General features: G+C 34.8%; 3 protein-coding genes across 6 annotated transcripts in view; 2 read left to right on the forward strand and 1 right to left on the reverse strand.

Moving 5' to 3' along the window:
- The first annotated feature begins 1650 nt into the window (after positions 1–1650).
- LOC113240041 (proton-coupled amino acid transporter-like protein pathetic) lies at positions 1651–34473 on the forward strand. Its single transcript, XM_026477249.1, has 9 exons — positions 1651–1777; positions 21477–21534; positions 21892–21974; positions 22630–22704; positions 24162–24312; positions 29812–29933; positions 30931–31015; positions 31266–31732; positions 31856–34473. Exons 2-9 carry the CDS (start codon positions 21526–21528, stop codon positions 32265–32267), a joined length of 1404 nt encoding a protein of 467 aa, XP_026333034.1. The 5' UTR covers positions 1651–1777; positions 21477–21525; the 3' UTR covers positions 32268–34473.
- A 10866-nt stretch (positions 34474–45339) lies between these two features.
- LOC113226939 (USP6 N-terminal-like protein) lies at positions 45340–57060 on the reverse strand. 2 transcript variants are annotated; one of them, XM_026459762.1, is made up of 6 exons: positions 56549–57060; positions 52619–53447; positions 52301–52536; positions 52129–52190; positions 48428–48611; positions 45340–48040 (listed from the first exon to the last, which is right to left on the reverse strand). In XM_026459762.1, the coding sequence occupies exons 1-6, from the start codon at positions 56689–56691 to the stop codon at positions 47677–47679; spliced, it is 1818 nt and encodes a 605-aa protein (XP_026315547.1). In that variant the 5' UTR covers positions 56692–57060; the 3' UTR covers positions 45340–47676. The 2 variants fall into 2 exon arrangements, with proteins under 2 accessions (XP_026315547.1, XP_026315539.1); XM_026459754.1 differs by having other exon boundaries at positions 45341–48040; positions 48419–48611; positions 56549–57059.
- A 699-nt stretch (positions 57061–57759) lies between these two features.
- LOC113229029 (probable medium-chain specific acyl-CoA dehydrogenase, mitochondrial) overlaps positions 57760–72089 on the forward strand; it is a 32191-nt gene continuing 17861 nt past the window's right edge. For 2 of the 3 annotated variants that reach the window (XM_026462501.1, XM_026462509.1), the window contains exons 1-3: positions 57762–57863; positions 58337–58415; positions 71957–72089. The exon at positions 71957–72089 is cut by the window's right edge and continues 35 nt beyond it. In XM_026462501.1, the coding sequence (XP_026318286.1) occupies positions 57846–57863; positions 58337–58415; positions 71957–72089 (230 nt within the window). In that variant the 5' untranslated portion in view covers positions 57762–57845. Of the gene's footprint in view, positions 57864–58336; positions 58416–71956 lie in introns of all 3 variants that reach the window. The other variant, XM_026462518.1, reaches the window with a different exon arrangement.

The raw sequence follows: 72089 nt of genomic DNA on the forward strand, positions 1-72089 counted from the left end.
AAGTCCGTGACTTTGAGACATCAAAAAAAAATTTTAACTACAGAGTGCCCTTGACCATAACCGTATTCCAAATTCTTAAACTTATAATTTTTTTTTTGTCAAACTGAAAACAAACCATGATAGCATAATGGTTTGATCTACTGGCTAAAGCAGACGGTTGTGGGTTCGAATCCGGGCTCACACCTCTGAGTTTCTCGGAAATATGTCCGAAATTTACATGAGCTTTTCTGTGAAGGACAACTCTGATGAAACCTGCACGTTGAATAAGATTCACAGCACTCGGAAAACGTATAAAGTCCCCAACCCGCATTGGGCCAGTGTGGCGAACTATGGCCTAGTTCGCCACACTGGCCCAATGCGGGTAGTAGAAAATGGCTTAGTTGGTATAGCGTCTGCGACAGTATGTTAGAAGACTTCGGTTCGAATCCGGACGGGTCGAAGGATGTTTCTGAGTGTTCGATCTTTGTATTAATAATTATAACAAACTAGTGGAATAACTTCACATAGAAATAGTTTAATATAAATTGAATAAAAATTTAAAGTCTATATTTATATACACTTATATACACAAGTAGCTATTTTATACACACGTTACTATTTAATAGCAGAATAGCTCCTCGTGAAAGAGTTCGTCCAAGGAAGTACTGCCGCCTAACTTATTTATGCTGCCACAGTAATGTAAGCATTACTGCGTTCCGGTATTGTAAGGTAAGGGTGCTGATGAAATTACAGGCACATGAGACGTGTCATCTTATGTCTCAGGGTGACAGGCGCAGTATCCCTCAGATCTTTGCGATTTAAAGCTCTGAGTGGCACTGCAATTGCAATAGATAGACGTAGGCGTGTCGCTTAACACCAAGCGCCAGACCTGTACGTCGCTTGGTTTATTAAAAAAATATTATATAGATTAAAGAGTAACAATCCATATTGAGTCGATAATAGAAGGTCATAAGATAACTAACTGGGTACATATATTATTCCCAATTAGGTGTGAATCACGAAAACTAAACCATGTCGTTTCCATAACTACGAAACATGTAAACAATTTGAACCAAACGTTAATAGCCTTAGAACCTAAATACAAAATAATCTAGCACTAAAATTTCACTAAATAATTTTGTCAAAATAAATAAAATAATGACCATTTGGCTATTCATATTATATCGTATCGGAATATGGTTTTAATAATAATTATGTTTTTAAATTTTCACGTTGCATTATAATAACATTACAAACGGGATAAATGCGATAAAGTCGATTTAATAGGTATATGTTACTCGAATATTGTTATTTACGGGTAAGTAAGTATACTTAAATTGCTATACCTCCACCTCGGTTTCTACTTTGTGGGCTAAAAAATGCAAGCTAAGGGTGGCGTTGACAAATTTGTAGATCATATTCTTTTTTCGCATTTATGTTATTACTATTAGTCAAATATTTATACCTACAAATCTTTAAAGATGAATAGTTTTTTTCAATGAAATAGAAATTCAGTAAGGATAATTTTTAAAAACACCGTAAAAGTTATTGCCTCTGAGCACGGTTCAAGTATGACGCAATACTTCAACCGCTTGCCTCTTACAATGCGTGCGTACTCAGTACAAGTCTAGAGCAGCGTACCAAAGAAACGTCATTCGGTTTTTGAATCGCGAGCAGGACGGTCGCGCGCTGCCTGGTATTTTTATTGCACGTGGGTGCTTCGTACCGCATTCGACATAACCTATAATTGTTCCAGTTAACTCTTAACCGCCTCGCTGCAAAAGTCAAAGGAACCAAGGTAAATAAATGTTTATGTCATAATTCCAGTATATTTTCAGGAAAACGTAACATGACACGCACTGACCGTCTGATGTGTTTTACAATTCTAGTGACCATGGATGTGGCATGGCAAAGCTTAACTTTGAAGTCACGTTGTGATTTTTTTTTAATACTGCCGAAATTTATAGACAAAATATTTTATAGCGAATGCGACTGTTATCACTTTTTACAATAAGAGTATTCGTTTACCTGTGTAGGTACTTACAACAAATTAGCTTTAAATTATTCCGCCGTTACTGAATTATTTCATTACTACTCATTACAAAAAAGTAAGTAGTAGAAAATCATCAGATGAGACGTAAATTTCGGCGAATTGTTCTCATTTCACAGGAGCTCACATGATGCGAAGCGTGGTGACAGACAGATAATACATCTATCGTCAAACAGTGTTCCATTCATGTTAACTGTAAACTTCTAACACGAAACCGGTCACTGCGGCAAGGCGAGGGAAGGGCCGTGTTCCCACACAGCTGCTTGTATTTTTTTTAAGGGCGCAAGTAGCAACTCCTGTCTTTACCTGCGATACACATAACGACCATAGTTTTTTAAGTTACAATCTACTCTTCATAAGTCAAACAAAGTGCTGACTAAAATTTCTTAAATATTTGGAGAAAATGTTAAGAGGTTTAGTTTACCGCACACATTCAAAGTGACGCCTCTCTGGACAATAAACTCATTAACTCCACACAGGAGAGCAAACGTAATTAATATCAACACTTGGATATTATTGAAGCCTTTCCTGCATTATCTCCTACTTTTACTTATATTTTTTACTTTTTATCTTTTGAAACATACAACTTCGATATCGTCACCGTAAGTTGCAATTGTTGTTAAAAGGCTTTTCCATAAATTCAACACCCAATTGCACATTCATCCGTGGGTCATTAATTATACTTAATACTGTCTCTACCTTTGCTTTAATACAGTGAAGTGAAGGACGAAAAATGTTCACAAATCATTAACAAAAAATTAAGTTTCTGAAATTTTACGCAACTAATTATAAAGAAATTGTTAAGAAAATAATTGAATATGAGTACTTTATGACAATTGAGTAAAGTACGACCTACATAAATGTGTAGTTTATGTTATCACAGTAACTGTCACGAGGTCGTTGCATTCCAGGGTACACCTGAATCGAATGTACGTCATTGTAACTAGGTACCTACTTCCGTTACGAGACTTTCATTGTAAGATGTTGCAGTACATAAATAAAAAACAAATGCTATATCAGAAAGTAACGTGCGGCTGAAACCATAGAAAGTATTACGTAGAATCCATATGACGCAACTACATTAACCGCACAATCCCATATATTAATTTTGTTTTTTTACAGAAATTTTTTTTTGACAGTTCTATATAACAGAAAAATGCATCGTACCTAAAACCTGGTTCTTCCGATCTGTTGCGATAGTTATCTTCCATAATTACGTGCAAAAGTGCAATTTATTCGCATAGCAATTAATCCATCTAACATTTTTTCTTGCAAAAATTGTTCTGCGTTAATGACTGAAACATATTTCTGCAGTTAAGTATTTCTAACAATTATTTGTACTCAACACTTACTGAGTAACTGTATTTTATTTTATATACTGAACGGATAATTAATTAGTTCAATCAGTGTAGAGATGGGTCATGGTTAAATATCATTGGGATAAATACTCAGTAGAAAGATAAATACGGAGAAATATCCATAATAATAAAATTTTTAATCTTAATATAAATATTTTTAATCGTGATTTATTATATTTAGTAAAACAAAGTATATTTTTAAACTCAATTGTGAACATTGATACAATTTAGTAGCATGTACGTGTAGTATATTGTTTGTTATACCTTTTTGATACCTCTGGGTTCATTTGGCGTAAAAGCCAAAACCAGTCTTTTCAGATGAGTGAAAAAACGAAATTTATTTTGTATTTTCGCCTGTAATTTTTTTGGTTTAAAACGTATAAAAAGTGTCAAATGCAAAAGATTACTTTTACTTTACTTACTTTTCAGTCATGAAAATTATAAATTACTAAAATCTACCGGACTCCTTTAGTTTAAAAAATTGCTTGTAAAAGGTTCGGCACGAGTTGTTTTCCAAGTTTAAAATGAAATAACAAGTTTATTTATTGATAAAATTTTAATCTTTCTTAACAATATTGAGATCACAAGTTTGGCTTTTTTAAAATTATTTTTTGAAAACAATATCTGCAAGATGTCCCCCATTTTCATCTCTGCAAAGTTGGAGCCTTTTGATGAAATTTTCTTTCACTTTTTCTAACATTTCATTTGAAATGTTTTGAATTTCATCACGAATCTTCTGTTTTAATTCGGCCAGAGAGTTAAGTTGGTGACGAAAGATCCTTTCCTTCAGATATCCCCACAAGAAAAAGTCGGGGACAGACAGGTCGGGTGACCTTGCGGGCCAGTGGATGTCCCCGAACCTGGAAATCAGGCGCCCTGGGAATGCTTCCTTGAGAACAGCCATACTTTTTCGGGCTGTGTGCGGGGTTGCCCCGTCTTGTTGAAACCAGATGTTCTGGAGCTGACGTCTGGCCAATTCCGGAAGAAAGAAGTTGGTCACCATAGTGGAATAATTTTCCGAATTGACGGTAACCGTGTTGCCATGCTCGTTTTCGAAAAAATAAGGGCCTATGACACCTTTCACTCCGATTGCGCACCAAACTGTTACCTTTTGGGGATGCAAATGGTGTTGGTGTAATTCGTGCGGGTTGGTGTCGCTCCAGTACTTGAAGTTTTGCTTGTTCACGTGACCGGAAAGGCAAAAATGGGCTTCATCCGACATAAACAAATTATCCAGTAATTCAGGATTCTCAATAATTTGCTGCTGCATTAACTCACAAAATGCTTACCTCTGAATTTTATCCCGCTCAGTAATTGCTTGGACGACTTGAAGCTTATAAGGATGAGCTTATGTGCATCAATTTTTTAAAAAGCCAAACTCGTTGACCGTCAAATGAACGCATGTTATCTCAATTTGAGCCATATGCAAATGTTTTATTTCATTTTAAAGTTGGAAAACAACTCGTGCCGACCCCTTTATATACATCTGAGAAAACAACATTCAATGGTGTTTACATCCACAGCAATTTTGTATCACAATAACCATTTATAGAGTATTGCCATTTTTGTTGAACTTTTACAAGTAAATTTCGGTGTAAACGCAATAAAAAGAATATGTATTATTTTCTTAAAACTACGAGTAGGTATCCGATAAATTTAGTTAAAAGCTAAATCACTTTACTTAAGTTATATTAAATCTCATTCTCAATTAATTTGTGTTCTAACTATTCGAGCAAACTCATTTCGGTTTAGCGTTGTTATGTCATATAAAAAGTATAATAACATTACAAATATAACTAATATTTTATATTTGTGTCCTATAAATGGTAAACCCAAAAGGGTTTATTCACAAGCGCTCATCTAAAACACATTTCTAATGAGATCCCGACCCAACCCAAAGAACCGACGCCAATCGTAGCTGGAACTTTTCGTTCAAACAGCTTGATGAACTTGCATTTAGCCATGAAAGCATTTTAGTTGTAGGTGGAAGCCATTTCAACGATTTCAATTTTTACGCCTTTCAGAGTCGTTTTCAGTCCTTCAGCAAAAGAGTCTATATTCGTGATATCATTTCCAAAAGTAACAGAGTTGGTCTGCAGATCTCTTTAGTACTTCCTTAACTCCATCGGGAGCTCCCTACCGTGCGCACATTCGTAGTAGCGCCATATAACTCTGGTTAAGTTGGAGCAGTAGACGCTCAACTGAGACATTAATGTAAAGTATATAAAGTAAAAAAATAATTATATATGTGCCATACTGAAGGCAATAATAAAAAAGGTGTTAACCAAATTTTAAAACGATGTAAAATTTGTGATATTCATTCAAGTCCACATAATCCGGTCTGAGAATCGATTCAAAGTCATTTATCCGTTTCGATCCAAAAAAATCGATCGTGCATCCCTATCTCGACTCGAGCATAGTTAAAGTGTAGCCGAGACTAGATTTTTCTCTCTCTCGCTTTCTACAAGGAAAAAAGATGGCTATCTGTTTGTAGCTTAGCAAAAACTATTAAATATCTTTAAAATATTCTGATTTTAAACTCAATGCTTTGGTTTATGTAATCACACTATAGATTATTATTACCTTATATTTTTACGCAAAGATAAAGACTTAATATACATTTGCAAATGTGTTTTACATTAAAATTTTAGTAAAATTTTGTAGGTGTAAAACGTATATCGTAAGTGGTGTGGTATGGTGTGCTGGTGCTTACGCCAATCCACTTATTAAAAATTGTAATTACGACGTGCAAAATCTAACGTGCTGGAAATAAAACGCTTCTAAATACAATGACATAAAAACCACTTATTTAGACACTAAATTAACGTCTTGAGATGAAAACAAATGTGGCATTTACGATATATTTAAATTAAAAAAAAAAGGAAGTTGACTGATACATCTGTATTTTATATTTTGCAACAAATTTTGGTTAAAAATATATGGGTCGTATAAACCTTACATTTAAGAATTTGGATATTTCATATACAACAGATCAATAGAGCTCAAATTCTGAGTAAAACTGTGTATATAACTCACTTTGGCCAAAATGGTGTTTACGCCAATTAAACCCAGAGGTATCGTTTTTTCTATACGCAGTGATAAAAATAATCTTTTTAAGTACCGTAAATCCCTGTATTTTTGCGTGAATCTTATTATTTAAATGTGTAGTTTGTTACAAAAATTGTCTCCACACAATATTAATCAGCTATCTAACATTTTGTATGGATTTTTTTTTCGTTACTAAGTTGGTCCATTTTTGTACATTTGTTCAGCTTTGTATATAGAATAAGAGCGCTCCCTCACCGAGAACATTCGCCTGTAATGTAACATTCAAGATACGATTAGCCTGCGATTCCACCAGAGATGTGCGAGGTTGCAAGGCTTGCTTGCAACTGCTCTGAGAGCCAGGAGTGCCCGCGAGTGCCTTTGAGTGCCGGCGAGAGCCAGGAGTGCCCGCGAGTGACTTTGAGTACCCGCGAGTGCCTTTGAGTGCCCGCGAGTGCCTTTGAGTGCCTTTAAGTGCGTTTGAGTGACCGCGAGTGCCTTTGAGAGACCGCAAGTACCTTTGAGAGCCCGCGAGTGCCTTCCACTCAAACGTACCCAAAAGCACTCGAAGACACTCAAAAGCACTCAAAGGCACACGCGGGCACTCGCAGGCATCTAATTTTAGTAAAGACTTGAAAACATTTCCACCATGTCTGGTGGATTCGCAACCTTACAATCTGAACAGATTGTTACATTACAGGCGAATGCTCCCGGTGAACGAGGCTACCTAATGTTACGCAGCGAATGCTGGCTTCACCTCCCTCACCGCCTGTAATGCTCGCTTTTGAACGTTACAGAGCATGTTCGCGCAGTTAGTGAAATGTTATCGACTCGAAAAACGTAGGTACTAAAACAATATTGTTACTTAAAACAATGTCGAAATGAGAAGTAATGGTACATAATTATTTAATAAATAATGAATTATAATAAATTTTATTATAAAAAACACAAAAAAATAATTATCCATGTTTTAGAATAAATACTCAGTAAAAACGGATATTTTTTGGATATTTATCCTTTGACGGATATTTATCGGGTAAAAACCCAACACAATCAAATCAAGGCAATCAGTATATATACATATATATACTAAAAATAGCTGCGTAAATATATATAGTGTGTGCGTGTGCGTGCGTGCGTGCGTGCGCGCGTGTGCGTAAGCTAGTCTGAGTTTAGCGGTGATGAAAAACTCGTTTGTTATAGTTGAACTGTTTCTCTTTCCTCTACCATTTTCCTCGCTATATTGAGGTGAAAAGTCGTGTTTTTCGCTCTGCAGCAAAGTTGTTTTACGTCTCGTACCTTGAAACCCTTGCTACACTCAGGATTCAATTTTTGAACCCTTCGCTCAATCTTGGGATCCTTCGCTTGCTCAAGTTTCAATACAAGCACTCGCGCCGAACAACAACTTTGCAGTCTTGCATAACAAATAACTATTTTTCCTATTGATGAACTTTAAAAATACAGTTCTTTTAATTCTAATTTCAGCAACAAAAAAAACGTTGTAAGAAATGAGTACACGTTCACGAAGTCGTAGTTTACCACAGCCTGAATGGGCAAGACCATGCAAGTAGATAATTATGTAGGCGGTATTCTTTAATCGTGTCGTGATCACTACCTTACCACCTTTGCGAGACTGACACCATTACGTTGACTAAAATCATATAAGCACAGACGAATAAATCAATAACTCAATACTCGTACATAATTGAAATCTGGCATGACAAGGCAAAAAGTTGCTTGCTGTGAAGTACTCATCAATACAAATATAATTTTGAAAAATAAAATTATGTATAATGATGTACATATAGGTATATGCAAAATGCGTAAGCGTTTTGATTCTAAAGAAATAGCTAATCGTTGAAGACATTTGCATGAATTTAAAATTAAAATATGCATTATCCTCCTACTAATCACAATCGTGTCGAAATACTCACTATTGTCTAGTATTCGATTCTGATCCTTTTTTTGTATGAGCAGATTTTGGTTGAGCTATGAAACGTTTGTAGAGTTTGATTTAAGGCCTGTTTACTTCGACATCTAACCTTATCAAACAAGACATGGATATTTTGCAGTACTTGTTACATACGAAGGGCGACAGGACGTGTGGACGTAACTCAACTAGTTAAGTACTTCAAAGTGATTGTAATTACCATGGACATGCATGGACCTTACAAATTTAGGCACTGGAATACTAGTTCAGGATATTTATTAGGAAACGGATGCGAAAGATTACGTTCATTATCATTACTCATTACATGGGATGGAATTTGATGTTACATAGGTATAGGCTGTACACTTATCTACCCGTTGCACAAAATGCTTTGAGGTAGATTATTTTATTAAACACCTTTGAATTGGAACGGAATAAAGCGTGACCCGTTGCATTACATGAACACCTTTTTTGTATAAAACTAGTCCTGCTTGGCATGAACCTTTTTTTCTATTCGTTACCTAGCTAATTCTATAAGTACGCGTTTGTCACATCTACAAGTATAAAAATAAATTATCTCTATTGTATGAATTAACATTATCACCATTGCAAGGAAAGGGAGAGTCGAACGAGACTGTTTTGGCACCACTTCAAGTACTACCAGATAATTTAATAACAAACTTTCTTTGTTCCGCGACCATTGTAAGTACGTATATGTATTGTACCTTCTACGTATTTGCACTCGTAGCGATGTTAAATACCTACATGTCCGGTATCAATTTAAATCAAAGCGGCGTTTTCGGGCGTAACGTTTGTTTAATTAAGAATCAGTGACTGCTTACTTAACAAACATGAGTTCTAATTACGCAGCATTCAGAAAAACATTGTTTTCTTTGCCTCGTGGCTTAGCTAGGGTTACCATTCCAAAATTCAAATATTCCAAACAGCTCACAAAAAGCTAACATTGGTAAAACAGTTTAGGCTTCATAAAGTCCGTAAAATTTCACTTAATTAGAACGGCTGGTCGCACAATGTTCAAGTGTTTCACTTGCACCAAAATTTAAGGCTTCCTAAATTAAAAAAATGATTAGAAAAATGTTTGTAATTAGAAGTATTAACTGCCTCGGTGGCCGAACAATTACCATGTTTGTCTGTCACGCACGGGTCCCAATTTGCAAGTATGTGCGGAGTGCGGACCTTTAATCTTTATTATTCTGAACACTTTCCCCTTAAGTTGTAAAATCCTTAAGGTTTCCCGACACAGGTCCGGTCCACTTTAGTTCTAGACATGTCTATATAAATTCGGACGGATGGTAACCCTACTCCTGCATGTGTATCATTACTGCGTATGTATGTCTCTCTGTATGTCTACTACAATGCACATCTTTAAAAGTAGTAAAGTTATCACTAGCAGGCACCAAATTTTTAACACCGAATCCTTTAATTAAGTTTGGTCGCAGTTTTAATTGTAAGTGTCATAAGTTATCTACACAGCTCAGCCTACACTATCATCGAGCCCCTTCCAATTGGGGTCCTGAGGCATTTTGCCAGTTTTTCCACCTTATTGTCACGCCATCGCCATCTGAAAGGGATGCCTATCCCTTAGAGCACAACGGAACGTTTTGCAAGCAGGTGCTTGTAAAACGTTCCGAATAAGGCTACATATACCCTATGTTTTACAAAGTGGTTCCTTGATTAATAAATAATAATAATAAATAACGCACACACTCATCGCCCCGCACTAGGGAACCCCTGTATCGCGGGTACACCCAGGCCACGAGAGAAATAAATGTAGTCCGCACAAATATTTCTCCCGTTCCGAGAATCGAACCGCGACCTCTGCGTAGCAGACTAGCCTGTTAACCGTTTGGTCACAGGTAAATTGCCTGTAATCATGAATCACCACGATACTAATTCAGAAATAATTACAAAACAAACAGACATATACATAGTACTTTTATGTTCATGACATTATATTGAGTACTTAAATTTATTTATTATATAACGTTTATTTATTTTAATACACGGCTACAAATTCAAAGGCCGCCAACATTGCCACCAAACTGTAGGACAGTGTACTTACGTTGCATATTAGTACTTGGTTTAGTAGGCACATTTAAACAGCTATTATGTAAATTAGGTCAACCAGTCTATTGTTTTCTACGTAAATGTTATTGTTAAAATTTAATTAAGTAGTTTACTTTTTTATTAATACTTAAGCGCTTTGCATTGCCTTCTATTGTCTACGACTCTCACAGGACGATAATGGGTGCACCTATGTAAAATAGAAAACAATAAACACTTACAGCGCCAGCAGACGCCATTTAATTATATTCTTATATTACATAATGTCCTATAATAGCGTACAAGTTACGTAACATTAATTGGCTTCTTTCTCCAGGACAGGTAACTCGAAACCTAACTGGCTTCAGCTTTCGCCGCTTCGTTCAATGTGCCAAGACAGTAGTGTCAGTACGACACATTATGCCGCGTGAAACGTGACACAACTATGATACCTTATGACATGTTATGTTTTCCTACTTATTACACTACGGCACTAGCTAAACGACTCCAGCATGAACGAATTGAAAAATTTAAATTAGTGTATAAAAAAGATAAAAAATCAGGAACGTAAAAGTACTATTAAAACAATCTATTTTGTTTTTCGGTTAACGGTGCAGAAACTTTTTACAGGTACTTTGTAAATGCTATCTTATTTGCTCGCAGTTTGTCTCCATTTTTCATTTTTTAGATTTCTCAGATCAACATAGTATAATTTTATAGGTACATTGCGTACTTGCTTGTTTATAACTTAGCACACAAACACATATACATGACTAACAAAATGGTTGACTTATTTTTTGTACTGTACTCTATGTAAGTATAATAATTAGCGATCGGAATAGGTTGAGCTGTGTCAATAACCTCGAACGTTCTGTTTGTTTACCATGGACGTAACTCCGGGATTCCGGAATTTTAGAATAGTGCGTTATGTTGTCAGATCATTGTGGAAGAGTGGACTATGTTCATCCACACATTTTTCTTAATACAACAAAGTGCCTGATAGAAAAAAATGTATATGTATGTATGTATAGTCCTGTATTTACATAGTATGTGTACATCTTTGAGTACGTTTTTACTTGCTTGGTTCTAAGATAGATGATGCTACACGTTGCCAGACCGTTCCAAGCGCTATTTGGTTTACGCTATTATTTTTTCCCTTTCTATTTTCAAACATTTAATATACTAACTTATAATATATTAGTTATTTGAATTAATATATTAGTTACTTGAAATGAACACATTTCAATTGCGTTGTTAATTGTGTTATATAGGTACACATGTGAATTGACCCTGGCTTATTTATATTTTTGACCCTGGTTAAATATTTTTGGCGAATTTTTATTTGCTTTTGTTGCGATGGACCATTGAGGATGAACATATTATTTGATAATTTTTCGCCCAATAATTGGGGTAGGTACTATGATTTATTTAATTTAAACATTTTATAAAACTTCCTAATGTCTACTGCCAATGGCACTCAAATTCATTTCTGATAAAACTTTACAATGAAGTGCATGTTTATAATCTTGAATATTGTAAATTAGTCTTTGATGATGATTGAAAACACTTTGTCTTTTAATATATTTTTCTCACTTGGTTCGGTAATTGTGTATAAATGTGTTTATATTTGATTATACAAAACTTGCTTTTTTTACGTGGAAGTATATTTTAAAGGTTTTTGTAAAAAGTAAGTCATATTTTAGGTAAGATATTAATTATTTTGGAATTCTTAGTATTTTGGAGAAACAAAAAAGCTCAGACATGGACAATGTTAAGGTATAAAAAGCAGAAAAATGACAATCACCCTAGGTTACTCTACGACCAAGCTAGTACATATTTAACAAGTAAAAATGTAGCATTAAAAGTGCATTACAGTCACCGTGTACCTAGAAAGTTTCAAACGAGCCAGTTACGCCTCTGTTTAGGTTCATTTTAAGAAAATAATAAAAATGTGGATATCGTTCGACGAGTTATCTATTATAGTCTATTTTAAAATGAAACTTTGGCCATGCAAAAAGTATCACAAGTTTGTTATATCACTGCGTATAACGCAATTCATAATATTGTATCAGTCTAGAAAACCTATGGCAAAACTTTTGTATCTAAAGTCTTTAAGACTCTGATATTATATAATGATAGTGTAGCGTATATGCCAGCGAAATATGTTTATCACAATTTAAACATATTACATGTTTGGCGCACGCTTTGCATCAGGCATCATACCGGTAGAAAAAAGCGGCATAGATATTTTAAAAAATTGAAAGGAACCAAGTGGAGTAGGAATTTTCACAGATAAATACGGACTTACTGCCTCTACAGCCTGACTGGAGTACGCAGAACAGTTTGATACCATTAAAACTTTTATCTTATTTACCCAGCTCTGATACCATCGTTACACGACATGCAAAATAGTTATGAAAAAGCAAATGTATGCAACCAATTTTAACATTCGACCAAATCAGAGCTGCCATATATGAGAGTAGGTATAGAGGAATATTTAAAAATATTGTTACGTAGTTATAAATTTGCCCCACTGACATCTGTAGTTGTCGTATGATCATACAGATTTCTATATACAAATAGACTTTTCACATCAAAGGAAACGAAAAATTGGTAATGTGGAAAAACTTGATAATTTATTTAGATTTCTTAGATTTTGACTCTTTCAACGACAAAATTGAAGACAATGAAACTATCACGTATGAATTTATATTTTCATACAGGTAAAATGATTGACACTTTATTGTCAAAATGTATAAAGATGAATTGATTGGACTGCCAATTTTAACTACAGGGACAGCTATAAAAATTCAGGAGTAGACATTAAACCACATTCAAACTCGTAATCTACTAACTACTAATAACTCATAAAGGTATCTAATATTTTTTTGTTTAATAATGAGTTTAAAGAAAAGTATATTATGACCACACGTTCCAGATAGCAAAAATATTCTATTTCGACTGTTAATCATCGGTGTTAAAAATTTTGCAATCATCATGATATTGAGTATTGGTCCATTACACATCTACACTATTCATACTATATACCTATGTATACAGTACTTATTACTACCTTATCTAATACCTATGCTTATTTATGTCACACTAATGAATATGTACTTAGTAATAATAATTTGGGTAACAACAATACCAATTCCCACTACTATGAGTATCATACCAAAGCAACGGAATTTACTCTAGGTTACTAACCAAACGCCCATACCAGAACCAGTTTGGAAAAGCTCCTTGCAAAATTGGTCATACCGGGAATCGAACTCGGGAACTCCACATCTAGCGCCCCTAGTGTAAGCGCTTGGGCCAGTAAGTTCGTCGTCAAATAGAAATAACAAACACAAATATCGCGCAATCCATAACTACAAAATATTGGTTTCAGCGAGTCAGTCAATGAGTCACAGTTGAATACCATGACACAGCTTTCATAGGCGAGGCAATGCGTCGCCTCTAAAAATAGGTCAAACTTTTATACGTATTTTTTTCTTAATAAATTCTTTTTAAAAATAACAGGACATTACACTATGAGTAATTTGAACTAATTATGGAGAGATGCCTCAATGTCGATAGTATAATATAGTACATCCGAAATTTTAGAAATACACTGTAATCATAAGAAATGTGTTAAACTAAATATAATTTACTTTTAACAATTAGCAGATTCGATGAAGTTATAAAAGCGTATCATCGTTTAAGTCTATAGGCGAATTTACGCACTGGTGTAATGTGACTAGGTACTACAGAAAATTAAGTCAGTCCGCCACACATGAAGCCAACAAACTTTATTAACACTTTAAAATTATACATTTCAAATAAAATCAACTTAAAAACTTCTTCGTTATTGTACTGTATTGATTTTACATAACGGTAAAGCCACCAACCAATTTAGATATGTACTTCTCGTAGGGACGTAAGTTATGGATTAAATTCATTAGCAGATATCTGCCTTGAAAATTTCTATTTTGCGATAGTTTTAGTGTACGATTACTTGATTTAAAATAAAGAAAAAAAATATTTATGACATTATACCATAAATTATTTAAATTGTTTAATCGGATATAATAATACGATTACCTACTCTACAAGCCTGCCACTATATGTACAGTACCTACTTTGCATTCAGCTTTCGTTAACAGTGTTTACCGACCTAGGAAACAGGACTCTATTATTAGCTTCCCTTGATACTTCAGCTACTTCCTCTAAATCTATTATTGCCTTGCCATGGATTGTTTCTCAGTTAAGTTGTTTGATATACGTACACTCAAACATTTGTCCAAAAAATCTAATACAGTTTTCTGCACACTTTTTTGTGGGTAGAATTTATGCGGATTTTTAATACTCTTCTCCTACTATATATATTTTAGAATTATACATTATTCGTTGGAATCAGCATATTTGAAACCAATTCTGTTGTTTTTCAATCCTAACATTGGACCATCTGTCATGATGATATGAAATTATAGAAACACTTGACTATAGTGAGATAAGACCGTTAAGGACACATCTGTGTAGAGGTGATATTGACTGCACCAACAAACGCCACTTCTTGTCGATAACAATAAAATTATTGATATTCATGTACGAATATATACGTACACATCTATGAGGCCAATGATAAACGTTACATAAACAGCACCGATAGTGCATAAATAGCTCATCTTTGTTTTTTTAAGAAAACAAAGATGAGCTATATATATTAATTGTTGTATATAGGTATATAAATTGTTAAAATACTATTAGAGCTGTTTATTACACCATTTATTTTATTTACAAAATAGTACGTTAGAAACAATTTACCTGCCGTTTCAAGAAAATAAAATAATGATGAGGATCAACCACATAAAATATAATTGATATTTAAACGTTACAACGCATTGGTTTTACATTTACGAGTATTTTACTTTTAAAATTATATCAATCCAACAAGTAATAGCAGAGTAATTACAATTATTATTAAAGTTTTTACAATCGGATTCATCGCAAGGCACTTGCCCTGTTTCGGACGATGACGTCACTTGTCGCCACCGCGTGAACACACTTATGGAAGATACGTTTCTGGGATCATTTTATTTGAGTTCATTCATCATTGCTAATTTATGTTTTATAATCAGAAGCAATTATAGTGTTAATTAAAATCATAATATGGAGTTCCGTTATGTTATAGCCTAATCGGATAGGTAATTTGCCGAAGATAGAGTATTTTACGGTTGCAGTTCTTTAATTTAATAATGCGAATTATTCTAGCACTGAAGTTCGAGAGGTCCTAGCTTATTTAATCAGACCTACCTGCTTATTAAAAAATAAATAAATAAAAAATTATCAGACAAAAATCATTCCACAGCAAGTAGGCTTTCACGTTCGTCATCACAAATCGCCAAAGTCGTTCATGGTAAGCAAATAATAAACATTGTACAGATGTTTCGAACAAGCATACGCGTCAACGTGGAATTATGAAAACAAGCGAATACATTTACGTACAACCAGACGCAATTAATCTATATTGTACACCACACCTGCATTCTAGATTCAAATGCGAACGACTAAACAAAAATGAATCGACCAGTGAAGGTGAAGCTCAAGCTGTCATATTGTGAGTTTGCAATGCGTTGTTTTTTACGCTGTAAAAGAGTTTTTCCAGGGAAGTACTGTCACCTTACCTATTTCTGCCACCAATTTTGCGATTTAAAACTCTGAGTGACTTCAATTGTTATGGACAGGCATGCAGACGGAACGAACAAGTCGTGCGCTTGGTGGAAAACCAGGTTTAACATGATCTGATAAAAAAAAAAACGCGCCCCTTACTGTTAATTATTTCATGAGGAGAAACTGTTATGTCTACGATCGATTAAAATGAGGCATTAGACCGTAAAAGTTAAACGTTTTGTGTGAATGAAGAGTTAAGTACTACCATTACATTACGAAAGTGTCACTTTGGCCAAAGCCTTTTTATGACACTTTCACCTTACAGTTTTTCCGGACTTACAAAATGACTGTATTGCGAACAATAAAGTTACCTCTATATATAAGTATTTGCAAAGTATGTTGCTTTGAATAAATTTGTGTTTTTTGACACCGTTTCCTTAGTTGAGATCTAAATGTTTGATAGGTACTGAAGCGCCACGTGTTTTAGTGCTTGAGTTGCGCTCTTTTAATGGCCTACTATCGGCGCCATTGATCTCGACTACGAGTTTTGAATAACAAAACATTACGGTTCACCGAGGTGAAATTATAATCTTCTTTATCCGACTTAAAAAAAGGAGGAGGTTTTCAATTCGACTGTAGTTTTCTTTTTTTTGTAAGTGTATTACGCGATTACTCCGACATTTCTTTTTTGTTAAAAAGAGAGTGCCTCAATATTGGTCCCATTTAAATTTGAAGAAAATATTCCACCTCGAAGGGTGGCAAACAAGGGGACAAATTCAGTTTCGCGCACTTTCCGGTAACTGATTTCAATAAAACTTGGCAAATAGATGCATTACCACGAACTTATGAGGTCGGTTTTTTAAATAAAAAGTAACAATTATTCAATTATCGGCTGGATAGTAAACATTTCAAATTATGTCGCGCATGCAAAAACTTTTTTAAAACGGTAAAGCAGCAAGATTTAATAGTCATGCTAAATTAGTAACATTCTTTCCGTAATTCTATTTCACCATTCGTTAAGTTCATTTATCAAACTTCTTCATGTACATAAAATATTAATAGTTATCTCAACCAAATAATTTAAGGCACTTCTAGTGCTATTGACAAAGTACTCAATGAAATGCTAATCTGGAGCCATTAAAAGAGATTGGTTTCATTGTAAATTTACATTATAATACTATTCTAAGCAAACAGTAGTGAAGTGCAAAGGTCTTATGGAAAGATAGTGATTAGTGTCATCCATTATGTATAAATAACAAATACGTACATAAAATGAGTATGGAACATGGATGAGATCTTCAAGATGACTTTGACAGATCAGTCGTGCTTGTTCTATTAGGTCGAGAGGACGTCGAGGTATGTTCTGTTAATATTACTTAACTATTATCCGAGCCTTCATAAAAATCAATGCGCGAACGGTGCGTTAATATTAAAACAGAATTATAAACATACGAAGTGTAAATATTTTAGAGAAGTTACAAGTACAAGCGATGTCAATTCATAAACTCTAGACCAATTGCGACGGTTTTTATATGTTCAAGAAAGAAAATTAAAACACAATTTTTACTGTTTTATAATCTTCTGTCTATCTTCAATCTACCTACTAAAATACTTGAATCAGTGAAAAAAAATTAATCACGGCAAGACGACCCCATTTGGAAAAGCGCTCAATAATAATGGTCACACAAGGTTCAGTTCTATCCAAAACAAAGATGATAAAACTTGAGACAAGTCTTCGACTCTTCCATCGTATTAAGTTATGAGATAACAATGTTGTGTCAGGTTTCACGTTATTTTATCCTGGACTCTCCACCCTACAAATTTGTTGAAGACTAAAATATCTTAATTATAAAGAATATTTTACAACTTGCCATCACGCCATACAATTATTTCAAACATTTTATGAAATATCTTAAAAGTAAAGACAAATTGTCACAATGCCGCAGATTCTGCAATGGCTACCACATGAATGTTTTACTAAAAAACGCTAACGGTTGAAGATGTGGAGAAACTTTTGAAATTAGAATTACAGTCCAAATATTATTTTATTTTAGTGCGTAACTTCGGATTTATTTTTAGGAAGTTAATCCTAAAATCTCCTAATAAGTTCACATAGGTACCTAGACAATATATTACAAAAAATACACACTATCTTAATTACACAGATAAAAATCTCAAATACAAGTAATGAAATTACAATACAAATTTATTTTTACCATTAAAAAAAATAATTTTGCTGGCATGTACTTTCGGTCAATAACGATAATGCCAATCGCACTTAACAATATTTAACACATTGACTTACAAAAAGTCAATGATTTAACATGAATGTTTTATCGAACCAATTCCAATAGTATGTTTTATTAAATTTATTTGCCTATTTTGTAGGCACTGTGAAATAATTTGTGAAAATGAAGTTTATTCGCGTAGGTACATGTTTAATTGTATGTACACATACATCATTATTGACGACAATAGTTCATATTAACCATTGACTTACAAATAAATGGACGACGGGTCTAATACAAAAACCACGAAAAAAATGTCCCAAGTCAACCTATTTAAACGTAGTGACATGTCAAGGAATATGAAAAAGCTAAAACGTTGAATTTAAATTGTAATGTCATCGCAGTACCTACTGTCTAATTTTGCTTACTTAGCTGTCAGTCGAACAAACGAAGGCTAGAGCGTGAATGACGCTATGTATATGATTTTAACGCCCTTTAAGTTCGGACACTTTTTAGCGCGGACTTGACGTCCATAGTAATTCAATGATATTAACTGATCTAATAGAAAGATGTGATAAACAACATTTACTTATATTTGCCTACATGTGTATATTTCAAAGAACAATAAAACTAAATTGCTACACGGGTGTCGAGCGAGAGCGATCGAAATGGACGGAATAATTTTTAATCAATGTAAACATCCAAATCGTCATGACACAGCTTTTTACGCGTTTTTTAACTGTCATAATTAATTCGCAAATATGCAACATTCTTGAATCTCAAGGAACATAAAGTTGTCTGTGTCCGTCATTTAATTGTGTATGCTTTTGATATCCTATCGCGTTTGCTAATTTGTTTTGTATCCATATTGCATTTGGTACAGGGTCAAGAGCATATAACAAGCTTTGGACTTATAATTTAAAATCTACACTAGCGTGTTGATTTTGATTCAAATCGGATTTCTGAGCGAGAAGATGAACCTGATTCCTACTATATCTTTCTAATTTGTGAGTTAAATCAACTATTGTTCCGATTAGAAATGTCAAAAGTTTCCGATCGGCCAGTTGTGAATGGCAATTATTCGGCCTCGACTCGGTAAAGACGCAGTTTCCGATCGGAAGAGGCAATCAAAATCAAACTGCAGGTCTACTACGATAAGAACGGTCCAGTGTCGAATGCGATATGTGCTCTTAACTGTACAGGAAGCATACATTACTATTGATCTTCGAACAAAAAGTAATTAATAGGTATCTAAGAACCAAGTCATACGTACGTAATAATGATTAATGTTGATATACATACAATTGAGTAACTAGGTATTAGAAAAGACAATTCGTAATAAGTATTATTTAATTTGATATTACTAAAAATAAATATAGGTAACTTCGTGTCAACTGTGTTTGCGTGTGTTAAGTCAAAACATCGGTTAATATCTTATAAGTAGTCCCCACAGTGGAATAGGCCGTCGTTTACAATGTGGTTCATTCTTACATCAAAACTGAATGTGACTCAAAACTATGGTACCTAAGCTTACCTACTAGCGCACGTAATAAATTACTACATTATTAAGTAGAAGTATTTTTTCCTGAATCCATCCGTAAATAAGTAATTGCGTGTCAAACAAAGATCGAGTTTTGGTTAAAAGCAATATTGGTAGTCAAAAATTTACTTTGTTCGTAGTGATCTTCTGCGTTCAGCGACGGCCACCGTTTATCACATGACTTTAAATGATAGCCGCGCCACTTCACGAAATTCCTAAAACTTAAATAGTACAGTAGATTACATCTACAGGTCCTCTATGTTCAAGAAAATGTTACAAATGTACAATGTATTGAAATTTGAAATATAAAACTGCATCAAAAAATCTAGGTAAGCTTTTGTGATGGATCGGTTCAGACACATATTTAAATAATTTATCATTTCAAATGAGGCATAAGGCCAGGAGATGTATCCTTGATTTTTAAAACAGTATGAATAATTTATTTCACTCTTTATACTGCTTTGTAGTTGCAAATAAAAGTACATAATATACCTAAAATATTGTCAAAAGAATACAGCTATCCATTCTATTTGACATATAAACTACGCAACATAAAAATATCGCTGTTTGCTTAAATTTAGAAAATTATCACATTTGGATGATGTAAATTTGGAGACCGTACGTGTGACATATTCTTAAATAGTTTTATCATTTGGTTTACAAAACTCTGATAAGTTCCACCGTTTGTCTTTTGATTTCTCACTGCCTTTTGATGTTTATCCTAAATTTATGCAGATAAATTAAATGTAGTATCATCCGATCGCATCATTATCACTATTGGTTCGCATGTAGCGTAATATATACTCATTAAAATTATGTAATTTTCTCACAAATTAATCTAATTTCTCACAGATAGAGCTACGGTCGTTAAAAATAAAAAATAGAGATCTGCAACAAGCATATAGAAAAAATCGTAAGGTCCACTAGTTCGTTGCGTGGCTTAATTGGCATAGCGTCTGGCACGGTTTGCTGGAAGACGCTGTTTCGAATCCAGCCGGATCGAATGAATTGTTTTCTTAGTGTTTGATCTTTGTATTAATATTTATAAAAAAGTAGTGGAGTAATTTCACAAAAATAATTGAATATGGTGGTTAAACATCGTGACCATTCTTTAAAAAAAATTACTAAATTGTATAATTTGTTAATGTTAATTTCCTATTTGTAAGAAAAACATCAACTGGCGTTAACTATATCGGGTGCAAATAGAAAGAAGGTTGTCACTACTCAAAAGACCTGGACCTAGAATTCGCGGCCTTCTATAATCATGATACCTTTTCAAGCAAATTATCGAAAATAAGGTAATGCGTTCTTACTTTCGATCATCAAAGCAATACTTACCTTAAAGTCGTTGAAAAACCAAATACGACAACAAGCACATAGAGAAATTCGTGAGTCTGGTTCATTCCGTGGCATAGTTGGTATAGCGGCTGACACGGTTTGCTAGAAGACGTCGGTTCGAAACCGGCCGTATGTGAAGTGTGGAAACAAGTGGACTAATTTCACATAAAAAATGATTGAATATCAATTCAACAAAAATTTTATTCTTACCTTTTTCTTGATTAGTGATAAAACTTAGATTAGTATTCGTTTCAACAAACGTTAATCGTTGTTTTCTCTTTTATTACAGAAAATCTGCACTGCATTGATATATATTTCTCTACATTCAAATCATCAAAATGGTCAACGTAAGTATTCATTTCCATTTACAATCAATTAACATTATTCCAAAGAAACTGTGAAGGACAAGATCGACAAGTAAATCGACACGTACAATTTGTCTAAAACTACCTATAAATATTGAAGTTCTCACTCCGGAGTGTAGCTTCAATATCTTAGAAACGGGGCCCAGAAAAACCATGGCGAATGATGTGAGTGGAGAAATCGCGCCCAGGGACCATAAAGATTAGAAAGATTATTTCCCACTAGTCAACACAGGTACTTCCCTGGTAGACTTATACAGGAAGCGAAGAAAGTATACTCAAGTTAACTTGTTAGCACTACCTTTACCGGAACTGCTAAATTAACATTACACTCCATCTCAGGATTCGAATGGAGGCGTACCTCCGCCACAGGAGTTGGAGACTTTCCTCCCCCAAGATGAAAAGAAGGAGAAAATTGTTGCCAAGTAAGTGCATTACACCTAAGTACATGATATTAATATTAATTATAAATTGGCATAAAACAAATGATAAGTAGGTATTTAGCTACTTATGTAGTATCACACTTTATTTACTAGCAAGTTAGGTAGTTAAGCGTTCAGGCAAAATTTGTAAACGATTTATGTTTGGTAACTATCAAAGCTACAGCATATCTATATATAACCAGATCAATATAAGTAATTACTTAGATCGGTGCGGCTCGTTCGATCTACCTACATCGGTAGGTGTTCCAGGCCTTTCTCAAAGAATTTATTTATAGATATAGATCATTACGACATAAATTACAATAAATAAATAGAATTGATGACTACGATACCTACAATCTATGGAATTAGTTATTAAATTGATAAAATATGCATTATTTTGACCTTTATTTTTAAGAGGTTTACTACAATTTGCTTAGTCATATTTAAATTAATTAACACTTACAGTGAGCATGCATCCACTCGTTCCTATCATTGAATATTTTCTAAAATTTAAGGCTACCCTCTCTAGTTATTAATTAAGGCGTGGCGGCCCTATTGTATTACCCGAGGCGAGGCTCAAGACGCTCGAAAGATTAAAACAAATTGCTTTAAATTCAAGAAGATACTTTTTAACGTTAAGTGTTTTTTGTGCCAGATTTAACATGACTAAAGACGTCGAAGCAGCAGATTTTGATCCGTTTACAGAGCGGAAACTAGACAACCCAACTTCGTAAGTATTTTATAAGCTTATCAACAAATTATACATACACCACATAGTTGGAATTGATATTGTTTTGTGGTTAATGGCGTACTTATTGTTTTTAATAATAATTGCTTATCATGTGTGCAAATGTAATTAGTAAAACCAGCTAGCTGTATTTGAACTAAAGAACTTGGTATTAATGGAGCTATTGTTTATTCCAGATATTGGAAAGTACCTATATATAAATGCTTGCGTGGTAGGCGCTACCATTTTAAATTATAGATTATTTTCGTATACACAAATGATCCAGTGCTCATAAGTGTATAATAATATTTCAGTGTTTCCCGTTGGGCAGATTGATGGTCAGACTGGTCTGGCCAATGGGATTTTTTCCTATTTTCGAGATCACAGACATATTAATATATCTGTGGTCCAGATTGATTTGACAAATGGCGCTTCCTTCCGCTAACTAAAACGCGGTTTAGTCACAAAATATTTTTTTTGAGTTATCATTCATAACTCTGTTTTAGAATATTGAAATTATTTAATGATACTTTTAGGTTCCGATATGTCGGACACTTTAACTGTTTTTAAATTGAGAATATTGAGCTCTATCTTATTCCGTTTAAAATGAATATTTGACAACATGTCCTTACGCGTGTTTTAGTTAGTGGATGGCAGATATATCTGTACTGAGTTTTAGAACTCGCTCAATGTGTTTTACCAACAGAAAGAAACGGAACAACGGCTTCATTGTATAGCAAAGCGAATAATTTATTCGATCTTTGAGCGAAACGTAAGCACTGCGACCTAATTAAATATAAATAAAATCTAATTTTGCCACGTGCTGTTATGATACAACGCGTGCTGACATACGAGTGGCATACCTTGTACCTTTAGATACACAATTACGTTTGCTAAAATTTGTTATGGATGCTTATTGCGTGTGGTTCTTACTGTATGTTTGTATTCAAAGCTTGCGTTTAAAGATAAATATTTACAGATAATATTAATGAAAATACCTTTACCACATATATATCTATTTGATTAGGTAGTTCCTGCTCATTGTTATACGATACGTTCATTTTGTTCAACAGTATGAAGTAAGTTTTTTACTTTCGTCACACATGCACGTTACGATAATATAGTTAGTTGGTCGTAACATTTTAAGAATCAAGGCCGGTACAGTGAAGCTGCAAAACTCCATATTGTAGGTACATAAGTACCTATCTAATAAAATTCACTAGATGCTCAGAAAACTTTAATAATTATCATCTGATGATGGGCAGTGTGGGTATTTTTGCAACCTACTTACTGTACAGTGACCACAAGTAAAAATATGCGTCAAAATTATTTATTAAAACGTATACCTTGCGTCATTTTCATAACGTCCAAATTTACAATTTAACAAAGTGACAGCAAATAATTGAAATATAAAATAAAATGAAAATAAAATAAAACAATAGGTATCATTTGTATTACAGAAACAACGACACCTTAACGCACTTACTGAAGGCTTCATTGGGGACTGGTATACTAGCCATGCCGAAAGCCTTCAAGTCAGCAGGTCTCATCTCAGGCATATTCTTTACGGTTCTCGTGGCCGTGGTATGCACCCACTGCGCTTACATCCTGGTAAGTACATTTCACAGGATTTTCTTATTTATGGCACTACAATTTGTTAATTGGATGCCTATACCGCAAGATTAGGCTCAGTGTTGAGTCTGGGAGAGGTCTATATTTAACAGCGCACTAGTGTTTCATAATTCGTCTCATAAAGAGTGATTATTCAGGAGATGGCAAAAGTTTATATTTCTTTTAAATGTCTTATCAAGAGTGTTAATTTGGATGCACTACTTTAAAAAAAGGTTAAAGCCAGGTTATAAATAGAAGGAAATGCGATGTGAAATCAGCCTGCAAAATTTGTATATACAATCCATTTTTTACGTTTCAGTAACTTTGTGCTTTAAGATATGAGTTTGAGAAAGGAAGGCGACGATTTTCTTTAATTATACGTGCACAGGTGCTTACCTCATACTGCAAAATGAGTATAACCACTATCTATTTGCTGTAATGTTATGTACATAAAAAGAGTATCCATATAGAAGTACCTAACTATGTTTTTCTAGAAAACATTATGTGATATGCATGAGCAAACATATTATCCCCGTGAAAGAACTGGTTATGGTAATTTATTTCATGACATGTCATTGTCTTAAATCATATCGTGAATGAAATGACCTTGTTTACTGTGTTGTGTTTTCGCCGATAGTGACGAACACTTCATAAAGATAATGAGGATTTGAAAAATAAAAAACAACATAAAATACAATTGCAATCAATGTTTTTCTATTCTATTCTATACAGAAAAGTGATTTCATGCCAAGTTTTTATAAAGTAATGGTACAAACGTGAAATATTTTTTTAAGCCAATGATTCGGTAAATACCGGTACCTATTTACCGAATATGTTATCTAATAAGATAATCAGTATAATTTAGTTACACTTCTACACAATATTAGGATTTGATACTTCGGAGAAGAAAGGGCGTAATAACCGGTTTTATAAAAATTATTCAAAATGTTCATAGATGAAAGACAAACAGTAAATTTATACAGTTACGAGTACAATATTATGAATTTATGCTTAAAAATGTATTTGCACTGAAATGAGACCAACTCAGCAAATACTGCGGCGGACCCCTAGGTGTTGGTTTTCAGTGGACGTTTATCGAAGTGGCAGATTTGAAAAAATAATAAATTAAAATAAAAAATGTGGACGCGAATTAAATAAGTGCAACTTACATAACAAAATTAATTTAGAAAAATAACATGCCAAATCGATTGTGAACTGTGTGGTATTTACTATCTCAATTTTGACAACTTTACAGGTAAAGAAAAAAATGTTTGCGTCATTTTTAAAGCATTTGGTTTATTAAATAAAAATACGTGGTTTTTAAATATTTTCATAAATGATTTTTTCTTAATCCTGTATAAAGTTGTCAAAATTGAGATAGAGATAGAAGCGTGGCTAAATGAGAATCATATGGGAATACCTTCGCAACGACATGTTTAGCATTTTAGCCTCATAAGAAACGGGGATACATGATTTCGCGTAAAATCGAGCGTAAGCGTTTTGCACTCTCTATACTATTCTTTTCGTTCTTACCAAAAGTCGCGGCGCGTACACTACATCAGCACAGTTTAATCTAGAAAGCACCAAGGAATCAGAAAGGCGTATGCGGAGCTGCTCGCTTGCAGAAATTCACGCATCTTATGTAATATTATAAGCCTGAAAAAGAACAGTTTCAAATCACATCCTGTACGTGCGATTCAAAGCTCAGAGTATCATCTATCAATCCTCCAAGATGTTTTGCAGCTCGAGTCATTTCTATGCTCTCACTTCCTAACAATGTTGGGATGCTTGTTCGCTATCTTGGTAATATGATTCCCATGAGAGAGAGAGAGCCCATGATAAAGTATTTAGATTTGCTGGGGTTCAGTATGTACAAGACAATTTCTGTAAGACCACTGGAGTATACTATTGAGATATATATAGTATTATTGGCATCGAAGGACATGTACAGCTACAGCTACAATGTTTAATATAGCTTGTTATATCACCACTGCAAAGAATGTAGAGCAGAGGGGATAAAATGTACCCTTGAGGAAGGCCTCTAACCACCAAGCATAAACTGGATGACTTTATCGAACCATCCAAATTACTTAGATCAACTCGCTGAGAACGGTTATTAATGTAGCTATGAAACTACTTTATTGCTGATGCACAAAAACACCATAAAATGCTAGTTTGGTCATTAGTAGCTGAATATTTATACAATCGGATACTCGAGAATAATTGAACATCACCAAGATCGTTCTTTGTCCGGTGTCTAGTTCTTCGTTTTAGTAGCTGTAGAGCTCCTTGTGAAAGAGTTCGTCCAGGGAAGTACTGCCACCACACTTATTTCCGCCGCCACATCGTAATGTGAGCATTACTACGTTTTGGTTTTGGTTTTGGTTTTAGCCCAGCACATAAAAGTAAAATAAATTCAAGGATACTTGACGTGACGTCTAATAAAGCTGTACAGGTACTGCGTCCTTTTTGAAAACCAGACTGTTTATCTGGTAAAATATATTGGCATTCCATATAATCTGCAAGCTGTCTACTAATAGTCTTTTCCAGTGTTTTGGATAAACATGGCAGTATGCTTATGGGGCGAAGATCTTTAACATTAGTTACCTACTAGGAGTGTCCGTTTTTTGGAAGAGGATGGATTAATAAATACATGTTTCGTACTCGTCTTGTAAACTTTGTAGTTTGGTTTTACCCCATAGTATCCATAGTAGTTACCTAAGTATAAACATCGTAATTTAAAGTTGCCGCTCATATAATTTCAATAGTAAATGAACGGAAAAACTATCAAACAGGAAATATTTTGTTCACAAAAACAACAACTCTTAGCCAACAAAATGTCCTGTACTAATTATTTAACTTGAGCATAATTTTAATAAGAAAGTAATGTATATAGCAATGTAACATTCGCTTCTTATCTAAATCGGAAATCAAGCGAATGTTACATTACACTAACATTATGTGTTATTTTTCTGCCTATAAATCATACAATAGCCCAAATATCTCATGTAATTAGACTCATTTAAGTAGTTTAATTATATGTCTTGCCGAATTTTGCTTTGGTTACTTTAGATTGCCTGTTTGTTAGTATATTTTGATGATTGTTGATGACGATTATTTTGAGATAGTGTTGTTCTAGAAAGCAGATGTATTATCGATGTTCTGTTATTAAAACAATTCACTACGAGCATTGACTTACAAATAAATGGACGACGGGTCTAATACAAAAACCACGAAAAAAATGTCCCAAGTCAACCTATTCGAAATTTAAATTGTTATGTCATCGCAGTATCGCTCTGTCCGTAGAACAAATGAAGACTAAAGCGGAGTGTCGCGCTCTGTATACGATTTTAGCGCCTTACAAGTGCGGACACTTTTTAGCGCGGACCCGACGTCCATATAATTGTAAGTCAATGACTACGAGGTTTTAATTATTTCATTATTATTATTTTTAAAGTTTACCTACAAATGAAAAAAGAAAGAAAGAGTGGTTGGAAATTATAGGACTGCCGAACATAAACATTGGATCAAATACCATCTTCGTGTATTCGCTCCATTTTGAAGGCAAATTTTAAAAGAAGTTTGAATGTAACTAGACTACATGCTAATGCAATTCCATCGTTACATTTATTGGTAAATAACTGTATATTTAATTTTGATTAAAAGGGCTCATTACTTGCCTAGTAATATTAGCCTAGTATTAATGATACTCTGATTACAGTAAACTATACAAATTTGCAAACATAAAAAGCAGTTACTATATTAACTTAGTTATGATTATGGTACAACACTAAATCCGCCATTTGTGGTGGACATTTTTGGTTGAGGTAGGGACGTTTATTCCGTAGATAGGGCCACTCCTTTCCTTTATTTTTTTTCCATCCTCTAAGTATGGAATGATAATATTCGCCTATATATATATACAATACAAAAATTCTTTATTGTACACCAAAAAAGGAAACAAATACAATACAATTAAATTAAAAATAAGCGGTGGTACAATGGGCGGTCTTATCGCTTTAAGCGATTTCTGCCAGACAACCTTTGGCTGGAAGTAATTATATAATTCATAGGAAAAAGACGGTGGTGTATGAAGAATTACTTAATCAACAGATAAAAATTGATAAATAAATACAAATATACATTTTTTTTAATTTTTTTTTATTTATTCTTTTTTTTATTTATTCAAACGGTACATGCTCATAACATATATTTATAAATAAATAATAAAACCAATACATATATATGAATATCGTAAACTACTATATATTCTCATACTTATAAATATAAAAATTTCTAAAACCTAATTTCAAAACATAAAAATACCTAAGCAGTCCAGGTCACACTAAATTAAGGTAGTGTGCTTTTACCATATTTTTGAATATATTCAATGATTTCGCTTGTTGAATAGACAAAGGTAAAGCGTTCCACAAACGAATAGCCTGAACAGTAAAGGACTTGTCGTAATACTGGGAGGTATGCAATGGCATCTTAAGTTGGAGAGTTGAAGAAGAGCGCAGAAGTCGGGGGTTGTATTGATGGGCGAATTCAAATCGCTCCTTAAGATAAGGTGGTGTGTGAGGAATGAATAAGATGCCATAGAGAAGATTAAGAATATGAGCATTCCGGCGAAGTCTAATGGGTAACCACTTCAGCTTATTGCGATAAATGGAAACATGATCAAATTTCCTCAGACCGTAAATGAAACGGATGCAAAAGTTTTGTAGACGTTCGAGTTTGTTGAGCTGTTCTTCGGTTAAATCCAGATATCAGGCATCAGCATAATCAAGAATTGGAAGAAGAAGAGTTTGGGCAAGCGCAGTTTTCGTGGCAATAGGTAAAAAATTACGTAACCGTCTGAGAGATGCGGCAGACGCAAACAATTTGCGGCTGGTCTCAACTAAGGTGCCCAAGATAGCTGCCTATCAATAAGTATACCTAGATTTTTAACATTGTCACTAATTTTAATGTAGGTGTCGTCTATAATAACCTGCGGCAAGCGAAACCAATCTATCTTGGATACCATTCTAGAGCTGCCAATAATAATCATTTGCGTTTTCGTTGCGTTCAGCTTAAGACCAAATTGTTTACTCCACGTCGAAATATGACGGAGATCATTATTGATTACCTCAATGGCTTCGATATATAGGCGAATATATATATATTGCTTTGTAACTTTTTATTTTATACATTACGACACGGCCGCCCGGGTCGTTGACGTACCAATATCTACACGATTCCGTTCTACTGTACGCATATACTCACTACATATATATTATACACATATATATATATATATATTTGTACGTGAATTTGCTTAGAATGGTCAATAAAGTCGTCGTGCGTATTACCTACTACTACTACCTACCTACTAATTGAAATACCCTGGGTTATACATCAAGGTGTAACGTCACTCATAGACATGACGTCAGGCGTGGTTTCTTGATATGGTGAAATTCATGAGAGCTTTGTTAATATAATTTATTTTCTTGTGTTCAGATCAAATGCGCCCACGTGCTGTATAGAAAGACTAGAAAAACGAACATGAGTTTCTCGGAAGTTGGTGAGGCAGCTTTAGATCATGGACCGACCTGGGCAAGAAAATGGGCTGGACCTTTTAGGTAATTTTGAATTTTGATATCAAATTTGTTAACTGGGTGTCGTGACAGGTGAGAGATAAATTCTGGGTACAAACAGCAGCAATCTTTTATGTATCAGCGTTACTGTAACACGCTTACCTTGAACACCTATAACACATCTATATCTCAAATCCTGCTTTTGGTGGAGGTTTCTGATCAGCAGTACCTAATTTGAATAAAGTCTTGTAAAGTTATGAAAATCTTGTTATATTATAATAAGTTAATATTAATTTATCAATATCGACAACCTCACCGAATAAACATACGTACGTAATAAAATATACGTAAAAAAAAGCCGTCGATATGTAGATACCGAATATAAGGTAACCTATCACAAACTCGAATTTCTTTTTTCCTAATTTCATTACTCCGAAAACGGTTCGACTTTTTTTATTAGTGCGATGACAGTGTTGGTATAAATTTGCAACATAGAAATGCGACCGGCGAGTGCCAGAGCCGAATTTGTTTGCATTACTTAGACGGTACGACCCCCTCCTGTGGGTTTAGGTTAGGTTAGTATATAAAAAAGCCGCACGGTTCGAACGAGCAAAGCGAGCGACTACAACTCGATCAAATTAACTTGCACCTCGTTTACCATATTTTCTAAAGATGCGAGGTGCCTTAATTTGACGAGTTGTATTGTGCGACATTTTCTAATACTTTTAATTTCTGTAATAAGAAATAATATAACAAAAATGTATCGTTTTTTACAAAATAAAAATATTCAATTAGCTAGATTGGTCAAACGGTTTGTTGGGGTAATAAAAATCGGAAAAATAATAACTTGTTAATAAATCAAAATAGTGAAACAATAAATGGTGTAATAAAAAAAACCGCAACGTGTTTTCGGACAAATGAAACAAAATATATTCAATAAAAAAATATAAAGGTTTTCGGAGATACAAAATTCTGTAAACTATGTTTCTAGATTGTGATAAGTAACCCGAATATAAATATCCATTTTATCTCTTTTTCACAGAATTTTTATCTTAGTGAGCCTGTTTATGACCTACTTCGGTACCTGCTCTGTATACACCGTCATCGTGGCTAGCAATATATTACAGGTACGTACAATAAGTAGGCACACTCATATCATACATATATCTACAATAATACATACTCTACGTTCTTTAATTTACTGTTTAAATTCTAAAAACTATCGAAATAATTTAAATTTCAACCCATTTTGAGCGCTGCAACTTAATAGACTAGTGCGACCAGTGCTTTACAGTAGGACGTATTAAAGTATTCTTAAAGCTATTCTACTCGTAACTATAGGCATATTCAATTTGATTTTTACTTTGTTTTTTACAGGTGGCAGCTTACTATATGGGCGTGAAAGAAGAAGAAATGGAAATAAGAATATTCATCATAGCACTGCTTATACCACTTATTTTTATGGTTTGGATCCGAAACCTGAAATATCTGGCACCAGTGTCTATGCTTGCTAATTTCTTAATGGCCGTTGGTCTAGGAATTACTTTCTACTATTTAGTCGGCACGGGTGAATTGAATTTCGGCAAAGTTAACCTATTCACTCCTCCGAGTCAGTGGCCAGAATTCTTCTCGCTTACTATCTTTGCTATGGAAGCCATTGGAGTGGTGATGCCGCTAGAAAACGCGATGCGAACCCCCAAAGCATTACTCGGTGTTTGTGGTGTACTCAACAAGGGCATGTCCGGTGTCACCGTGGTCTACATCCTCCTAGGTTTCCTGGGATATCTGCGCTACGGCGACGCTGTCGGAGATGCCATCACTCTTAATCTAGACCAAACACAAATGTAAGTATCAAGTCCGAATAAAGATAATAAACAAAACCCTTTTTGTCTGGCACTGCTGCGTGCGAGTCTGTGTCTAATACTGTGTCCTAAACTGTTTATATAAATATTACTATATTGTTTCAGTCCGGCCCAAATCGTCAAAATCTCCATCGCTGTCGCAGTATACTGCACTTTTGGTCTTCAATTCTTTGTATGCATCGAAATCATGTGGCATAGCATCAAGGACAAATATACGAAGCGTCCCGACCTTGCGGACTACATCATGAGGACCATTATGGTAACGGTGTGCGTGCTGCTGGCCGTGGCTGTTCCCACCATAGCACCTTTCATGGGAGTCATCGGTGCCTTTTGCTTCTCCCTTCTCGGCCTCATCGCTCCCGCTATCATCGAGATCGCCACGTTTTGGGACATTGGTTTTGGACCCGGACGATTTCTTTTGTGGAAAAACCTCCTCGTTTTCATTTTCGGAATGTTTGCTCTTATTTTTGGCACCAAAGACGCTGTAAGAGATATCATAAAAGTCTACAGTAAATAATAAACTTGGGTTAGTTTATGCTTCTCGGGTCTGTATTAACTAGCGTTTAATAAGAGTCCCAAAGCGTAACAATAAACACGTAAGTAATGTAAAAATATTTTTTTAGGTATGCAATAGTCCTATGGACCTATTAAAATTACGCAGAAATGCTATTGCGCTAAATGGATATTGAGAGGAAAGTTGCCCGAGTAAGAGGGACCAAATTTAAATATGCTAAAAGTCGGCAACAACTATGGTACTAGAAGTAATTGGCATCTCTTTGTAAAGTAAAAATAGTACCTAAAGTCGGCCAAATTAATGTTAAAATAAAATAAAGTTGAATACAATTAATTACATCGAATTAATAACTTAACAAACACAGTTAGGCTCGTTTCAAAGAAACGCGCGTGCGGTAGGTATGTCGTTGTAAAAATAGCCTCGAATCAAATAAATCGAATTTACTGCATAAAACATGTTTCTCTTTGTATAATTTACGATACTTATTGCGATTGCATTCCGAATTCAGTTATGTGTTGTTACATACACGTGTAGTTGTATTTACGTGGTGGATACGTAAATAAGGTTGTATTTGAGGTCGAAAGTATGAGGATGTGTGACACGATTTTTGGATTTATCGTTTTTGTGTCGTGGGATTTCTTGCACAGCACAGAATACAGAAAGCTTGTGGAAATTGAATGCAACCAGTTGTCGGTGTGAAAATTAGCTCCTTGTAATGAACAAATGCTTAAACAATGAGTAGTTACTATGTACAAATATCTGTTTTGAATGTAACTGTAGGTACGATTAACATTGTTATCTGCTTTTTGTCGCAGCAGATACGTATGTAATGCATTTAATGTTTCGCCTAGAATATGTAATATGTATTTGTGTGTCCGTTCATTATATTAAAAGTACATACCGAATGTCATCAAATTGTGATAACAGATTTCCGCGTAACAGGAAATATGTCCCTTTTGAAGTGTAAACGTTACTTACTGGTACATAAATAAGACTCAATATTGTTTTAAGTAATTAATGCCCTGGTTCAAAATAATGATATCATCGCACACGAATGAATTTATAGGTACCTATATTCAATTATCATATACTTATTGTTGTTATCGATGCGCGCATTTGCGTTATAAGTGCCACTACAGGAGTGCCTTAAGAATGACCTATTTTTTCAGGTGGATAGTTAATTAAATATAAATGAAGTTCCTATATAAATTAATGTCTCATCAAATACTTATATAATTAGAAATCTATTCATTTCGCGTTCGTCGCCAATCGCCGTAGCAGTAAATTAATATCTAGGTACCGAATTAATAAAGTATTCAAGTTGTTATATTTGTTATTTATACCTAATATTGTATTGAAAATTTTATTACAAAGGTATTGTCACATATTTAAATTGGTCAACTATTGGTTATGTCTATTTAATCGATGTTTGTGTTCTATTCTTAGAGGATGGAAAAAATAAAATTCTATTTAAATTATATTTTTCATTAATAAGAATATTTCGGTCTATGGTCAATTTAAAAGTCTTCTGCTTTGATGTCATACTACAGATTACGCTGTAAATGTCACCAATGCGCGACTCTTCTATATAGCTATAGTTCTTTTGGCCAATATTTTACCACTCGGAAAATTTACCCCGTCCTTTTTTATAATAATAAATAGGTAATATTAAGGGAAATACACACTTAAAAGTCGTTTATTTATGGGTAATTATATTTACCTATGATAAATTTTATGCATCATGATGAAAATACACAAGTTAAATTTAGTACTTCACTTTCACTGAAGTTCTTAATATTTTTTCGGCATATTTACACCGTTATATTACATCACAGGACCGATAATGTAATTCACCTCGATATTTATGAGCAATAGGACCGGTAAATTTGTCTTCTGACAGCAATCAGTAACGCTACTTGGCGTTTTACAGGGCCATGCACAGAACACCAAAAGGGGAGTACCTGCAAAGTACCTATACATTATCACCAAATTAACATATTGCATATTTTTATTTGCATAAATAAATCAAGTATTTACTTACATGTCATGTACAGTCAACAGCATATCAATCTATACACTTTAACTTAGATATTGCCCCCAAGGCAACGGAACAGGGTCCGTCACTGTGTAGCTTGATGTGCTGCCATCTGTACATTAATTTTTGGCATCGCACTGCGGTCGCTATACAAATATTATATTATACCTATGTTTAAAGACATCTGTTCACAATAATGAATGAATATGAATAGACATTTTAGATTTTTCTGTTGTTAATGTTAATATGATAATAGTATTATAATATATCAAATATTGTGAGGTATTAATGTCATTTAACTTACAATAAGACAAGTGAGTACTTTTGTAATATAGTTCTGTGGCTAAGCAGGTAAGCACTTACCTCATAGTAAGAGATTGAATGAACAGTAAATTAAAAAAAAAATACTTGCAAATTGTTGTTTTCATTTTTTTTTTCACCTACCCGTTAATGCTTAGAGCCACGGACATATCTAGATATACGTCTGTGCTTAAAGCATATAGGACTGGAGGAGTCATCGATAGGCAATCCCCTCTGACAAGGTACAAGTACAAAACAACTATCGCACAATAAACGCTACTTTCAAATCGATGTTTTTTCATTTCCGTTATCGAATTCACCGCATCAAGTACTCCACGAAACATGTCGTCTTGCGCTTTACAAACTTGCAAAAAAAATCGCTGCTGCATCCAATCTAGCCAAGTGTGGAATATATATACATGCCTATTTTTGACATTAATTGTTAATTTCCTGTTTTACGACTGTTTTTCACAATGATCACATTGATTCAATTTATCGATTACATAAAAAATATTTGAAAATATTCGAACATTTATCATAAGCATGCCTATGAAGTTCCCTATTTACTAACAGGCAAATAAATATAAAAAATACAGTACTTCATGGACGCCGTTTTTTCGTTATAGAGAAGCGACGCGCTCTTTTAGCTTCTATTTTTATCGACATATTATGTAACGAAGTTTATTCAAATTGATTTATCCGTTGTATTGAATAATAAATAATAATGTAATAAATTATAAATATAGAAAATAAATTGTAACTGTTTAATATAAATCATCACAAATCATGCCGTACTGTAAGAAAAAAAAATAAAAATAAAAAGTACATATACGAGTACATACATACAACACATAATTTACAAAAGCATTAAAAATAACCAAATAGCTAACTGTCCTTATCCTACACAAGACATGCGCAAAAGACAGAAAGAGACCCGTTCGTCAATTTCAATTTTCGAACCACAAGCGATTGAAATATTTAGGTTTAGAACCATTAACCTACCAACAAATGGAGGTCGGGTCTAATACAAAAACCACGAAAAAATGTCCGATGTGAACCTATACTAACGTAGTGACATGTAACGAAATATAAAAAAAACTAAAACATTTAACTTAAATTGTAACGTCATTGCAGTACTGCCTAATTTAGCTTGCAACAATTGAAAGGGCCCAAAAACACTATATTCAGCTTCTAAAGGAAGCTTAAAAAAATGCACCATATTTAGCTTCGACTGAAAATTATTTGAACACAAGAGTAATGGAGCAGCCTTTATTGTAAATATCAATTAATTTTTAAGTATATTATTATGTCGAATTTTGTACAAATTCACTTCAAAAAATAATAAGGAGTTGGGCAGATACATACATACAAGTACTACAAATGTGAAAATAAGCGTGTACTATAAGGAATGTACCGATATTCCAACTAAACGTAAACTCAAATATCCGTAATTCCGAAAACCGATTTATAATAAAACCGTTACGCTTTCAAGTAATTTTGATGCTTCTCACAAAGCCAAAATTAGCTTTTGTTTTGTAATATTCCTAAAAACATACATATGACATTATAAAATTCGACCTAACGTTATTACGGGCAAATGATTTTCTGACTTCTGATAGGTAATCCCCAAGTTGTAAAACGAGTACAACAATATTTTGTTACGTATAGCTAATGTTTAATAAAAAGTCACTTTAAAAATAAGATTAAATCAACATGACTCTATAGTTTCTTTGTTCCAAATATTTCAATCGCTTATGGTTCGAACAATTGAAAATGACTAAGAGTGTTTATATAAGCTTCTTGAAATTAACGTAATGGGTCTCTTTCCACCTTATGAGCGTGCAATGTGTAGAAAAAGGCCAGTTAGCTATTTGATTATTTTGTTTGTTTTTGTAATTAATATTAATTGTTTTTGTAATTAAGTACAACTGTACAAAATAACTCTTTTAAATGATTACTATGATAACACAATTTAGTTGTTTAATGAAAATATTATACAAAATCCTGTTTTTACACTTTACTGCGGTAATTTTTACAGGTTATTATTATATAGTACTGCATGATTGACAACCGCGCTGTCAGTCGAACAAACGAAGACTGTTGCGCGATTGACGCCCTGTATGCGATTTTAACGCCATATAGGTGCGGACACTTTTTACCGCGAATCTGATATCATTTATTAGCAATAACTAACAAAATATAGTTGTACTCGTTTTACGGCTTGGGATTACCTATCAGAAGTCAGAAAATACATTTGCCCGAAATAACGTTAGCTCGAATTTTCATAACGTCAAATGTATTTTTTTAGGAAGATTACAAAATAAAAGCTAACTTTGTCTTTGTGAAAAGCATTAAAATTACTCGAAAGCGTAACGGTTTTTTTTATAAATCGGTTTTCGGAATTACGGATATTTGAGTTTACGTTTAGTTGGAATATCGGTACATTTCTCTTAGTACACGCTTGTTTTCACATTTGTAGTAATATTTGTACGTATGTATCTGCCCAACTCTTTATAAAAAATTCGACATAATAAAATACATATATAAAAATGAATTAATATTTACGATAAAGGCTCCATTACTCTTGTGTTCAAGTAATTTTCAGTCGAAGCTAAATATAGTTTTTGGACCCTTAAATTGTTGCAAACAAAATTAGGCAGTACTGCAATGACGTTACAATTTAAATCAAATGTTTTAGTTTTTTTATATTTCGTTACATGTCACTACGTTTGTATAGGTTAAGTTCGGATATTTTTTTCGTGGTTTTTGTATTAGACCCGACGTCCATTTGTTGGTAGGTCAATGAGTGTTGTAGACTTTAGGTTGAGTGAGACCATAGTGACACAATCAATTTTGCATTTGAGTGCACCTGTTTGCTTGTACTACCACAAAAAGTGGCAGAAAGTTTTGTTCGAGAAATAACGCTACTAGCGCCTCCCGTCCTATATGCTCTAAGCGTTAATGCAACGTTACAATGTTAAGAATGGAAGTCTACAATAACTATTCGGAAAAAATTTAATAAGTACTAAATACTTAATATACCTATTTTACCATAATTAATAAGGGCGCACATGACTAAATGATGGCAACAAGCAGCCTTGCTAATGAGAAAACTACCAATACTTTTTTAACTTATAAAATAATTTAAAAATTTTGATTTTAACAAAAAATGAGAATTGTCCAATTCTGTCCCACCTGTAGGGTACTTTGATACATCGCTTAGGGCACTTAGATGTTGGAATCAACGTAGTCTAGCATTCCTGGTTGCCACGTATTATCAGCACTAGGTGATCATAATATGAATTCATATTCATAGTATGACGCTAAATGTGCCTCAGAACTTGCTAGATCAAGACTTCTTTCTAGAGCACCATTTGAAAAGTGTTCTTTGTAATGTAGTCTTGGAAGTAGAAATACAGGAGGAAGAGCTGACTATAACGCAAAATGTCACTAGTTTTTTTTAGTTTTACATTTTAACAAATAAGTAATTGGAGCACTTTGATACGTACCTAACTGTCCCACTCACTAATGTATAAAAGTACCCCACAGTTATTACTTCCGCGCTGGGAGAAAGGTTCCACGCTCGCCAATAGCTAACACTTACACCTGTTCCACTAATCCCTAGTACGTGAGGCGCATTATAAGTTTCTGGAATGAATAAGAAAAAGTGTTATAAATGGTCAGAAATGAATTTATTGTTTCTCAAAATATTCTCCGTTAGCGTTAATGTACTTTTTCATACGAATGAACCAATACTTTTCGACAGCCTCTTCAGGTGATGAAAATCGTTGACCGCGTAACTGATTCTTAATTTTTGCAAATAAATAAAAGTCACAAGGTGCCTTGTTGTTCACCTTCAAAAATTCATTTGTCTGTGTGACCGTGTGAGAACTCACATTATCGTGGTGCACGATGACACAGCGTTTACGGTTATTTTTTCGGAGTTTGTCAATAACTTGCGGCAAACAAATAGTCGTGTACCAATCATTATTCACGGTACAACGATTCTCCAAAGCAACAGTAGCCACCTGTCCGTGTTGTTCTATTTAAAAAAGAAGCAATCATCCGCTTAGAGCCACTTTGCACGCGCGCCACTTTGGTTGGTTGCTGTTTTATTTTGGGATCGTAACTATAAATCCATGTTTTGTCACCTGTTACTATGTTCCACACCAAATTTGACGCCCCTTCGTTGATTCTGGTAAGCATGGCATTGCACCAAGTGTCGCGGTTCGTTTCTTGAGCCTGTCAAATTGTGTGGGATCCACCGAAAGCACAGCTTTTTCACACCCAAATGTTTGTGTAATATTATTGATTGTATTTGACTCATGACTATGCCTAAAGATGCCCGAATCTAATGGTATGTCACATGCCTGTCTGTTTTGATCATACGGCGCTGCTGTCATCGATGTTTTTCACAGCGATGGACGGGCGACCATCACGAAATTCGTCACTGAGATTCACACGACCGCGATTGAATTCTGCAAACCAGCTATAAACAGTCGTCTTGCATGTTGCTTCATCGCCAAAAGCAGTTTGAAGACGATAAATTACACATAAACTCGTAGAAAATCATGCTACGAAAATTTTCACGAGTTAAATCCATGGTGATGTAGACAACCAATTTCTAAAATGACGCCACAATGTAAAAACAAGTGACAGTCAGATGAACTAAATTGTATTCTACAGCCAAAGAGTTCTATTTTCAAATGTTGTTATTACTTTTTATGTTTTATTGTTTATGTAAGTGGCCAGTTCCGGAAATGTATAGTGCGCCCTATGTACAAACATAGAAGATTTTATAGAAATAAAAATCGCATATAAAATTTTAATGTTTAATTCATAAATTGTCTATGATCAATATACTGCTCTCCAAGAAAGCTCACTGGAAATTCGAGAACAATCAATCAATGAATTCGATATAGTTATCTACACACTGTTATAGAAATTAATTGACCAACCTTTTCGTCAGCAAGGACTAGCTTTCTATATATAGGCACAATTGTATCTTTATTGCTTTGAATACATCAAACGATGTCAAAGGAAGGGGCCAACAAATTTGCAGCATAAGAATTCATAATTCTAATCATGTCTAGAAACCGCATTTCTACAAATCAAAGACGTCTTAGTAATTAACAATTGAGTATACGCTTAGAATAATTTAGGAAAGAGTAACCTAATGTAATTTTTAATGTAAAGCACATGACATTAAAAAGTTTATAGTATTATGAAACTTGGCTTAATTTAACTACTTGAGAATATTATAAACAACCTTTGGATATCCACTCATTAATTTTGTCCTCACTTCTCTACAAACTTAAAGCAACTGTTCTTTTGTGTTATTTGGCTGTATCATAATGTTAAAACTTTTTGGTATTTTGATGTCAATGTGTTTTACTCCAGGATCATTTGCCAAGCAGATCACTCCCTGATTATCGACATTCAAATTGCTTCGTACATAGCTAATGCTAGGCCTACATATTCTCCCTCACAAGGCGACACAAGGTATGCTGTGTATTTTTCTTTCGCGGGCCTCTATAAGTGTACAGCATCATTCGGCTAAAAAAGTGAATTACCAAAAGAGTTAACAAATAAATTTATGTGGAAACAATTAAATAACAACGTTCTCACAATATTCTTGACAATCTGTATCTCTTGCATAGATCCTGCTACATACATAACCGGTAAATCAGCTCTCTAAATAATTTTTATAGCTATGCTTTCATTTTATTAAATTATTAAGTTTCTTTTTGTTCGATATAACGTAGGATTTTTGAAGGATAGGGATCCTGCCAAATTCCTAAAAGTAGGCACACAAACGAATACACAGAACGTTGCGTTTATAGTAACTGAAAATTTTCGTTAAATATATTACAGTAGAAACATGCTTTAACAATTTAGATATTCAAAGATATATATATTAGAAATGTATAGACAATATACATTTCTAATTTTCTCAATTCCTTACTCATATAATCCAGTATTTAAAAAAGTATATAATAATAAAGATCGTTTTAAAGACATTATATTAGATACTGGTGTTGACTTAACAAAGATACTTAGTTAAAAATTACAGGTGAACACATTATTTCCAAAGCATTACACATTAATGAAGTTTATTAATCTGAAAATGGCACCTTGCGTCTTTAAAGATAGCGCCATGTAAAGATTACGGGATCTAAACGTGACGATGTAGATACAATTTGACACAAATAAAAGTGTTTTTTTTTTTGCTTTATAGTCCGCTGCCGGCGAAGGCGCTGCGATCATCAGCGTTCAGCGCGAAGTACCATTCCACGAAAGCAATTCGATTAGAATTTAATTCGAATTTGCTAGTTTCAAAAATAGCAACAAACATTTTCATTTCAGTTCTTTTACTGAAATATAAAAACCCTTTAGTATCTACATCACACCTATTTTTTTAATCTGGATACATTGACAAACGATTCGAAAAAAGTTAAACTAAATATTATGGAAAAAACGTTTAGAGTAGATTGTTCACCATGCAGTTATTATGCATTTAAATATCGAAAATATGAGCTAATTTACTGCAACAAAACATACCAGTAGGCACTATTCTCACTGTGGTTCAACTAGCTGAAATTCTAGGACACAAAATATTCATCTCAAGTTTATCGCAACATTTCGCATATATATGTATATACATAGTTCGTACCCGTTTTAGTACGATAAAAATATTTACATTCGCGCATAGTTGGAGTATAACATTTCTATTAGGTTACTACCTAAAAGTATAGGATAACTACGACAAAATTATTAATCGTAAACAGGCGACTTACAAATAAATGGACGACGGGTCTAATACAAAAACCACGAAAAAAATGTCCCAAGTCAACCTATTCGAAATTTAAATTGTTATGTCATCGCAGTATCGCGCTGTCCGTAGAACAAATGAAGACTAAAGCGGAGTGTCGCGCTCTGTATACGATTTTAGCGCCTTACAAGTGCGGACACTTTTTAGCGCGGACCCGACGTCCATATAATTGTAACTCAATGTAAACAGGTAATATTTTTGGAATTTAAACAGTGCTAAGCTTGGCTTGAACTCCCGTTCTCCATCCGCGACATCCGTCCGAAACAATTAGTGTCAAATAAATAACACTCGACCAAATCAAAACACAATGTCAAGTATGAAGCTTCATTCGCATATGGGTCTTTGAATTCGGTGGTATATTACTTATTTGACAGTAATTGTTTCGGACGGATGTCGGGCGGAGAAGGGGAGTAGTCCCCGGGATCCTTGACATGTGACATTTTATTGAATTCATGTAACGAATAGATACTAACTTTTTTATTCTTTATTTATTTTGAGACTTTGATCATTATTGAACATGTCAGCCCCGTATAAGGCCTTAGATTTTTCGAACAAACCCTTTGCAGGTTCCTTGGTCACGGTTATTTGAGATAGAAGTCATTAACAGTTATGTCAAATATTAATGCAAACCACCCTATTTTCTGTACTTGCAAAAGTTATTAATTACCTGTTTCGTTACAATTGTTTTTAAAGAATATTATATTTTATTTTAACAATGATGTTTTATTAAATTAAATTTATTATGTTTAATAAGAGCAATTAACAAACTAAGTACTACTACTAGTACTGCAGTCTCATGCCAGCTTGGGATTTTTCATCAGAGGAAATATTGAATCCCAAACTCGTGGTATTGAGAAACCCTGTTGAAATTAAGACTTTTTTAAATTTCAATGACCTCTTGCATCATCCTGGGTAGATCAAGGACCTTTTTTTTGCATTGATCTTGGATATGTCGAAATTGATTTAATGTGTAGGTTTATCGACTGCAATTTTTTTTACGCGAGTGTTTTACATTAGCTATATGTTCCAAAGAACAAAACGCGGGAAATACTTCGCTTCGTTTGTCCAATATAAGAGAAACCACACTCGCAGTCAAGCTTGTAAACTTCTACATCCCGTAAGGGGATGTCACATTTCAGGGGTAAATTTCTAGGGAAATCATTCTCAGGGGCGTGAAAGGCGTATGCCAAAGGACTCTTCGGATCGTGTCTGTTGGTGGTTTTACGCCTGTGACGTTGGCGTGGAATCTCCAACTTGTTTGCACGTTATGCTTGTCGGGGAACTTCAGCAAATGATTACTGTCACAGATGCCATGCGCTCTCTGAACCATTAATGTACCTGTATGGGTTTTCTTTCTAAACACTGTATGGCCTAATGTGTTCTTAGAATTTCTTTTAATTGAGACATTTAATTGTAATAATATTTGACATAACTGGTTGATGACTTTACCATCTCAGTCAGCCGTGACCATGGAACCTGTAAAGGGCCTGAAACGTTGCATTGGTTTGTTTAAAAAAAAATCCTTTTAGTTTGGATCAAAAACTTCAAAACGCAATTAAATTATTGCAAAATCCTTGATTTTCATATACGTAGGTACTTTTATAGTCATACTTCCATAGTTAACATTAGATAATAACAATCTATGAAGACACTGAAAGAAATTTGTTACATGAATACCGCAAAATGTGACAGTCATAATATACTACAATGAATACCAAACACGAAAAGTTCTTAAGATTGCAAAAGTTAGATGTCATTACAGACTACAGAACTACGTAAATAAATTTATATGCTGTGCTGTTTTACTATGCACATTTTATAAGAAATTCTGCTTGTATATACGTATACAGGATGTTAACGTAATTATGTTACGCCCCATTCGGGCGATAACACTTTACACGAACACTCACTATGTGAACTCTGACGATGCAATATCTTATACGTAAAACCATGGCATAATAAGACAAGTAACTCAATACAAAAGTACGAACGTGGCAGTGCACTCGAGCGCAGGTCTCAAGAGGACTTACAGAATTCAAGTTTTAAATGTTTATATGTCAAATTTGTTTATATATTTTATAAATGTATTGTTATGTATATGCAAACTTGTATTTCATTTCTATTTCATGATTATACTTCCATAACACTAATGCGCGACCCTAGTTAAAATATCAAAATATCAAGGTTCTTCAAACTAACATGCGAATATTGTAATAAAAATCAAATTATGTTTTGCAAACTGTAGGTACAATTAAAATGATAATGTGACACCCCTGCGCTGGGAGCGACGTATTGATGCGCCAAATATGCGAGAGTTGGGCTCATTCAGAGTGCAGACGCGGGCGCGGTGGCGGGTGCGGACGCGCAGGTCTTGGCGTCTTCTCTTTCACAGGACTGTACTGCACCGAAGCGGCTATGGACGGGTAAATCCATAATCACGTCGAAATCGCAAACAGACGCTAGACCAAGCACAGTAAAAGGTGCGGGTGAACCGAGCCAATAGATCTAAAGGCACGGCGCCCGCCTCGAGGCAGGCGCCGGCGTGCGCAGCCACTGTGAACGCAACGAGCTTCTACGTACACGCCGCCACTCTGAATAAGGCCTAACCCACTACTTGACCTAGTACACCATGATAAATATAACGACACCATGATAACGACATACGAAACAAGAGACAAACATGTTTAGATTTGTTTACTAGCTCTACACTTGATAAAATACTAACGAAGAAATTTGGAAAAAATAATTCAATAAGTGTGTGGCAGTTAAATCGACAGCCCCACCGAATAAACGTGTATAATACGTAATATACATACATATATATACACGTTTACACGACCATCGAAATGGCTTCATCAGGCATTCAACTAAAGGCCAAGACATTTCACTCAACGGCGCTTGTGCCAATCGATTATTGTTATCAAAAATATCTATTTCGGGTAATCGACAAGAGTTCTTGTTTGATCTTTCTCCCAGATTTTGTAGTCAACTATAAATTTCGAAATATATTATGTACTGTTACAAGGCGATAGTTCTCCATAAATGTACGGATAATGGCACATCAGACTACACATTTTTGTTCGAAAATCGCCCCCAGTGCAACGGAACAAGATACGTCAATGTGTAGCTTGATGTGCTGGCGTGTGTACCAAAGAATAACGTTACTGACTTTCCTTAAAATTATTCATTACCAGCTATACTTAATTAACGATTGCAATAAAAATAGGCAAATATTCACATTATTTTTATATAAACACTAAAATGCGAAATTAATCTATGAAAAGTATAAGCAAAAATAAATATCGTTCAAAAACAGATGTTTGTACAACGAATATTACGTACTACAATCGCGGTCAAACAAATAAATCCACAATTACGACCGCGCGGTGATCGATCGTAACTACATGTGTACTAACATTAGTTACATACAAGCGATCGCCATCGCAGACATAATTGTTTTTGATTTCACCTAGTGCATTGCATATTAATTCTATTAATTGGCTTTATAGCATAGCAAAATAACTTAACGCAAATAGAACATGACTTCATTACTATATTATGTTATTATTTATTTAAACACTAAAATATCGATGTAAATTTAAACACAGCAACAAAATGTACATCATAGCGATAAATGTCCAAAATGGTTTCGGAAATAAATAACCAAATCGTTCATCATTAATTTATGTTTTTCAGTAAAATATTTTTACAATACATACATAAAACATTTCATTCTAAATAGTTATTTGCGTCTTTGAACAACTTTGGACGAACATGTACTGATAAAAGCAATGAAACAGCATTTTTAATCGAACGTTGATATAACCAACGTTGGTAGAAATTTGAATGTTATTGCCCAAAAATACAACGCGTATGTCGACTAAAATTAATTAACGGAATGTGAAAGATTACACAACTAGAAAAAAAAGTGGTAATCGTTATAAATAATAAAAACTTTAATTACACATTAATTTCCATACAAAGAGCTAAAATACAATTTGAAGCGCAAATATACATACAAAACCATTACAAAAATAAGAAATTAGCTTTCTGACAATTTTCGTTCAGCAATGGAAGTCGCCAGACTGGTTATGACGACACAAACTTATGAACCACAATCTTAATAATAAAATGGCACAGTGGTTTTGTCGTATATTTTGGACGTCTAATTTAATTCGTTAAAAATAAATAAGTTACAAAATATATTTACTATACTTCAATCAGCCGCATATATTAACGCGTATCATTTAATATTACACATAGAGTGCAGACGACTATTTACGTGCTGAATAATTTACATAGTATTATTTATAGGGCCACATAGCGAAGTACCTTGAGTTTAATCACTTGCTCTAAAATGAACGGTTATTCAAATAAATACAATATTCCGAAAGTAGAATTATGAGGTGACCAAATTTGAAGCACATTAATGCAAGTAGATATATTAGATTGACGCCACTTCAGATAAGAGCTGCCAAATATAGACATTTGACATGATCTGCCTTCAAAAAGTGAAGTGTTTACAGATCTTTCGGCCCTCGTTCCAGCCATCTATAGGCTATTATTTGTAACCCTAAAAAATTTAAGACCCTAATATGCAACAGAATTGTGACTTATATACGTGGTTTATTAATATTTGTTAAAATGCTTTGCACTTCAATACACAAAATTATAAGGTGGCATATCTCACACGTCCGTTCTCCTGCTTGTTGATGTGAGAATCGGCTATTGATTGTACAAATTAATCATTTATTGTCCTGATACGTATGTGAAAATCTACGTAAGATGTAAACTTAAGAAGTATACAACTTTTTTTCTGCCCTTTCGACGAGTTCTTTTAGCTTATTATCTACATTAACATTCAGGTCAGCACGTGGTTAACTTTACATAATAAAATTCGTTTTATGTATTAACACTAACATACAGCTTGAGACTAAATTCTCGCACACTGTTAAACAGACGTTATTATTGCAATTCTCACTGTAGATTTCAATAAAATTTGTCAATAATGAAACTTTTAAATTTATTTGTATACGATTAACGGTGCGTTTCTTACATTTACGACACATTAATTCTAGACAACACAGAAATTATTCGACAATTATTTACGGGGTTTATAATAAGGAATATTTGTTTCAACTCCTAACGCCACGAGTTCGTAACAATTTTTTTAGAAATCTAATACAGATTATTTTTAAAATTGTTTTAGCTAATATCACCGGCATGAGTAGCACGAGGAATAGGCAAAAATATTAGCGTCTAAAATCCTCTAGCACTGCGGGGAGATGTTTTAAATCTAGAGATACAATAACAACTTCAACTGCTTGAAGTCATTCTACACTTAAACAGAAACCGTTCTAAAGAGGTGCCGTCACACCCGAGTATCCTTAACTGAGCATTTTGTACTGTTTGATAGATTCATTTCAGTGGTAAACACTATCACATAGCCAAAAAAATGTACTAGTATATTTTATACTCGTATGAAAACAAAAATTGCAATATAGAAGACAGATCGATGACGTAACAGATCATGTACATTTACATAATTATAAGGACAAAACATAACTAGAAACCGTTTGTGCTAATAACAAAGCAAATGTGGCAATAAACACAAATAGTAACATGATTAAACGAACATATAAAATGTGGTGTAGTTATTGCTTATTTAGATTGCTTTTTGAGAATTAAATATATTTGATAGCATAAATTCAATCTAATGCATTCTAGTAAATATCTAATATACTTTATTTTTGTGGTGCGCATTTTTTTTATAATTCTATAAATCTTTTTGACATTCATAATGTGACAATTTACAGAAAAGATTCATTTACAACAATTTCGAGATTATGTATCCTCTAATTTAAAATTTATCTTGGTTTTTAAATGCACATTAAATAAGTCTATGCATATTCGATAAGAGCCTAATTAATTACAGGTCTATGTTTATTCGAATTTGACTCTGAGTATAAGTACCTCTTGTTTTATACCTACTCGAGAAACATTAACAGCGGCGTAGGAGACAGTTTACCGAAACATACTAAAAGTAAAAAAGTATGTACTTTGTTAAGTTACTTTCACATACAACGACGAGGTAAAATTGACAATCGGGCCACGATCAACGTTGCTCTGATGACAAGTCAATATTTTAATCAAAATTTATTCATTTCGTTTTCGGTACACCGTCACTTAAGCCCCAAACAAGTATTAAGTACTTCCAGATGGCGTTACTTGGTTTCCTAACTGTATTACTTAAGGTCGTACAATTCCAAATGCGAGTCGATGTAATGTTGTGTTATGATTCGTCCGGCATCAACTACCGGAGTGAGCAGTTCCTCAGAGGGAACTTGGATTCTGATCCTGTTGTCAGATGGTAGGTTCGAGGCACCATTGCTGTAGATGCCCAGAGAGACCGGCTTGTGGTGTTCTTCGTATTTCGACGGGCTGACTGGTTGCAAATGTGACGGGCTGGCGGATAGCGGGTTATAAGTGACATGTATGCGAACAACATCGTCGGACAGAGGTGACACCGAGAGTGGATGGGGCGTGGCCCGTGGCGTAGAATGCGTTGTGGACGGCGCCCTCTGTATGCTCATTCCGCAAATACCTGATCTAAAAGTACAAAAAATAACATTAGTAAACTAAATGTTTAAAATAACGTGACCCCTTACAAAAACATATAATATATGAAAATTATGAAATGAATTATCGTTATCTTATTAATTTAAAAAAAAGTTAAATTTTCGTCATGACTATGCATCGACGCCAAAGTTTGACCGAGGAATCATCTTCTATTTAAGATCATTGCTCTAGGCGGTGTAGCACCCTCGAAACCATATTTTTAAGTTCTTTCCAAGACCCCCTTTGACGACTGCCTATTATCTTGTCGTACGTCGTATTCCTTTGACCTCCGTTTCTTTGATATTTACAACAGAATGGTCGTGTTGCAGAGGTGCGAGGAAGAGTCTACATCTACATAAAAAATCTCACCCATCTGACCCAGTGCCGTCGTCGCTGACGTTGCTGTGCGTATCGAGGGAGTTGTCAGGCGCATGGGAGCGGCCGCTCGAAAACACACTCAGGTCCGCTGTGCTGGTTACGCTGGTATCCGCCAGAGACCGCCGCGATCCCAGCGCTGACACCGAATCGTCACACCGAACGCCACTCACTAGGCCGCTATGCTCTGGAAACGCAAACCAAAATCAGTCCACCCCCCCAGTTACCGTACAATAATCATTAGGTATACCACATCTTTACATATTGAATTATTTACAATTGTATCAGCAAATCTAAAATATCAAGACACGTTTGCAAATTATTAGCACAAACATTATGTATTAACCAACGTAGTACTTCAAATATAAGCAAATGTTACACATAAAAACATGCCAAATAATCATTGAACAGTTACCTTTATAGCGCCGACGCTATTATTAAGGACACATTCACAAGCAAACAAAATGGTAATAATGTGCCACAATATGCACATGCAAAATAATAATAATGTAAAGCAAACCTCTGCTCAGAAGCTTGATAACGAGATCACAAATAATATTGCCCATTATCGTAACACACTTCATTTATTATGTAAAACATTGATAAGTTAATTAACATATTTATTCCTTCTTTTCCTTACATTTCTATTATTAACTAGGTATCCTACAGAGCTTTCATCGCATTTTGAGGTTAAGATAGACTTCAGGTTCGTCTGACTTCTTCTTTTAGGGGAATCCTTTAGGATATCCATGGACGCCTCTGACGCGTGGAGGGGAAAGTCGTTAGGTAATTCCGACTCTGAAGACAATAAAGGTGGAGTAAGCGGCAGTTGGGAGTGCGAAATGGGACATTGGTCTCTGGGTGCTCGTAAATATCCTACTATTAGAGGATTTATATAATTACAAAAGGCAGTAAACATGCTGAGCCACGGCAGCTGTTTAAATCACTTGTATTGCTTTCGCGAAAATTTGCGTTTAATTTAGTGTAAAAGTATTAGTTTGAATTTATATTTTAAAAATGATCGTGGTGTAAGTTTAAATAATCCGATCACGTGATTTTGTAATGCTGTTAACTAAAAGCAGTACTTAATATACGCTGTTCTACTTTTCTACGGTGATATATAAATTTATCTAGAACGTACCATAAACGACTGATATCGATATGTGTTTACTCTAATTATTGTTGTTCTTCATACAACCACGGGCGGCAAAACTAAAAATAAAACAAGATTTGTGAAATTTCACATCTAGGTTATTTCACAAATTTCTCGTTTCTTTTCTGTACCCAATACACGCTACAAAATCTGACAACTAGACTTTCTTACTAACAATAAAATACGCATTACAAACATAAATTTTATTTATTAACAATTTTGATGTTCCGATTTTGCATTTTCAACGGTTATCTATCTACTTATATTAACTGGAAATCTTAGTGTCAATAAAAACTAAAAAAAATTATGCGATTGTATGCAATTATAATACAATTTACAAAATCGGATGATAGGGGTGGGTTTACGCAACAACGCGAAATAATCAACAATTATAATTATATCGATATCAAGATTTGAGCAGAGATTCGTATAGCACAAAACAGAGATAGATTGTAGCTTTCGCAAAAAATACGTGTCCTAATCTAAACATTAGAATTTGAGAATGAGCGTTCGGTACGAAATTAATTTAGATATGGTGTGGTGAAAACAATTTTATGAGAATTTGGAAAAATTATTAACAAAATATAGTTAATTACCCGATGTGTGAAAAGCAGTGATACCCTAGTTGGGAAACATTTGCCTTCATGCAGGAGGTTCGATTCCGGGCACAGGCCTATAGCTCTGAATATGTTAGTTCAATCGATGGGTTTCATGTTAAGAATACTAAATGTCACTTAAACAGCAAAACATCATGATGAAACCAGTATGTCGGAGGTTTATAAAGACATGAAAGTCCCAACCCGCTCTTGTCCCAGCGCGTGGTAAAATGGCCGAAAGACCCGTGCCCAGCTATCAGACGTATTTGAGTGATACAGACAGATGTGTACAGACGCAGCAAGCAAGTAGGTATAGTCTTAAGACCCGAGGAGAGCTGGCAAAAAGTAGAGAGAAATGTTACTGAATTTCGCGATATTGAAATCGGAATATTGCAAAGATAATCCTTACGAAACTTCGAAAGATTTAATATAGAAGCAAAATACTTTTATTGTATTAACCGTAATAAAGGAAATGTTATTGAAAACCGCTGAATTAAAAATATATAATTTGTATAGTCCATCACCCCAATAAAATGTAGTTTGTACTACACTTTACTCAAAGAATCTCCTCAACATCTTAAGGAACGGCTAGTTCATGCAAAATTTTCTTTTTGTGTTACTCATAACATAAACCCACCTCCGTACCACCAATCCATGCTAGTGTAAATATTCCAATCAGATTCTATACAAAATATGAACAAAAATATTTGAAGCCAATGTACTGTGGCAAGTTATAGTGGGAGAACAAGTAAAATTTCGTAAGCAAATTTAGCCATCTTGAAATTATCCTGATTATGTAAGCTTTAATTCTAGGGTCGGCGGACTAAAGCACATAAGTGAAAAAAGTGCTTCATTTGTTAATATATAATTATATACTTTTTTGTGTTGTGTCCATGGCATCCGTGACACAGGGTTTCCCTAGTGCGGGGCTATGTTGTTTGTGGGTGTGTGTGTGTTAATTTGAGTAACAAATTAATTTGACTTATGAGCTTCAGCCGATAGATGTATTAATTATTAAATTAATGATGTTGGATTTTGACTTAGGTGCTTTAGTCTGCCGACCCTAGAATTTACGAATGCGTCACACGTGACATGACAACGATCGCAATATCTGACACATTCAGCCTTATGCACTAGAAAAACAAACAACGTAGTGCTATTTGGGGTAAACCTTTCCAAACAGTATATCACTATAATAGGTGTAATGTAATAAATTTCAAGTGACCAGACATTTGCATTGAACTTATTACAATGCACGTTTCTCTGTGGCAAGAAATTAAAAGCTTCATTCTCAAACATTTTATACCAAATAGCCAAATTATTTACGATACACGAATCATTCTAGATGCATGAATAAGTAACATCCATAAATATAGAACAACAATAAAATCTATTTACAAATCTAGCAAAGTGATAAATAAATGCAACTTTAACTATAATAAATGATTGATTGTATGTAGTGATTGTGACCGTAAAAACATCTTAGAATACTAAATAAATGCATTTCGTTTAAAAGGTTGCTACTGTTTAATTTTTTTATTAGGATTGTAGTGTCACTTTTGATTTGTACTTGAACTGAGAAAAATAATACTTGAAGAAAATAACCATTACACATATTTCCAAGTATTTTTAAAAAATAACAATCAGTAGAAATATAGGTTAACACTTCACGAGAATTCGGATCCGACCCTTAAATCCTCAAGGATTGGTGCAATAAAATCATTCAACATCATGCAACGCAAATTAACACATATACCTACTTACAAAATTAAAACCTACGTCCGTCTGTTTTCCAAAGACAGTAATTTCATAGTTTCATTATTAAGATCGTGTCTACCAGTCCAGTACAGTCTTATTATAAATGGCTTTGCAAACGGACGAATCTCATAGATGCGTGAATTCGTCTGAGTTTAGGCTTTCGTCAGATGTAGTAGGCGGTGTTGCCTCTAAATTACCTGAGACTGTGTCGCTTTGGGATACCCGCAACTCTTGTATGTCCAAGGCAGCTTTCTCGCGTCTGCAAACAAAATGTATGATGATACATAAGTTGTCACGAAATAAAATTAATGATACGTAGACCATTCACAAAAAAAAAGTTTTTGATGTTATAATACACCACTGGTTCACCTTAATATCACAGTTGCTCTTGCTTGTTTCTCAGTTTCTGAGAACTGCTCAGCTCGTTGTCCAATTTTCGACTTGTTGTCTGGCTCCACAAAAACACCAAGCGGCCTTTTGGGCAGTTCGATAGCTGGTGGTGGACCTGGATAGTCTAACTTCGCTCTCTTCAACTCCTCCATCGACCGTTCCAATTGATAGATAACTATGTCATCCTCATATCCAAAATCTTTGTGAAGTTTAACCTATGAATAAAATACAGCCAGTTAAAATAATGTCCAATAACATGAATGCCTATATTAGAACAAACAGAAACCTATGACTCACTTGAATATAATTAACAATAAGATCCATATCGTTCAGCTTCATTATTGCTTTTTTGTGCAATTTGAGTATTGTGTACGCCATTGCGGTTACCACCCTCTCTCCGTCCAGCAAATAAATGTCCCACACACGTAGACACAGGCTAAATGGCACTCTCTCCACGAAACAGACGAAGAACCACTTGAGAGAGTAAAGTATAGCATCCAAACCAAATTTATCAAAATGGTGTTTTAGTTTTGGCATGAACTTTGTGAGTATCTTATCATGATGTTCCAAGAATCTCGTTAATTTGGGGAAACCTTCAATGTATAATCCATGCATTGCATATTTTTTTTCTGCCAGGAGTATAGTAAGAGCCCAGAATGCATCTTCTTCATCCATGTACATAAGTAATACTCCAGCCAGACCTGACATTCCTTGGCAATAGCCAACTTCAGAGTTATACATGCTGTATGCACAAAGAACATTGAACAGTGAGCATTGCTTTTCAGAATATCTTTCTCTGTAAAATTGGTGTTCACGAAATTGTCGGTTTACATCTGAATCTATCTGCCTAACATCTGTAGACCATAACTTGGCTAATCTTAACATCTCTTTATATTTTCCAGGATTTTCAGACTTTATTTGATTGACATCTAATAGTTTGCACCATACTTTTATACGGAGTGAGTTTGGAATGCCTTTGTATATGCGCCTATGAAGTTTCTCCTTTGTCGCCGCGGTGTCCCAAGAGCCGAGCATTTTGACCCATTTCTTTTCTCTTTCAACCTCGATGTTGACCTTTTGCGACGCAGTTTTTTGTGGAAGTCGCTCATCGTGGATGAAGCCATACCTGGAATTATATTATGATACTGCAGAGTCATTATACAAACAAAATTCTATTTTTACTACAGATTACAAATTTAAGTTAAACATTAGTGACCATCATTGCTCTGAACACCATGTCGTTTGTTCAGCATGGCACATTTATCCTATTACAACACGAAATTCGCACAGCAGTACTTCACGAGTAAGCACTAAAAATGCATTTGCACATTCACTTGTCTCAAACACTAATTTCGCAGGATGGCTTAACGGCAAAGTAAGAATCAACATAAAACCAACCAATAAGTTTTTAGAAATAATTAGGAGTATATAAAAAACATGTGTTAACTGAATTCCCTTATAAAGCTAATCAGTGGTATACTGGACAATTACATCAGTCATATATAAAGTAACAACCATGAAACATACCAACGGTTTGCTTATCTTATACTATTTTTATGTGATGCTTCAGAAATGGCAGTGATAAAAACTGTGTTTTGTCTTTATCTTTTTATAAAACTTATATTTCTATGAAAGGATACAAAAAGATACTAAAGGCAATGAAGAATTGGGAATCTTACAATTCTAGGTGTGCATCATATGCACTCTTGCCAATCCTAGTAATAATCATAATTGGGATCAAATTGTTAAGAAAGGATTTTTAGCTAGATCTTGTCATTAAAACAACGAAACTTTTAGATAGGTCTTGTCATTTCATCGACGCCTTATAGATATATTTAAAATACAATAACGATTCGGTAAACAAGGGTGAAACTGAAACATTTGCACCACATCTTTGCATTCCTTCTAATGAGAGTGGGTATCCTCACCTCATTTTGTCGCAGTATATTAGGCCAAGCTCCACCACATTAGGCCAGCGCAAGACTGTACACATTTTGGATGTATTACTAGTGATTTGATGTGAAAAGTATTCTACAATGTTGTTTTACCAGTAAGGCAAGCAATAATTTGTAACTCATGACAAGTATGATCTACTTTTTTGTTTATTTTGCTGTTATAATAATATATCTTGTTGGGACTTGGTACAACAATACTAGATTATATAAATGACAATAGAAAAGAATAGTGTATTAGTATGAACAATGGTGTTAATACTAAAACAAAATTCAGAGCTACAGCTTTAGGTTCAATATAATGTTTCATATCATGAATGTTCAACATCACCATAAGTACAAGTGTGTTGTTTCTGGATTACCTACTTATGAAATTTTAATTTTTTATCAACACACATGGAACTCCAACAACTAAATAATTCTAGTTATGACTGGCTGCTGGTTCTTTTTTCATAAGACTAAAAATTGTAAAAAAACAGTAGAATTACCTATTCAAGAACTGCATTACAGTTTTTGACAATCTCATTATGTATTGTATATTTACAACCTTCAGAATCTAAAAATTCCATTTTGAAAAGGACAGCAAAAGTATGTAACGTGATCTCAAACCAGGGAATTCCCTGTACTATAAGTACCAGCGCAGAGAATAAAAAAGTAACAAGAAATTTCACTCTCCACCCCTTCCTAGCATACCATACTATGCCCCGCATATTACCGTGTTCCATCACGTTGACGGAACGGACACAATGTTATCATCAGCAACCTCAATACAATGCAATTTCATGACAGATTATTTATAGATTATTATTTTATTAAAAGAAAAAGTTTTAGTGTGGGTAACTTATGGTAGTGTTATTCACTTATTAAATCTTTTATTTAAGCTTCTTATTTGACTTAATTTAACTGGTGTAATTTTAATATTTAATAAATAAAATCATTAGTATACATAACGATCATATTATTTTTAAATACAATACAATTATATATGTAATTTCAAGTGTAATTTGCCAATGAAATAAAGATGATTAGAATTTTGAATTTTCGAGTACATTCATTTGCTCTTACAAAGTCACTGTCCATGTAAAACCAGAGAATAAATAAGTCAAGAAAATGATTGATAACCCTATCACTTCACGCCACAGTGCCTTGTTATATATAGTAGTTGTAGGTAAATAAGTTTCTGCTGTTGTATGGAGTGTCTGGAGTGTGACTAGGGCAACAGAATTCACTCTGTAGTATTGTGCAAAACAGCCAGTCCAGTAGGGCTAGTTCTGTAGGCCTATAGAACCAAACAGAATAGATTTAACCTGAGAGCTCCTCGTCCACCATTCATAATGCTGTTGAGCCACCAAGGTCATAACTTGGACCTGTTCAATGCGAAGGTGAATAGGCTTTAGGTGTACACGTGCCATCATTGACCTCATTGTCACTTTCCATCAGGTGAGATGGAGGTCAAATGCATACTTACATTTGAATAAACCAAATAAGGTCAATTCAACCTGACTTTTTGATTTGCATCTTCAAAAAATCAATTACAATTATTAGTTCATTCAATTTAGTAGTTAAATCACTAAATAAATAGATTTTTTGTAACAATTGAATTTCATGGCTACTGATTTTGTTAAAATATATTTGGGCTTTTGTGATTAAGAGGAATTATAAATTCATACTTTACATATATGTATTATATATTTATATCAATCAACTACAATGGAATACAACACTTTAAACCATGAAGAAAATCAGGTCAATGTCCAATTATCATTATTTTACACACAGTAGCCTCCAAGGTTTAACATTATGTTAAACTTTGACAATTTTCTAAACAAAAGTTGATAATCTCCAGTTTACTATGACATTACTTGTGCTATATTGGTAGGGTGTGATTATAAACAATAATAAATGCTTTATGAAACATTTATAACCTCTTACGAACTTGGTGATATGCTTAATAATAATAATAATAATACACACACATACACACACACACACGCAGCCCCGCACTAGGGAAACCCTGTTTGGTGGGTGCCATCCCCAAATTATACACAAATCTCACCCGGTGCAGGTATTGAACCCGGACGGGTATCATTAGGTCACAAATGCAATATACAATTATATGTTATTGTAATGTATTGCAAATCAAACCAGGACTTAGCATAAACGATCTAAAATGCCTGCATACAAAGATGAATAGTCCTTACACGTAATTAAGATATACATCAGATTATTGTTAAAGTTATAATAATACAGATTGTTGGTCCAAAAAAGTCCATACCTGTCGGTCTTATGATACTCTTCAAACTCAGGATCTTCCCAGGGGTCTATCTGCCCAAAAAGGTTCTCTCGACCTCTCTCGTACCTCTGGAAGATACGCTCCCGCTCCTCGGAAGCCCGTGCCAACAGAGCCTCCTCATTCATAACACGGCCTGCCTATGCCACATAACGTTATCTACACTACCGTCTAACTTTTGCTAGAGCAGCAGAGCCCTAACCACAACAAAGGTACTAACACAGTACTGCACAATACTACCTAGTTAATCCACCGTGTCCTATTCCTTCGGCCCATTATAATTTTCTATCACGCCAACGGTATATATGTACTAGTATCACGCCTAAACTTTTTCCAATTCCCGGACGCTATTAGATTTTGACGGGGCTGTTGTCATGTCACTTGGAAATACCTTCATTAAAAGCGTTAAGTAAATGCTTTCGCGCGATCTGAGTGACTGTAATTGACTTTCATTTAATTATCACAATTTGAATGAGCCCTAGTTCTATCTATGAGTTATTTCCATGTAAAAAAAATCATAATATATTACGCCCTTTTTCAATCAAATTAGGAAACGAACGACAGAAAAAGCGAAGGCAGACGAACGAGCGAACCAAAGCACGAGCCACAAACGTACATACACTCTTTGCCACAAACTGCGAACTCTAATCTTCCCAGTTTACGAAAATAGTAACAAAACGCAAAAAGAGCTCATTCAATAGGTTCATCGATCAAAAAAAAGTAATTTTATTGTGAACGAGATTCCTTATTAATTTACATTCTGTAATTAACTTATTCATTGTATAATGAAATTGCAATAAAATATAAATATAGGGTTACCTTTAAAAACGAAACGCTTCGTGACATATGTCTCATTGTCAACATTGCAAGGTTCTTTATAGTCAAAATAATATAAACATTTTCTCGGAAAGCCTTTCCCTTAAGTTTAAAATATTACATTGAATTAAAAAACCTGATTTCAGTTGTTTAAATACTCTACTATTTTATTAAATGTTTGCTGTTATAAATATAAAACTATAATTGATCTATGACCAATGTTTAAGCACGAACTTGATCTATTTTTTTTTAATTAACACTGAAGTGTCAACTACAAAATACTTCTTCCAATGCGGGAAGTGAACTTTGGTTTCTCAACCTCAATTTCTTTTTATTGCGAATAGAACGTACCAACATTATTTATTACCTTCAGCACTTCGCAGCTTGCTGGTAGTGTAGTGGTTGATAATATTTACTTAAACTTGTGAAGCCAATTGCGCAAAGTCCATAACTTATTAAGACTACAATGAATCCGCTAGTTCAGGTACGTACAGGAAAGTTTGATGAGAGCTACATTTGCGTAAATAGAGTATATTTCACCGAATTCTATATGTTATAGACCCATGCATATTTATTGACTAAATTCCTGCTTATTTTATCGCAAAATTGATTAATTGTAACAGTTTTAACGTTTGGCGCAGTTATTTACAACATTTACAAAACCTATTTTTATCAATATTCCCTTGTCAAGCTTCTTCAAGGTTCAAAGTTTAATAACTTTTAACCTGCATAACAAAGTCCATTACATTAATGTGTCAACATCCACTGCGAAATATATTAAATGGTCAGTAATTAGTTTACATTTTAGGGGAAAATTTAAGCTTTTGGGAGTTTAATTAGGCTTTGAATAAAGGCAGTAATCATAGAAATCCTTACAAAGTTCATGTGGTCTAAAAATACAATTACCATAACATGTATATATGATCAGTGATCACGCTGAGCTGTTCTATTCTGCAGATAGCACGTGTCACCAGCCGTCCAGCCTACAGGAGGTTATCGACTGCTAAACCCATTCCATCTACTGGTGTTTGCTTCGGTATGTTCTTCATTGCTTTTTATCTATATTCTGAATAATAATTTATTATTAAAAACGGCAGTATTAGTCATCATGCCTGAATTCTATGTATAATATGACAATTATATAGATTTTAAGACTTTCGTGGTTATTTACTAAATGATTATCACTAATATCAGGTTTCTTACCACGGTATTGCTTCTTTTTATTTTCCCGATATTGCCAGTCAACCCGTGACCATGGAGCGTGCAACCGATCCGAAATATCGGGAAAATAAAAAGAAGTCTGTGTTAAGAAACCTGATATTAGTAATAATCATTTAAAATGACAATTGTTTGTATTTTGTTTTTATATTCTAGTTTATTTGTAGAAAACATAAATAAGGGACATTGTAAATTATATAGGAAATGAAACTATTTTTCCAGATTGAAATTGCATATATTTGTTTTTTCAAACAAACCACTGTCCCATGGTCACGGTTGACTGAAGTGGTACAGTCGTCAACCAGTTACATCTAATATTAATGCAAACCACCCTATTTTTTCACTATAGTTACAAAAGTTATTCATTAAATACCTAGTTTTTAATTTTACAAAGAAATATTCCAATTTATACTACATTGTCTTACAAATTATGTTATTGTAACAATATGAATTTTGATTAAGTTAAATTGATTATTAATTAATAATGGAAATTAGAATAAATTAAAACATATTGATTAGTACTGCAGTCTTATGTCTGTTTGGGATTTTTCATCAGAGGAAATACAGGATCCCATACTGGTGGTATGGAGAAACCAACTTCCCTTTTGAAATTAGGATGTTTTTTAATTTCAATGGCCTGTCGCAGTATCCTGGGTAGATAATGGACTTCTTTTGCAAGGACTTGGGGTTTGTCAAACTTCATTGAATGTGTTGGTTTATCCATGACATGCTCGTAGACTGCAGACTTGATTACGCGATGATGTTTGACATCAGCTATATATTCTTTGACATGGGTACAAATTGGTCATTCCAGCGAAAATGACACCGCAGTTCAAAAAAATAAATTATACAATTTGGTTTTAATTGTATGACTGGAATACGCCCAATAAGTCAAATCATTAGAAATGAATGAGATTTTTCTCTCTTTTTCTCCTCGAAGTCTTCCATGAAATAACGGCAACAACAGGAGACACTGGAGAGCCTATCCCTATACTGTCGATTTTTAGGTAGAATTCATTATTCCACAATAGATAGCCTGATGTCAGGCAGTGTTCTAATAATTCTGCATATTTAATGGTCATATTATGTTTTCTTAGCTTTCTACGTACAATTTCAATGCAGTCTTTTACTGGTAGATTGGTGAACAGCGACTGAACATCAAAACCATAGATATAGAAAAAAAGGGGAGATATGGTACGGGGGCGTGGTTCGTGTCGCCTCGATATGGTCAAAATCACCATATCGAGGTGACACGCCTACAAACATCGCCACAGTGTCATGGCGATCATTGTACATACAAGATCTCTCGTAAAACGTGAAAATGCCAAGTAGCGATACACTTTGTAAAAATTGGAGTGAAAATAAAAATTTTAAAACCAGTGAGATAACATTCCACTGGCTACTTGCATTTTTAGTTACTATTTCTATTATTATTCAATGTTTTCTTTTTCTCTCCATAGAAATTTCTAGACTCAAATATAGTGATGTATATTTACGAAGACAGATGTTTATCGACAATAAATTTTTACTGAAATGTTTGAATTTCTTACTATGATTTTTGTTATTAAAGTCACTAAAATATCGAAGCGAAAAGCATTCACGTTAAATTGATTTATTTTATTTTATTATTTTTATTATTACATAACATTATATTTCGAGTAACTTTAACTAAACTCATATTTCGGGCAACCGTTTCAATTTCATGTCAATTTGGATGTGTCTTGAAAAAAAATTTATGTGTTTTAGATATTTAAGATATTTAAATTCCATTATACTCGTAAATTAAACGTAGAGTATCTTTAATTTTTAAGTTTTTCCAATGAGTTTAAAATAAAAGAAGGTTGGATTAAAGCTGCAGGAAAATCGAAAGATTGGTTTTCTTATTACTATTTCTGACTTTGTTTCAATTTCCATGCAGCAAATGCATTTTAAAAATAAATTAAATTTAAATTGGTTTTATTTTACATTACATGCATGTAAAATAAATTAGAAACAATTAGAGAAAATTACATAAATCCTTCATAAAAAAACAACATAATTTAATTTATTAAATTCGTTGATGGTTCGAGTTTACTCTTAACAGCTTCACCAACCCGTGGTAGTGTATAATGGAAAATTGACACTGGCGACTATCGCCATATTTTTTATATTATTCTTATAAAACTGACACTGGTCCAAGCCTAGTGGCCGCCATTAAGAAAATGGGCCATTATTTTATTTTAGGACCAATTTGGAATACGTTTACAGATTTTTTTAATTTTTATAAACTTATTATTTATGTACCGTTACATTTTTATTTATGTTTATTAACATTTATATTATTCATTAAATACATTTGCAGCGATAATTTCTGGCTATTTCTTAAAGTTATTGACGTTTTATCGAGGAATGATGAGAAAAAAATACTACTGCGTTACTTTCATACAAAATTATCTTTTATTGTTAGGAACATGTATTTTGGTTCGTAAACATATATCACGTAAAAAGTAAGGACATTATACGTTAATCTTACAAGTTAAATCACAAAATAGTCTCAGTCTAGTTATTTATTTTATAATAAAGTTTCTTACTGCGTTACCAATCAATAAACTTAAATGCAATACTTTTCGAAAAAAGGACTAAATAATAATATTTTTTTGCTTAATGTCTTAAAAATAGCTCCAAATAAGGTGAGTCATAGATATTATTTTTAGTTTAAGTTTATTTTTAATATAGAATAGCTGATATGTTAGTGAATACTATCTGGAAACGAGGGACAAAAAGATAACGCAGTGGTTAATTGGTAACGCAGTGGTTTCTCAATCACAGTCTTTAAACTTTCTTCAATTAAAACTAATCATAATGTAAGAAAACAATCAAACAAAAATAAACAGAACTCTTCGTTAAATAATAAACATTAAAATCTTTGAAAATAATCAACTTATAAACAACTAAAAACAACTTAAATCAACAAAAATATATCTCAACACAAGGTCAGTCTCATTTTTCAAAAATGTTCAATGGCACACTGAATTTGAAGAACTCACGTCTACCCTTTTTAATTATTTTTGGTTTCGGAACTATCTCCAAGATATTTTCATAAGGCTCGTAAGAAATATCTTTCTCCATGGCTTTGAATAGTTTCCCAGAATCATCGACAGATTTGAAAAACATTATCTTTACCTCTCCCTCTTCATCAACACCGCTTTGAGCGACGCCCAGGTAACAATAAGATTTATCTTTGTTAGAGATCACTTTTACTAAGACGTAAACCCCCATGAATGCTTTGGATGGGTGTACATTTTCCTTTTCAATCAGGTCTTTTTCATGTCGATTGGAAACAGAGGCTTCTTGTTCTTTCACGGGTTTAAGTTTCGAAAGAGGCTCGTCATTATCCGTGCTTGAAGAAGAATAAACCATTTCAAAGTAAGCCTTCTTGGAGTGATTCACAATGTTGGTTATATTCTTTAAGACTTCCTCCTCATTCATAGCTTCTGCACAATGGCTTTCTGGAGACTTATTGATGTTTTCCTCAAAATAATTTCTTTTAGGAGGTTGTTCGAATGTGTTACCGAAATCATTCCCTTCTGGAGATAGCCTGATTATGCTGGTAGAAATAGGAATTGGCCGATATCTTTTTGGTGACAAGCAAGCGCAGAAACCTCTCTGACAGAAGCAACTAAGGTCACGGTACTGCAATTCACCTGGAGTATCCGAAAAAACTTGATGTACCTGCATAGTACCACGAAGCGGGATAATATCTTTGGGAACAGTCTGCTCAACCTTTTCAATATCGGCATCAGTCACAAAGTATAGTTGGATTTTGCTGGAGTCTTTCAGAGTGTTGAAAAAAGTCTCTGCGTCAGGAATATCACAGTGAGAGGCCACTTTTCTGTCAGCTGCACGTTTGAGATATCCACCAACACCATCAGCAGCGCCCTTTCCATGGCCTGCTTCGAAAAAGTTCCATGTCATGCGTTCAAAGCCATAATCTTCGAATGTTTTTGTGCAGATGAAATGAAAGTTCAACTTCTGCCGGTACTGAGTTGCGGGTCCGTCGGAGAAGATATGAATGGTTTTTACGTGAGAATGGTTGTCTTTCAGGTAACTAATAACTGGGTGAAGGTGGGCCCAAATGGACGCAGGATTGTGAGAATTATTACCTGATACGGTGCAGAATGAACTGACCTGCAGCTTATATTCACCGTCTTGTTTCATATACATAACTCCAGTATGCAAAGTTACTTGCTTGCGCGATCCTCCAAAATGATGAGACTGGATTTCCTCAAAATGTTTACAGCTGTAATTTTCGCTAAAATCAACATGCAGCACAGCTTCATCACTTTTCAGATCATCTATTGCTTCCCGGTAACTCCTGTACTGTATTTTAATATTATAAATATGTTTTCTTAATGTAACTAGAGCCTCTTTAAATTTATCTGCCAGTTCTGCGACGGTACCTTCGGTAATTTCCTTTATATTTTTTGTAATTTTTACTTTCTTGCCTGATTTGTCAACAATTTCTGTTTTTGTAACCCATTGTTGCCATTTAAGTAATTGGGATTGATCCGGTATTTCGTACTGTATTTCTTTAATTTTACAGGTGTCGCAATTGCCAGTCATGCAAGCTCTGTTATCTGTAGCACACACGGTGTTCTCAATAGCTTGGGTGATGTTAGATTCGGATATAATTTTGTGTCTGTGAAGAGCATTCAACAAGTATTGTGAATTAACATGTGTCTTACATAGACAGGTATCTCTGCCATCAACAGTTGGTGGCTTTATATAAAAGGGTCTTTGCTTGGTAAAGTAAGAGTATGAACATCTCTCGTTAGGATTTTCTCTTTTGAATGAATTGAAAAGATTTTTCATTGTATCCAGGAGGTATCTTTTCTGTACTTTTTTCTTTTTGCACGTCACTGTTTCTCGTTTCCCAGCAGTAGCTCTGGATACATCATCACGATCATAAAAAATCTTTATCTTCTTTGCTAGGATGGCCTGTTTAGGTGCAATCTGACTTTGTTTAATTTTGTTAATGCCTATAGTTTCTTGCACAATGGCGACTTTCATTCTAGAATTTTGTATAGACTCTCCTTGGAATATTTTTTTGATAGCTCTTTTCTCTTTTACATTATTCATCCTCCTGTAACGATCTTTGATGGCATTGGATAAAACTGCATATTTTTTGTCGCCAGATTCCGACTGGTTTGCATTTACGGTGTTTTTGTATCTTTGGTATCTTTTTTTGTACTTATTGCACATCTTTTTTAGTTTTTCTATTTCTTCCTGCAATTTTGAATTTTGTCTATATAATGCAGACCGGTCTCGTCTTACTTGTCTTCTTCCTCTAGACCGCGAAGAAACGGGAGTTCCTGAACGTGGTGTGGAAACTGGGGTTTCGATCATAATGGCTTGTAATGCTTTTTGACGCTCTCGACGTTTTTTGTTTGCAATCTTCCATTTGCGCTTAGCAGATCTATGTTCCGTTTTTGTCATATCCTTTACGAGTTTTTTTTTCGCGTGGTAACGTTCCCGATGTTTTCTTTTGGCTTCAGCATTCTTAACTGGATTTTCTTTTAATTTTTGCCTATAACGCCGTTGTTTTTCAGCCGCTGTTAACGCCATTGAGTCCGAAATGTTATGCTGTAACAATATAATATGCTCAAATGTTACATTGGTACCATGAATTGAGTAACATATAACTGAAAACCATAAGAAAAGCCACTGAGTTACTATAGCTACAACTGCGTTACTATTGCCAGTAACGCAGTGTAGCGGTAACGCAGTTGTAAAACAATAACCTATTTGAAGGTAGTAATTAAATAGATACACATACATAGGATATCAAAATGCCCTCAAAATTGTAACTAATTTTTACATACATTGCATGAAACAAAATAATCAATATCTAGAAAACTCACCGTACGTCGCCGGTAACTCAGTGGCCTCACAATAAACACACGCGCTTCTCTCCAGGACTCTCGTGCGACTGACTTGGTTATTTTACCCGCCCCGCTCCCCCACCTACACTCCGATACAAATACACAGCCATTCAAACGATCTTAGGTGTAAGGAAGTGTAAAAAGGTTGATTTATGGTTGACTTTCCTATGGTAACCTTGTGTAGGTGTATTTTTGCTTGGCCTTGGGGACTCGGCCAGGAATATTTAATTGACCCATAATATGTTGTTATAAAATCATTCTTATTACCGTGAAGTGAAGTTCAAACAATGAGATATTAGTTAAAATATTCAAAAACATGGTTGTCATTGTATTTTTTTTCAGACGTTGCGCTTGTTTCAAATGACTCGGTTCGAAGGACAGCCAATTTTTATATGAAAACAATTGCGTTACCTACCAAAAACAACAACAGAGTTACCGTAATTTTTTAAATAAATATAGTATTTTACTTAAATTTATAATATTTTCTGTGACGGGTGTCTAATTAGATTGCTACCGACGGTAGATTTATTCTTGATTTTAATTTATTTAATTTAAAAAGTATATTTTTTTGCAGGGGACCGATAATTGTACCCATAATAAAATAATGGCCCAAATAATAATAATTTATATTAATTTAATAATACACCAGTACCAGTGTAGATATAGTATGAAAAATGGATTTCTAATATTAAAAACAGCCACATGGTTTCCAACTATCGATTAGGTGGGACCATATCCCTCGTTGAGTAGCGTCAGTTTAAGGTTAATAAGGTTAACAATTCACGGAGCGGTTTCTATCCGCGCCCGCCGGTGCTGTTAGACAGCGGTTTTATTTCAATACTCACGACCCTGCAAGTTTGTGCGGGCACGTAGCTGCCGCGGTTGCGGGCACGAAACCATTGCGATAGCGGAACGGACCGCGAAGTTAGTGGGAGTTAATTACAAGTCACGCGGTTAATAGAAAACTCACCCTGCGTGCGCCTGCATCACATTGCGCCTGAACCGACCGCCAAAGTGTGCGGGCGACAACGGCCGCCAAGCGCCCAGGTCATCGCGTCCTGCGCGGTTCTACTAGTACCCCGCCGCGGCAACCGCGAGCAACCATCACCACTACAGGCGTAAAACGCGCCGTGAAATGTGCTACTAATTTTACATACTTAACTGTTACACTGTACAGGTGCCGCGGTCCCGCGGCAACGCGGGTGAAAACCGCTCCATGAGTTCTTAGTGTATTGAAAAATGAGTTTCAGCGCCATCTATAGTGTAATAGTTAGCTATTATATACTAGCAGTATTTTTACTAAAACGCCACCTATTGTGTATGGCTGAACCAGGATGAAAAAAATACTGAAATATTGTAATATAACTCTTATTCAAATGACTGTAAGTTTAATTTTGTTAAATTTTAAAATTGTTTTACGTCGTTCTCACGTTTTAAGCCCTACCCAATCAAAATCTTTAAGTTATGGTAGTAGATAATAGAGCGTAAAGTTTGAATTGCACACAAGCTAAAAAGTGGCAACATCGGCACCCGATCTTACATAGCGTCATTACATATCTCCCTTTTTTTCATATCTATGATCAAAACTGACCATGGTGTGATCATCAGTTAACCATAAATCTTTGATTCCACTGATAAAATGGTATGAATCCTTCACATGTGTACAAGTGTTGTGCTAGTTTGTAGGTTGGTGTGTCAATCTGGCTAACTATCGGATGGAGTGGGGTGTCAGCCTTATGTATTATTGGTAACCCATACAGTTTTGGAGGTTTTACGCAGCAGGGTATAGCTCACTTACATCAAGTTTCAGCTGTGAATTTCGCTGTGGCTACGAAGCTATTTAATTAATAACTTTTGTAACTATAGTGAAAAAATAGGGTGTTTTGCATTAATATTAGACATAACTGGTTGATGACTGTACCACCTCAGTCAACCGTGACCATGAGGCCTGTAAAGGGCCCGAAACTTTGGTTTGTTTGAAAATCAAATACCTGTGGCGCACTATAAATTTCCGGAATGAATACGAAAAAAATACTATAAATGGTCAGAAATGAAATTATTGTTACTCAAAATATTCTCCGTTAGCGTTAATGCACTTTTTCATACGAATGAACCAATTTTGAAAACATTTATGCCACCCACTCCTCCGTGACAATCTCTGAAACATATTTTTCATACCCTTCGACAGCCTTGTCAGGTGATGAAAATCGTTGATCGCACAACTGGTTCTTAATTTTTGGAAATAAATAAAAATGACAAGGTGCCAGGTCGGGACTGTACGCAGGATGGCTCATAGGGTCAACGATGTTCACCTTCAAAAATTCCATTGTCTGTCTGGCCGTGTGAGAACTGGCATTATCGTGGTACAAGATAACACGGCGTTTATGGTTATTTTTACGGAGTTTGTCAATCACTTCCGGTAAACATATGGTCGTGTACCAATCACTATTCACGGTACAAAGCCACGTGTCCAGTTTTATTAAAAAGAAGCAATCATCCGCTTAAGGCACGCAATTCACGCGCGCCACCTGGTTGGTTTCCGCTCATCTCGAAAGACCCATACGCTAGATTGCTGCTTTGTTTTGGGATCGTAACTATAAATCCATATTTCGTCACCTGTTACTATGTCCCACACCAAATTTGAGGCCCCTTTGTTGAATCTGGTAAGCATGGCATTGCACCAAGTGACGCGATCCGTTTTTTGAGCCTCAGTCAAATTTTGTGGGATCCACCGAGAGCACAGCTTTTTCACACCCAAATGTTTGTGTAGTATTGATTGTATTAGACTCATGCCTATGCCTCATGATATATCAGATGCCTGTCTGTTTTGATTATACGGCGCACAGCATCGATGTTTTCTGCAAACCAGCAGTCGTGCGTCATCGCCAAAAACAGTTTGAAGCCGAGCAAAGCTCCGCTGAGCTGTTAGATTACACTTAAAGTCAAAGAAAATCATACTATAAAAATGTTCACGAGTTAAATCCTTGGTGATGTAGACAACTAATATCTAAAACGACGCCACAATGTAATACAAAAAACAGTCAGATGAAACGTACTGTATTCTACAGCCAAAGAGTTCCATCTTCAAATGTTGTAATTACTTTTTAAATATTGTTTATGTAAGTAGCCAGGGGGTCTACTCTAGATCTCCGTCCAACATCCGTCCGAAACAATTACTGTCAAATAAGTAATATTCGACAAAATTAAAAGACAAGTATCAAGTATGAAGCTTCATTCGCCTCACGCGTCTTTTCATTTGGTCAAGTATTGCTTATTTGGCAGTAATTGTTTCGGACGAATGTCGGACGGAGAGTAAACCCCCAGGTTCGGGAACTTATAGTGCGCCCTATGTATACGCGATTTAAATCCGGAAAAATGGTTTCATTTCCTATGTGTAGCAATCGCGAAAACCTAAGAACTCGTTATATAGTATATGCAATTCATTTTCTATTTTGTGTTTAATGTGCAGAAATGTCTAAACGATTGTTCTTTTGGGCCCTGGTAGTGGTACCAATACTTAATCATTTGTAATACTTTCCATAAAAAAACAAACTATCTTAACATATAGTGTACATATCCTCAAAGAAATCTGTAATTTTTTTGGTATAATATTATCAAACACTAAATTGAAGGTCATTTCGGTTACAATTTGATGAAGACATTATAGTGTACTAAATGAAGGAGTTATTTCACAGAAAATATAAAACAATCTGGAGTACTAACGAGTTTTGATATCCTAATTTCATGTCTTTAAATAAAAAATCCAAAGTGAAAATCCAAATTTTTGCATAAACTGATTGCAGAGTGCCAAAGAGTTTTATCAATATTTATTATACACTGTTTTAGATAAAAGGTACAAAGTGCCTTTTTTATGTTGCCAATGTAATGATAAAGGCCCAAAGTGCTTTATTTGTATTATACTTTCATGAAAAAATACAATTGGTCACCTCACAAACCTCACCATAGTTGGGTTACATAGCTTGTAGGAATTAAATGTTTGTTTATGAACAATTCTTGTAGAAGAATGTTTCCGCAATAGCCTCGCCATGATGCGGTGCTCTTGAACCGTATGCGCTTTTTTAGTTTGGATTTGGCCGTTTTGTAGTTTGCCCAGTCCTCATCCGCGGATGTGTTCATTGCCCTGTTGAAGCGTCTCCTTACCCTTTTACGTAGCCTCTCAAAGTCAGGCCGCTACCCGTGTTGGCATTGCCGCGGGACCGAGTCACTCAGTGAGCATGCGGAGTTATAACATAATATGTTTGATGTCAATTCTTTGACCTGTTTTTCCATCTGTGTTGTATCCAGCAGTCTTCCCGGTACTACCGGTCCCCTTAGGCTCTGGTTTAGTTTGTCAACGTGAAGTTTATGATCGGTTTTTCGGCTGTTGTACTTTGGTAACTGTTTCTGAGCTGAATCTTATCCATCTGTGGTCCGCGAAATATGTTTCTTCGGACACTTGCCAGTTATGGATAAGATCCACTGCTCCTTCTGACGCTAGGGTTAGGTCTATAATAGTTCTACATCTTTTATTTATAACAGTTGTCACTACCTTTATTAAGGATTTGAAGGTTAGTTGTGAATAGTATTCTGTTACGTTCTTACCTCTGTCATTTGCGAGTTCTATGTCCCACAACGGATGGTGGGCATTGGAATCAGTAGCCACGATGATATTCTGGGCGTTCTGCTCGGAGTAGTTGATTAGCTGTACCATTTCCTGCGGTGGTGGCACATCAGTCACCGCTACATAGACAGAGGCGAGCACCACTTCCCCGTGGCCGCGTCAACTAGAAGCTTTACGGCACACACATCTCTGGAACAGAATTCTGTTAGTGTCTGTACATGTAAGTTATTAGAGTAATATATGGTTTATCCGAGGCAATGTTGATAATAACTTACCTCTCAGATGTCGGAGTCCAATTATTTGGCCACGGGCACTAATCCACGGTTCCTGGATCAGTGCCATGGCTGTGTTGTTAGCCTTTAACTACTTCCGGAGCTAAACCGTTGCGGCTTGGCTGTAGTGAAGGTTGCTCTGGATGATATGAAGTTTACTGAGCGAAGGGGAAACAGCCATCAGTACACAGCAGCTCCTCGTCCACGTCCTCGCTCAGTCGGATGTTTCCCATCCCCGACACGCACTCGTCATCACTGCTAGCTGCCACCGGTTTGTCAGCGGCGTCCGCAGGGACAGGGGTCAGGGAGGGTTTACCTTATCCGGGAATGCTAGAGGAGGTGGAGGGTTCCGGGGAGACATTTATCTGTGTGGTTGTGCAGTGTGTACAAGCCCCTCTTGGATCTGAACCTGAAGTAGACCGTGCCCAACTGGAAGGTTATAGACGCCGGTCATGCCCCAGGACAGTAGGAAAGAGTTCTTCCGGGAGGCACATCCCCATGAAGGAGTGTTCACTTTGCTGCAGCAGGTTGTGGACAACCCAGCGGTGAACCTCCGCCCACGGGTTTTGCCACTTGAGGATGCGGCCGATTTGACGCGCATCCTCCCAATGGCCAGGCATGAGCAGTCCGCAGACCTGTCTCCGGAGAGCCAGTCGGACTGCAGCCGAGAGTTGTCAGTGTTGGCCCCAGGGTGTACCGGCTACATCCTTGGACATTCTGTGACAACGTGTTATCACAGACTGCTCAAGAACTTTGCACGCGTGGATGTGGAACAACTATATTATTACGGTATCGCCTATTTGGTGCGAAGTATGGATCTGCTGCTTATTTATTACTAAAGGAATCCAAGTTGGCGGAAAATAACGAAAGCTTTATCCTGAGGTCTGGTTCCACTTCAACAAGGTGGGAATGTTGCGACCCGGTATTTTATTTTGATGGGCCGGTACCGGGTCACGACCCGCCAAATGGGAAACGCTGCATTAGAACCAGTTTCATTTGCCTATTGTAGGTACTCTATATACGAAGATTAGGCAGTAACGTGTACATAATCTATGCCAGACATTCATTGGTTTGTAGTACGGTAATATTTATAAGAAGTTTATTTAATTTATTTTCTATTTTTATTTTGACAGTGATACCACTGTAAATTTAAAGATTTCACAAAAAGTCACCGATTTGTCTTTTCGCTTCATCTTTAGAAAACATTGACAAAAGAGTGAGTCGTCTTGGTAACGCACATGCCGTCTGTATAGTGCAAACAACTAGTGTAAACACTTTTTCGCATTGGCACTTAATTCTAAGCTTGGTAATCTTTATGTGGACCTTTTGTTGAATTAGTAAGGTAGGAGTTATCGTTCGGTATTTTGCGAAGTAGGTACTTAATAGTTAAAATAATGACCTGATGAGTAAATAAGTAGGGGAGAGACAAAGAATTGCGGACACTTAAGCGAATATCGAAATAAAAATCATATTATTAGTATTAATCCGTATTTTTTTTATTATAATTAAACTTTACAAAATTACCATAATGTTTTATCTTTAAATAATCAACAAATATAAAATTTTTACAAATATAAGTTTCGAGGATGTATCTTATAAATATTAATGGCAAACGTAACATTTCATTAATTCTCACATAACAGCGTATACGCGGCACTAAAAATAAAGTAAAATTACAACACAACACATGAAAAAAGTATATGATACATGTTTTGAAACGCGTGCTTAATTCTCACATACCAGCGTATACGCGGCACTAAAAATAAAGTAAAATTACAACAAAACATATGAAAAAAGTATATGATCCTTGTTTTGAAACGCGTGCACGGCCTCTCTCCTTGACTACTTTCCACACACTAACGATAGTGAATGTGATCGAAAGATCGCGATAGCGGGGCGCGGAGGGAACTAGACTTCTAGAAACGATTGCGTCTAAAATTACCCCGCGTCCGTATTTACCCCACTGTCCCCTACTTCAGAACTTAGATTTCAGAAAAAGCATTTAACGCACCCGTGACTCGTACGATACCAAGATCATTAAGTCCTTGTACGTTTTAAGTAAAAGAAGTGTTAATAGTTTTATTACGCCATTGAAAGGATAAGTTGTCGTTTCGAAAGGTAACATTCATTGGTGTAAATAATATTTCTTCAACTATACGGGCTTATAATGTGAATCGACTATGTGAGCTGGAGCAGAAGTTTGAGCAAGATATTTCAGGGAACTGTAGTCCAAAGCAAATTTTTAAAAATCAACAGCCACATCGCTAAAAAGGATAGTGGTGGTAATGTGTAAGCAATGCATTGTAAGTCATTAAACAAATCAAGTTAATATGAAAATACGAGCTTTCCTTGTACATAGGAAAGTAATAACTGATTGCTATATACCTAGAATACTTAAGTGAAAGCTATTTTCATTTGTAAAATAAATTATTTTTACAATATTTAATTTCACTTTTGACTTATTATTAATTCAACGTTGTTATTAATTCTAGACTAACAACTTTTTAAAAAGCATGTGTAACTAATAAGACTCATAAAATTTCAGAGTTGTCTGAGGAGCAAAAAGCGTTGCAAGATCTCGCTCGCAAGTTCACCAGAGAAGAGATCATTCCAGTCGCGGCTCAATACGACAAGAGCGGAGAGTACCCTTGGCCCGTCGTCAAAAAAGCATGGAAGCT

Source organism: Hyposmocoma kahamanoa, unplaced genomic scaffold (genome assembly GCF_003589595.1).
Source record: "Hyposmocoma kahamanoa isolate Upper Pololo Valley unplaced genomic scaffold, ASM358959v1 100021, whole genome shotgun sequence".
NCBI classification, from domain to species: domain Eukaryota; kingdom Metazoa; phylum Arthropoda; class Insecta; order Lepidoptera; family Cosmopterigidae; genus Hyposmocoma; species Hyposmocoma kahamanoa.

Coding starts and splice junctions, on each gene's coding strand:
- LOC113240041 (XM_026477249.1), top strand. Junction 21,975..22,629: donor AAGGAGAAAATTGTTGCCAA/GTAAGTGCATTA, acceptor TTTTTGTGCCAG/ATTTAACATGACTAAAGACG. Junction 31,733..31,855: donor AATCTAGACCAAACACAAAT/GTAAGTATCAAG, acceptor ATATTGTTTCAG/TCCGGCCCAAATCGTCAAAA.
- LOC113226939 (XM_026459754.1), bottom strand. CDS start 56,691: ATGAATGAGGAGGCTCTGTTGGCACGGGCTTCCGAGGAGCGGGAGCGT. Junction 53,448..56,548: donor GAGTATCATAAGACCGACAG/GTATGGACTTTT, acceptor ATATAATTCCAG/GTATGGCTTCATCCACGATG. Junction 48,041..48,418: donor GACGGCACTGGGTCAGATGG/GTGAGATTTTTT, acceptor TTGTACTTTTAG/ATCAGGTATTTGCGGAATGA.